This window comes from Protopterus annectens, chromosome 2.part1 (genome assembly GCF_019279795.1).
Source record: "Protopterus annectens isolate FY-2018-M chromosome 2.part1, PAN1.0, whole genome shotgun sequence".
NCBI lineage: Eukaryota > Metazoa > Chordata > Ceratodontiformes > Protopteridae > Protopterus > Protopterus annectens.
This window is the reverse complement of record NC_056729.1, coordinates 1,863,494,535-1,863,566,623: the sequence shown is the minus strand read 5'-3', so window position 1 is coordinate 1,863,566,623 and position 72,089 is coordinate 1,863,494,535. Positions and strand designations below refer to the sequence as shown.

Genomic DNA, 72,089 nt, shown 5'->3' with positions numbered 1-72,089 from the left:
ATACAGTATTTAAATTGATTTAAACTGTGTATGAAGGAGTGTTGAAGGAATTTTTAACTGAAGTTATTCTGCTCTTCAGTAACTTGAACTGAAGCTAGTGTTGGCTGAATTTTGTTTTTGCTAGTAATTACAGGTGTGGGGGTAGCCACATTCTTTGATTTCCTGTCCTTGCATATTTAAACTGGTGCATGTGAAATAATTCCTGCTTTAAAACTTCAGCTTGGCCAGCTAAGAACTTGGTTATATTCAACTGGACGTATAAGAGAATTTAAGTACCTTTATCTGCACTTTTTTTAAAAAATACAGTATTTAAATTGATTTAAACTGTGTATGAAGGAGTGTTGAAGGAATTTTTAACTGAAGTTATTCTGCTCTTCAGTAACTTGAACTGAAGCTAGTGTTGGCTGAATTTTGTTATTTGCTAGTAATTACAGGTGTGGGGGTAGCCACATTCTTTGATTTCCTGTCCTTGCATATTTAAACTGGTGCATGTGAAATAATTCCTGCTTTAAAACTTCAGCTTGGCCAGCTAAGAACTTGGTTATATTCAACTGGACGTATAAGAGAATTTAAGTACCTTTATCTGCACTTTTTTAAAAAAATACAGTATTTAAATTGATTTAAACTGTGTATGAAGGAGTGTTGAAGGAATTTTTAACTGAAGTTATTCTGCTCTTCAGTAACTTGAACTGAAGCTAGTGTTGGCTGAATTTTGTTATTTGCTAGTAATTACAGGTGTGGGGGTAGCCACATTCTTTGATTTCCTGTCCTTGCATATTTAAACTGGTGCATGTGAAATAATTCCTGCTTTAAAACTTCAGCTTGGCCAGCTAAGAACTTGGTTATATTCAACTGGACGTATAAGAGAATTTAAGTACCTTTATCTGCACTTTTTTTAAAAATACAGTATTTAAATTGATTTAAACTGTGTATGAAGGAGTGTTGAAGGAATTTTTAACTGAAGTTATTCTGCTCTTCAGTAACTTGAACTGAAGCTAGTGTTGGCTGAATTTTGTTGTTTGCTAGTAATTACAGGTGTGGGGGTAGCCACATTCTTTGATTTCCTGTCCTTGCATATTTAAACTGGTGCATGTGAAATAATTCCTGCTTTAAAACTTCAGCTTGGCCAGCTAAGAACTTGGTTATATTCAACTGGACGTATAAGAGAATTTAAGTACCTTTATCTGCACTTTTTGAAAAAATACAGTATTTAAATTGATTTAAACTGTGTATGAAGGAGTGTTGAAGGAATTTTTAACTGAAGTTATTCTGCTCTTCAGTAACTTGAACTGAAGCTAGTGTTGGCTGAATTTTGTTGTTGCTAGTAATTACAGGTGTGGGGGTAGCCACATTCTTTGATTTCCTGTCCTTGCATATTTAAACTGGTGCATGTGAAATAATTCCTGCTTTAAAACTTCAGCTTGGCCAGCTAAGAACTTGGTTATATTCAACTGGACGTATAAGAGAATTTAAGTACCTTTATCTGCACTTTTTTTAAAAATACAGTATTTAAATTGATTTAAACTGTGTATGAAGGAGTGTTGAAGGAATTTTTAACTGAAGTTATTCTGCTCTTCAGTAACTTGAACTGAAGCTAGTGTTGGCTGAATTTTGTTAGTTGCTAGTAATTACAGGTGTGGGGGTAGCCACATTCTTTGATTTCCTGTCCTTGCATATTTAAACTGGTGCATGTGAAATAATTCCTGCTTTAAAACTTCAGCTTGGCCAGCTAAGAACTTGGTTATATTCAACTGGACGTATAAGAGAATTTAAGTACCTTTATCTGCACTTTTTTAAAAAATACAGTATTTAAATTGATTTAAACTGTGTATGAAGGAGTGTTGAAGGAATTTTTAACTGAAGTTATTCTGCTCTTCAGTAACTTGAACTGAAGCTAGTGTTGGCTGAATTTTGTTGTTGGCTAGTAATTACAGGTGTGGGGGTAGCCACATTCTTTGATTTCCTGTCCTTGCATATTTAAACTGGTGCATGTGAAATAATTCCTGCTTTAAAACTTCAGCTTGGCCAGCTAAGAACTTGGTTATATTCAACTGGACGTATAAGAGAATTTAAGTACCTTTATCTGCACTTTTTTTTAAAAAATACAGTATTTAAATTGATTTAAACTGTGTATGAAGGAGTGTTGAAGGAATTTTTAACTGAAGTTATTCTGCTCTTCAGTAACTTGAACTGAAGCTAGTGTTGGCTGAATTTTGTTGGTTGCTAGTAATTACAGGTGTGGGGGTAGCCACATTCTTTGATTTCCTGTCCTTGCATATTTAAACTGGTGCATGTGAAATAATTCCTGCTTTAAAACTTCAGCTTGGCCAGCTAAGAACTTGGTTATATTCAACTGGACGTATAAGAGAATTTAAGTACCTTTATCTGCACTTTTTTTTAAAAAATACAGTATTTAAATTGATTTAAACTGTGTATGAAGGAGTGTTGAAGGAATTTTTAACTGAAGTTATTCTGCTCTTCAGTAACTTGAACTGAAGCTAGTGTTGGCTGAATTTTGTTATTTGCTAGTAATTACAGGTGTGGGGGTAGCCACATTCTTTGATTTCCTGTCCTTGCATATTTAAACTGGTGCATGTGAAATAATTCCTGCTTTAAAACTTCAGCTTGGCCAGCTAAGAACTTGGTTATATTCAACTGGACGTATAAGAGAATTTAAGTACCTTTATCTGCACTTTTTTTTAAAAAATACAGTATTTAAATTGATTTAAACTGTGTATGAAGGAGTGTTGAAGGAATTTTTAACTGAAGTTATTCTGCTCTTCAGTAACTTGAACTGAAGCTAGTGTTGGCTGAATTTTGTTATTTGCTAGTAATTACAGGTGTAGGGGTAGCCACATTCTTTGATTTCCTGTCCTTGCATATTTAAACTGGTGCATGTGAAATAATTCCTGCTTTAAAACTTCAGCTTGGCCAGCTAAGAACTTGGTTATATTCAACTGGACGTATAAGAGAATTTAAGTACCTTTATCTGCACTTTTTTTTAAAAAAAAATACAGTATTTAAATTGATTTAAACTGTGTATGAAGGAGTGTTGAAGGAATTTTTAACTGAAGTTATTCTGCTCTTCAGTAACTTGAACTGAAGCTAGTGTTGGCTGAATTTTGTTATTGCTAGTAATTACAGGTGTGGGGGTAGCCACATTCTTTGATTTCCTGTCCTTGCATATTTAAACTGGTGCATGTGAAATAATTCCTGCTTTAAAACTTCAGCTTGGCCAGCTAAGAACTTGGTTATATTCAACTGGACGTATAAGAGAATTTAAGTACCTTTATCTGCACTTTTTTTTTTAAAAAATACAGTATTTAAATTGATTTAAACTGTGTATGAAGGAGTGTTGAAGGAATTTTTAACTGAAGTTATTCTGCTCTTCAGTAACTTGAACTGAAGCTAGTGTTGGCTGAATTTTGTTATTTGCTAGTAATTACAGGTGTGGGGGTAGCCACATTCTTTGATTTCCTGTCCTTGCATATTTAAACTGGTGCATGTGAAATAATTCCTGCTTTAAAACTTCAGCTTGGCCAGCTAAGAACTTGGTTATATTCAACTGGACGTATAAGAGAATTTAAGTACCTTTATCTGCACTTTTTTTTAAAAATACAGTATTTAAATTGATTTAAACTGTGTATGAAGGAGTGTTGAAGGAATTTTTAACTGAAGTTATTCTGCTCTTCAGTAACTTGAACTGAAGCTAGTGTTGGCTGAATTTTGTTATTTGCTAGTAATTACAGGTGTGGGGGTAGCCACATTCTTTGATTTCCTGTCCTTGCATATTTAAACTGGTGCATGTGAAATAATTCCTGCTTTAAAACTTCAGCTTGGCCAGCTAAGAACTTGGTTATATTCAACTGGACGTATAAGAGAATTTAAGTACCTTTATCTGCACTTTTTTAAAAAAATACAGTATTTAAATTGATTTAAACTGTGTATGAAGGAGTGTTGAAGGAATTTTTAACTGAAGTTATTCTGCTCTTCAGTAACTTGAACTGAAGCTAGTGTTGGCTGAATTTTGTTATTTGCTAGTAATTACAGGTGTGGGGGTAGCCACATTCTTTGATTTCCTGTCCTTGCATATTTAAACTGGTGCATGTGAAATAATTCCTGCTTTAAAACTTCAGCTTGGCCAGCTAAGAACTTGGTTATATTCAACTGGACGTATAAGAGAATTTAAGTACCTTTATCTGCACTTTTTTTAAAAAAATACAGTATTTAAATTGATTTAAACTGTGTATGAAGGAGTGTTGAAGGAATTTTTAACTGAAGTTATTCTGCTCTTCAGTAACTTGAACTGAAGCTAGTGTTGGCTGAATTTTGTTGTTGCTAGTAATTACAGGTGTGGGGGTAGCCACATTCTTTGATTTCCTGTCCTTGCATATTTAAACTGGTGCATGTGAAATAATTCCTGCTTTAAAACTTCAGCTTGGCCAGCTAAGAACTTGGTTATATTCAACTGGACGTATAAGAGAATTTAAGTACCTTTATCTGCACTTTTTTTTAAAATACAGTATTTAAATTGATTTAAACTGTGTATGAAGGAGTGTTGAAGGAATTTTTAACTGAAGTTATTCTGCTCTTCAGTAACTTGAACTGAAGCTAGTGTTGGCTGAATTTTGTTATTTGCTAGTAATTACAGGTGTGGGGGTAGCCACATTCTTTGATTTCCTGTCCTTGCATATTTAAACTGGTGCATGTGAAATAATTCCTGCTTTAAAACTTCAGCTTGGCCAGCTAAGAACTTGGTTATATTCAACTGGACGTATAAGAGAATTTAAGTACCTTTATCTGCACTTTTTTTTTAAAAAATACAGTATTTAAATTGATTTAAACTGTGTATGAAGGAGTGTTGAAGGAATTTTTAACTGAAGTTATTCTGCTCTTCAGTAACTTGAACTGAAGCTAGTGTTGGCTGAATTTTGTTATTTGCTAGTAATTACAGGTGTGGGGGTAGCCACATTCTTTGATTTCCTGTCCTTGCATATTTAAACTGGTGCATGTGAAATAATTCCTGCTTTAAAACTTCAGCTTGGCCAGCTAAGAACTTGGTTATATTCAACTGGACGTATAAGAGAATTTAAGTACCTTTATCTGCACTTTTTTTTAAAAAATACAGTATTTAAATTGATTTAAACTGTGTATGAAGGAGTGTTGAAGGAATTTTTAACTGAAGTTATTCTGCTCTTCAGTAACTTGAACTGAAGCTAGTGTTGGCTGAATTTTGTTTTTGCTAGTAATTACAGGTGTGGGGGTAGCCACATTCTTTGATTTCCTGTCCTTGCATATTTAAACTGGTGCATGTGAAATAATTCCTGCTTTAAAACTTCAGCTTGGCCAGCTAAGAACTTGGTTATATTCAACTGGACGTATAAGAGAATTTAAGTACCTTTATCTGCACTTTTTTAAAAATACAGTATTTAAATTGATTTAAACTGTGTATGAAGGAGTGTTGAAGGAATTTTTAACTGAAGTTATTCTGCTCTTCAGTAACTTGAACTGAAGCTAGTGTTGGCTGAATTTTGTTATTTGCTAGTAATTACAGGTGTGGGGGTAGCCACATTCTTTGATTTCCTGTCCTTGCATATTTAAACTGGTGCATGTGAAATAATTCCTGCTTTAAAACTTCAGCTTGGCCAGCTAAGAACTTGGTTATATTCAACTGGACGTATAAGAGAATTTAAGTACCTTTATCTGCACTTTTTTTTAAAAAAATACAGTATTTAAATTGATTTAAACTGTGTATGAAGGAGTGTTGAAGGAATTTTTAACTGAAGTTATTCTGCTCTTCAGTAACTTGAACTGAAGCTAGTGTTGGCTGAATTTTGTTATTTGCTAGTAATTACAGGTGTGGGGGTAGCCACATTCTTTGATTTCCTGTCCTTGCATATTTAAACTGGTGCATGTGAAATAATTCCTGCTTTAAAACTTCAGCTTGGCCAGCTAAGAACTTGGTTATATTCAACTGGACGTATAAGAGAATTTAAGTACCTTTATCTGCACTTTTTTTAAAAAATACAGTATTTAAATTGATTTAAACTGTGTATGAAGGAGTGTTGAAGGAATTTTTAACTGAAGTTATTCTGCTCTTCAGTAACTTGAACTGAAGCTAGTGTTGGCTGAATTTTGTTGTTTTCTAGTAATTACAGGTGTGGGGTAGCCACATTCTTTGATTTCCTGTCCTTGCATATTTAAACTGGTGCATGTGAAATAATTCCTGCTTTAAAACTTCAGCTTGGCCAGCTAAGAACTTGGTTATATTCAACTGGACGTATAAGAGAATTTAAGTACCTTTATCTGCACTTTTTTTTAAAATACAGTATTTAAATTGATTTAAACTGTGTATGAAGGAGTGTTGAAGGAATTTTTAACTGAAGTTATTCTGCTCTTCAGTAACTTGAACTGAAGCTAGTGTTGGCTGAATTTTGTTATTTGCTAGTAATTACAGGTGTGGGGGTAGCCACATTCTTTGATTTCCTGTCCTTGCATATTTAAACTGGTGCATGTGAAATAATTCCTGCTTTAAAACTTCAGCTTGGCCAGCTAAGAACTTGGTTATATTCAACTGGACGTATAAGAGAATTTAAGTACCTTTATCTGCACTTTTTTTTAAAAAATACAGTATTTAAATTGATTTAAACTGTGTATGAAGGAGTGTTGAAGGAATTTTTAACTGAAGTTATTCTGCTCTTCAGTAACTTGAACTGAAGCTAGTGTTGGCTGAATTTTGTTATTTGCTAGTAATTACAGGTGTGGGGGTAGCCACATTCTTTGATTTCCTGTCCTTGCATATTTAAACTGGTGCATGTGAAATAATTCCTGCTTTAAAACTTCAGCTTGGCCAGCTAAGAACTTGGTTATATTCAACTGGACGTATAAGAGAATTTAAGTACCTTTATCTGCACTTTTTTTAAAAAAATACAGTATTTAAATTGATTTAAACTGTGTATGAAGGAGTGTTGAAGGAATTTTTAACTGAAGTTATTCTGCTCTTCAGTAACTTGAACTGAAGCTAGTGTTGGCTGAATTTTGTTATTTGCTAGTAATTACAGGTGTGGGGGTAGCCACATTCTTTGATTTCCTGTCCTTGCATATTTAAACTGGTGCATGTGAAATAATTCCTGCTTTAAAACTTCAGCTTGGCCAGCTAAGAACTTGGTTATATTCAACTGGACGTATAAGAGAATTTAAGTACCTTTATCTGCACTTTTTTTTTTAAAAATACAGTATTTAAATTGATTTAAACTGTGTATGAAGGAGTGTTGAAGGAATTTTTAACTGAAGTTATTCTGCTCTTCAGTAACTTGAACTGAAGCTAGTGTTGGCTGAATTTTGTTATTTGCTAGTAATTACAGGTGTGGGGGTAGCCACATTCTTTGATTTCCTGTCCTTGCATATTTAAACTGGTGCATGTGAAATAATTCCTGCTTTAAAACTTCAGCTTGGCCAGCTAAGAACTTGGTTATATTCAACTGGACGTATAAGAGAATTTAAGTACCTTTTTCTGCACTTTTTTTTTTAAAAAAATACAGTATTTAAATTGATTTAAACTGTGTATGAAGGAGTGTTGAAGGAATTTTTAACTGAAGTTATTCTGCTCTTCAGTAACTTGAACTGAAGCTAGTGTTGGCTGAATTTTGTTATTTGCTAGTAATTACAGGTGTGGGGGTAGCCACATTCTTTGATTTCCTGTCCTTGCATATTTAAACTGGTGCATGTGAAATAATTCCTGCTTTAAAACTTCAGCTTGGCCAGCTAAGAACTTGGTTATATTCAACTGGACGTATAAGAGAATTTAAGTACCTTTATCTGCACTTTTTTTAAAAATACAGTATTTAAATTGATTTAAACTGTGTATGAAGGAGTGTTGAAGGAATTTTTAACTGAAGTTATTCTGCTCTTCAGTAACTTGAACTGAAGCTAGTGTTGGCTGAATTTTGTTATTTGCTAGTAATTACAGGTGTGGGGGTAGCCACATTCTTTGATTTCCTGTCCTTGCATATTTAAACTGGTGCATGTGAAATAATTCCTGCTTTAAAACTTCAGCTTGGCCAGCTAAGAACTTGGTTATATTCAACTGGACGTATAAGAGAATTTAAGTACCTTTATCTGCACTTTTTTTTAAAAAATACAGTATTTAAATTGATTTAAACTGTGTATGAAGGAGTGTTGAAGGAATTTTTAACTGAAGTTATTCTGCTCTTCAGTAACTTGAACTGAAGCTAGTGTTGGCTGAATTTTGTTATTTGCTAGTAATTACAGGTGTGGGGTAGCCACATTCTTTGATTTCCTGTCCTTGCATATTTAAACTGGTGCATGTGAAATAATTCCTGCTTTAAAACTTCAGCTTGGCCAGCTAAGAACTTGGTTATATTCAACTGGACGTATAAGAGAATTTAAGTACCTTTATCTGCACTTTTTTTAAAAAATACAGTATTTAAATTGATTTAAACTGTGTATGAAGGAGTGTTGAAGGAATTTTTAACTGAAGTTATTCTGCTCTTCAGTAACTTGAACTGAAGCTAGTGTTGGCTGAATTTTGTTGTTTGCTAGTAATTACAGGTGTGGGGGTAGCCACATTCTTTGATTTCCTGTCCTTGCATATTTAAACTGGTGCATGTGAAATAATTCCTGCTTTAAAACTTCAGCTTGGCCAGCTAAGAACTTGGTTATATTCAACTGGACGTATAAGAGAATTTAAGTACCTTTTTCTGCACTTTTTTTTTAAAAAAATACAGTATTTAAATTGATTTAAACTGTGTATGAAGGAGTGTTGAAGGAATTTTTAACTGAAGTTATTCTGCTCTTCAGTAACTTGAACTGAAGCTAGTGTTGGCTGAATTTTGTTATTTGCTAGTAATTACAGGTGTGGGGGTAGCCACATTCTTTGATTTCCTGTCCTTGCATATTTAAACTGGTGCATGTGAAATAATTCCTGCTTTAAAACTTCAGCTTGGCCAGCTAAGAACTTGGTTATATTCAACTGGACGTATAAGAGAATTTAAGTACCTTTTTCTGCACTTTTTTTTGTAAAAATACAGTATTTAATTTGATTTAAACTGTGTATGAAGGAGTGTTGAAGGAATTTTTAACTGAATTTATTCTGCTCTTCAGTAACTTGAACTGAAGCTAGTGTTGGCTGAATTTTGTTATTTGCTAGTAATTACAGGTGTGGGGGTAGCCACATTCTTTGATTTCCTGTCCTTGCATATTTAAACTGGTGCATGTGAAATAATTCCTGCTTTAAAACTTCAGCTTGGCCAGCTAAGAACTTGGTTATATTCAACTGGACGTATAAGAGAATTTAAGTACCTTTTTCTGCACTTTTTTTTTTAAAAATACAGTATTTAAATTGATTTAAACTGTGTATGAAGGAGTGTTGAAGGAATTTTTAACTGAAGTTATTCTGCTCTTCAGTTATTCCCACCCACCCTGTTTTTGTTTTGGTGTTAATCTTAGTGGCATTGAAACTGCCTCAGCCTGCCTCTGGGCCCATCTCATTTGCTCACTCAACTGAGTGCAGTGAGATCATATTCTGATTTCAGGCACTCCTACTGTGTACAAAGAGAGCATCTGGGAAATAGAAAAAAAAAAAAAATTAAGCTTATTTCCTGCCTTTCTTGTTAAGTGGTACAGACTATTTGTAGGCTTCTGAGCCCCAAGCCCTTCTGTGTTTGAGGAAGCCTTCTAGCTTGTTTATTTCTTATAACTAGCCATTTTTCTAGTTTCAGCACTCAAATCTGTTTCTTTGATCTCAGCACTTGTTCAGAAAAAAAAAAAAAAAAAATTTCATCTGCTTTTACTGTACTTGTGTTTTACCTACTTCTTTTTTACTTTTGCATCATCTTAAAATACTCAATTGTATTTATTACTGCTTGTGTAACTCATTCTAAGCCTTTTGGTTTAAACACTTGGGCTTCGGACCAGTTAGTTGTTTTGCACTGAGAGGGTTTGTGGTCTGCACTGTTGTGGCAGAACAGGTAGCTTACATCCTTCTAGGTTGAGAACTGCTGATTGAGGGCTCAGTGTCTGTTATTCTAAAAGTGTATTAATTTGGTTTAAGCACTAGGGCTTTCAAGCCAGTTATTTTACATTAAGAGGGTTCGTGGTCTGCACTCTTGTGGGAGGAGAGGCTGGACTCTGCCCTTCTGAGCTGGGAATTTCTGGTTAAAGGCTTATAGTGCATGCATATCTGAACTGTTCCTTACTGAAGTTGGTGCGCCTTGTTTGCTGTGGCATAGACTGGATTCGGGCCTGCTGGATCTAGCTTTGTTTGTGTAACTTGAGCACTAATCCAGACATTCTCTAAAGTATTCAATGGTATTTATTACTGCTTGGTTGTAACTTGATTAAAGTGTAGCTATCATTCAAGTCTTTTGGATTAAGCACTTGGGCTTCAGAACAGTTGTTTTACATTAGAAGGTTTGTGGCAAGCACTGTGGTGGCAGGACAGGTAGCATTTTTGACAGTTTGCCAGTAGTTTATTTTGGAGAAGGTGGTGTAGAAGTTGCTTCTGTATACATTTTTCCATAATTTTTGCCAGAGGTGTAAGTAAGGCTATAGGACGAAAGTTGGAGTATTCACTAGAGTTCCCACCTTTGTGTAGAGGAATAATGTAAGAAATTTTCCAGATGGATGGGATATATCCTTCACTGATAGGTCTATTAATAAGAATGGATATGGGGTAGGCAATGGGTCTGGCAGCAATTTGAAGGTATTCTGCTGGGAGTTGGTCAGCAGAAGGGGCGGAAGGTTTCAGTTTTAGTAGAAGAGAGCTTATAGTAGAAGTAGGGACTGGTTGAAATTGAAAGGATGGAGGAGGATTTAAAGGTGCGTTAGGCAGATTTGATGTGTCTGGTGAAAGATGGCTAGCAAGAGATTGGATGGTGTTGGTAAAGAATGAATTAAAGGAGTTAGCAGTTTGAATGGGATTGTCTGGGTTAGAGCCTAGAGGGTTAGGGGTGGCAGACTGACCTGGGTGCAGAAGTTTGTTAATGCTGTTCCAAAACATTTGAGGCTTATTAAGATGGGTTTGTGGTATTTGAAGGTAGTAGTTCTTTTTATCTAGCACTATGGCTATTTTAGTATTGTTTCTTAGTTGTTTAAAATTTAAGTGATCTAGTGGGTTTTTAGTAGCACGCCATTTAGCCCAGGCTTTGTTTCTCAGATGGATTTTATGCCTAGTAGTATTTGAGAGCCAGGGTGCTGGTTTAGATTTGCATCTAATAGAGCATAATGGGGCATGGTGGTTCAGGATAGATAAGAATGTGGTATTAAAATAGGCTACTGCTTCATCAAGTGGAAGATATTTTAGCGGAGACCAATTACATTGTTTAAGTTCTGACAGGAATAGATCAGGTTTAAATTGTTTTTTGCAGCGAACAGTCCTGGCAATGTTGGAATGAGTGAGGTTGGTTTTAGATCTGATAAAGTAGGTTAGGGAGTGGTCACTTAGATCATCAGGGAGGATCCCTACATTGTAGGTTTGAAGAGGGTTACTAGTAAGTATCCAGTCCAAGGAAAAAGCCAAAACGTAGATCACCACGATGTAGTAAAGTATAAAAGTCTTTATTAAACACAACACAAGCGCTTTCGCATACTCCTGTATGCTTCTTCAGGTTATAATTCATTACAGAAAAATCACAGGTATATATAGCAGGATTAATTAGTTAATTTCCCACTCTTTTCCTAATTAATTCCTCATTATTGAATCAATCTTACTTTCTTTATTCTACATTCCCTTAAAGGGCAAGTAAAACTATTTGGCTCTTTGTTATATAGGCAAATCTTCATTATAACAGTGTAGTCTATATTCTATATGTAGAATTCCAAAAACTCATCCTAGCTGATATGTACATTGCTATTGATAATACTAGGTCATTATGGATACACATTAACATAAAAACAAAGAATATGTAAATATGTAAAATATGTAAAATTTATATAACAGTAAAAGATGATAGTAGTAATATATCATTCAACCTATATTGTTCAATTAGACATGAAAGCACATGTAATTTATAGAAAGTGGTTATATAAATCTCTCAAAGTGTATATTTATAACACATTTTTCCTATTCTTATTTGTCTCTGCATCTTATAATTAAATATCTATATATGCAAACATATTATTCAACTTCATATATAAAACACTATGCATAGTAAAAAAAATCTTTAAAAAACTCTTTAAAAACTTTTATGAAAGTTCTTTTAGAAATATATATATATGTAATATATAATTATGTCCATCAAGACAAGCAAATCAATAGACATAAAGATAATAATAATAAATAGGGTATTATTAATAAATATTGTGTAAAAAAATCAATGAAAAACATTTATATAATATAAATAAGTATGTGTAATAAATTACAATAATCTAATATTTTACAATTGATGACCTTACCACTATCAAAGACAATATCAATTTGTAGTGCCTAAAATATAAAACATGAATACATAACATCATATATATGTTTTTATCTCATGGCTAAAACAGGTTTCAAGCTAATCATGCTATTTAATCCTGGGGGTATATGTGCTTTAAGCTTCAACATCCATTCAAGTTCAACATTTTCAATATATGTCATGTTATCTCCTCCCCTTTTTGCTCTTCTAACCACATCTATAACACGAAAATAGAAACCATGATTATGGTATTCATTAACGTGTTTGGCTAGTGCATTAGTTAACACTTGTTTCCTCATTTCATATATATGGTTGTAGATGCGATTTTTTAATTTTCTTGTAGTTAGGCCTACATAGTATGCCTGACAGTCCTTGCATGTTGCCAGGTAAATAACATTTGTAGTCTCACAGGTTGCTTGTATATTAAAATAATAGTGTTGATCAAGATCTGGTATATAAAAGTGATTATCTGTTAAAATATGTTTGCACATATTACATTTATGACAGGGTATGGTCCCTATTGATTTTTCTTTATCAATTTCATTCCCTTTGTGTAATTTATCATTGCAGAGTAATCTCTAAGTTCTTGCTATTCTTATAGCAAAAACTAGGTTTATTTCCCACTACTTTCTTAACATCTTGGTTCACTATTAAAATATTCCAGTTTCTTTTAATAATATCTGTGACATAATAGTTGTCACTAGTATACCTGGTTACAAACGGGACATGAGATACAAAATCCTGATGGCTAGAAGTTGCTGGTGCTAATTCAAATTGATATTTAGCCCCTGTCCTTTTTGGACCCATTTCATACCCAGAATAATGAACTGTATATTTATGTACTTCATTAGTTGTTAATAAAATGTTATTACTAATCTCTTCTATTAGATTTACAGGGTATCCTCTCATAATAAATAGATTCCTCATATTTAATAGTTCCTGGTTTCTTTCAAGTATATTACTGCAAAGTCTATTTATTCTCATGAATTGGTTTTTAACTATATTTACAAAAACATGTCTTGGGTGCATGCTGCTGTATTGTAGAATAGCGTTCTTCCAGCATTTCTTTCTATATATCCTGGTTTCAAGTTTAAACTCTAAATTTATTGAGATGGTAATATCCAAATAATTAACTTTTGCTGGAATATTCCATTGTAAATCTTAGGAATTCAGTAGTTGTTTCCAGATATTCACAAAATTTTAACAGTAAGTTAGTATCTCCTCTCCATAGAATCAGAATATCATCTATGAATTGTCTATAAAATATAATATTCTGTTTGTATATACTATTGAAGACATAGTGATATTCCCAATTGTACATAACAAGATTTGCATATGAATTGGCACAGGGGGTGCCCATTGCATCCCCCCATACCTGTTTATAAAGCTTGTAATTGAAAGAAAAGACATTATTGCTAAGTACCAGATCTAACAAGGTACCTATAAGTAATTGTGTATCCTTGTCTATACTGGTTTCTCTACACATTACTTCCCTTATCGCCTCTACTCCATATTCATTTGGTATTACTGTAAAAAGGTTGTTAACATCCATAGTAACTAGTAATAGGGATGGTATTGTAGCTATGTCATGTTCCAATGAAGTTAGATCTTTCAGTAACTGCTGAGTATCTCTTAATATGGTCGGTACATTCTTTACTAAAACTCCCAGTTTAGACTCCAAGTATATGGATATATTTTCTGTCAACCATTTACTCCCTGCTACTATTGGTCGCATAGGTGGTGGAAATAGTTGCTTGTGTATTTTTGGAAGTCCCTTTATCATTGGAATTAATGGGCATTCTGTGAGGCAGTAATCATAGAATTCTTTATTTAACTGCCTACGCATTACCATGTCGTATAAAGTATCATGTACCTGGAAAATCAATCTATCAAGCTCAGTGTCACTTATAGCTATATATTTGTCTGTATCAGACAGCATTGCTATCATTAATTCATTAGAAAAGGTGGTGTCCATCAAGACAAGTCCTCCACCTTTGTCAGCTGGTTTACAAGTAATACTTTTATCTTTCGATAGATTCTTAAGTGCCATCTTTTCATTATAGCTGACATTATAATAAATACGATATTTCTTATCAACATCTGGAGAATGTGAAAAATAGTGATAAAATTCACTTTCACAGACTTGCAAAAAAACAATTAACAACATTAGGCATATCAGGCATAAATATACTGGGTTTTTTAAAATGATTTCTATTGTCCATGTTACAGTTGTTATTGTCTTTAAAGAGTATTCTTAGAGAAACGTTCCTACAAAACATGCGTAGATCAACCAGCAGCTCCGATATGCTACTCTGCTGTGACGGAACAAACGAGAGGCCTTTATTTAAAAGGCAGGTTTCAAACTCATTCAACGAACGACTAGATAAGTTAAATGTTAGATCAGTCAATTCCTTTGCTTTCTCCTTACCTCCATGTTTTCTTCTGAGTACTTTCTTTTTCGTCTCCCTCGACTGCTTGATCTGTTTCGATTCAACGCCCAAAACTTTACTGGAAAAGGTAAAAAAACATTCTGCATAGCTGTGGAGCCTTCCTTGGGTCTCGCACCTTTTTGTAGAACATTATGTTTTAGTCCTTATTGATTTGGTGGCGGTGTGTCTACCATCAATGTTACTTCGCCTGCATCTTGGCGCTCTACTTGCGTTATCTCAGTCGATGGAATGACGTTGGTAAGATGTACAGAGTTAGTGGAGTTAGGAGAGGAGTTGCCATTCAAACTAGTGGCAGCTTGTGAATTTTTAGTTTGAAATGGTTGCGATACGTTGTACAGAGCTTGATTATTAGAATTACTCTGAGCAGCATTATATCTCAGCCAGATAAAAATCTGGCATGTTTGAAAGTCATTATAATCTCCAAGTAATTTCTTCTGTTTCGTTTGTTGGAGCCTGTCGCTAAATGTCATGACTTGTGTGTACATAGCATCAACCTTTCTGGTGAATAATTCTCCTTTAAAGTTGTCATTCAAGTATTTATGTTGTTCTTTCACTCTATCAGCAAGTTCTTGCTCTATAGGAGTAAAATAGTCTATAAGGAGCTTGATGTATTGTTTGTTAAAGCCAACATTAAGTTCCTGCCATTGCTTTAATAGCAGAGGGTGCGTATCTCCATAGGTTGGCATACACAGAATACGCATCCCTCTGGGAATCACACCGAAGTGAAGGCAAGCCTCCAGATGTCGTCTTTGCCATACCAGTTTGTGTAACTTATACATGTTATTTTCCAAGTCTCTAAGATTAACGATAAATTATTTATGGTCAATGACAGTACCTGTATAAGTATCCGTTGGTAGGGATCTATCCAGATCCAAGTTCAATAGAGGATTTATCTGTTGGTTCATGATATCCTTCCATTTATTCACATTTTCTTTAGGCATAGGATTGTAGTCCAGTTCTATAGGAGTATCTTCCATCGTGTGACAGTAATGCTGACCCAATAAAAATAGAAATAGCAGCAAAATAAAGGTGATTACCATCCAAGGATCTCAGTTTGAAAAGCCAATAAAGTCCCAGGAAAAAGCCAAAACGTAGATCACCACGATGTAGTAAAGTATAAAAGTCTTTATTAAACACAACACAAGCGCTTTCGCATACTCCTGTATGCTTCTTCAGGTTATAATTCATTACAGAAAAATCACAGGTATATATAGCAGGATTAATTAGTTAATTTCCCGCTCTTTTCCTAATTAATTCCTCATTATTGAATCTTACTTACTTTCTTTATTCTACATTCCCTTAAAGGGCAAGTAAAACTATTTGGCTCTTTGTTACATAGGCAAATCTTCATTATAACAGTGTAGTCTATATTCTACATGTAGAATTCCAAAAACTCATCCTAGCTAATAATAGATATGTACATTGCTATTGATAATACTAGAGAAGCCGAAGAAGTAACAAAAACCACTGAACAGTAAAGCGAAGCGGATCCAAGAGCACTCAGGAGCCAAAATAAATAATATTAACGTATTTTATTAAGAACGTTTTCGCTTCTGTGCAACAGAAGCTTCTTCAGACAAATAAAAGAAGCGCCAAGAGCACTTTTTGAATGCAATAAATTTTGCAGACATGATGTCATTTCCTTGGCAACCAAAATGGTAACCAATACAACCATTTAAAAAAATGGAGTATAACAGTCAGTATAAAAACACATTTCAACTCAACGGAGAAATTTATCATACAAGTCATTTTTTAAAAGTTTTAACCTAACAGGTTTAGGTTCTAAAGTAGCTTTTGTAGCTTTAAAAGCTAGCCTTTATACAATACGTATTCTCCTTAGACAGGATTACTTACAGTATGCACCCTTTAATATGATTTAAAAGGTGGTTATTTTTTTAAAATGATTTTTTTCTAATGAGATTTGTTTCTAATAAGATTGCCTTGGGTCAAATGAAACTGTAAACTTTTTGGTTACCTTAAGGTACAAAAGCTACTTTAGAACCTAAACCTGCATTCTATTTTGTCAATATTTGGTTTCCTTTTTTTGGATTACACTCGTTGAGATTAGTTTTTAAATGGTTGTATGAATAATTTGCCTTAAATGGCGCTTTTATTGCTAGTAAAATTTTTATTAGGTTAAAACTTTTAAAAAATGACTTGTATGATAAATTTCTCCATTGAGTTGAAATGTGTTTTTATACTGACTGTTATACTCCATTTTGTTAAATGGTTGTATTGGTTACCATTTTGGTTGCCAAGGAAATGACATCATGTCTGCAAAATTTATTGCATTGATAATACTAGGTCATTATGGATACACATTAACATAAAAACATAAAGAATATGTAAAATATGTAAAATTTATAGTTTGACAGGAATAGATCAGGTTTAAATTGTTTTTTGCAGCGAACAATCCTGGCAAAGTTGGAATGAGTAAGGTTGGTTTTAGATCTGATAAAGTAGGTTAGGGAGTGGTCACTTAGATCATCAGGGAGGATCCCTACATTGTAGGTTTGAAGAGGGTTATTAGTAAGCATCCAGTCCAAGGTAGGAAGAGTTAAAGAATCAGGATTAATTGCTCTGTGGAATGTATTACCACTGCAAGCATTTACTATATATTACAATTATATTAATGTCACATACCTCTCAATTGTACAGATTTTCGCAGCATGTTCAGATTTTTGCCTCATATTTCTGGTCCATTTTTCATAAAATTGTGATTTTTTTGGCAAATTAGTGTCAAATCATTAAACAGTTAAGTTAGAAAATAATGACATTTGAGTTTCAGACTTCATACCCTTCGGAAAATGGATGCTATTGCAAAACTTGTTATTCTATCAACGTTCTAGGTTTGTAAGAGCAATTTTTAAAAATTGTCCCTATTTTTGGGACTTGTCACCCTTTTCCTTACGGCTTTTTACAGATTTCGTGCTCTAAGAGGTTGAGAGGTGTGATTAGTGTACATAGCCTAGTAACTACCTAGGAACAGCTACATTAAAATTTCTTACAATATGTAAGAAAATAAATGTTGTACCAATGCACTAGTACAGCCTTAGAACAACTAAGTAACAAGGTAAGGGGAGATGCACACTTGACTGTTATGACATTTCCTGGTTTCTGCATATTGACACTCTGACTATGCTCGCCTGAATATACCACAGCTGCTCACATCGGCAGATATTCACCCATTACTGGCTGTGGAATGAATGAAATAAAACCAGTTACTTGTAAGAGTTTAAATATACTCCTGTGCAGTGTGACGTTCTCTCTCGTGTAACTGTTTTCGATTTTAAAACTTCCCAAATGACTCTCCAGTATAACATACATGCACATAATGATAAATAATTCATAGTGTCCTAGCAGTGGTACTGTAAACGGAAGAAAAACAAAGGCACTTACTCTAGCTTCTGTAACTTATTGTTTGGACTATTTAGGGCATCGGACAGGTGTTTTGCCCCTTCACTTCCAATTTCATTCGATGACAGCCTGTGCAGAAATACAAAAAGACAGAGTTATTCCCAGCATTGTGAACATCATATCAGTCATTTGTTAAGTACACATGGTGTTTCAGATTTATAGCATTGCTGCTGAAGTAAAGATAAACGCTGGCATCTTTTGTTTTACAAAAAACAGCTGCCATCCTGACTACCAGTTTCTGGTTATTGTGCCTTGTGGTACAGACAGTGACAAGGAACTGCTTAAACCTTAACACAGCACAGCCTGTTACCATGAAAACAATGTTCTAATATGACAGTGAGCGTACTCTACAGTGTTCATCTTGCTTTACAAAAGTAAAAGTTATGTACTCACCATAACTATTCATCTGTGTTGTCCATTTTCATTCCTCCTCAACTGATGGGTCCAGGATCCAGCTCAGCCGCATTCACTTAGACTTTCACAACAAACTCTCAAGGTCCCTCCTCTACCCATAATTCACTCCTCCCTTTACCTATAACTCCTCAGAACCTTGTAGTACCTCAGATCAAGTTTGCTGCCCCAAATGTAGAAAGACTAACCACAGCCAATAGGGAATGAAAGTCAATAGGACAGATAGGGGCTCAAACATGGAATGGTGGTTCTTTATTCACTAAAGTCAATAGGACAGACAGGGCCTCAAACATGGAATGGTGGTTCTTTATTCACTAAAGTCAATAGGACAGACAGGGGCTCAAACATGGAATGGTGGTTCTTTATTCACTAAAGTCAATAGGACAGACAGGGGCTCACACATGGAATGGTGGTTCTTTATTCACTAAAGTCAATAGGACAGATAGGGGCTCAAACATGGAATGGTGGTTCTTTATTCACTAAAATCAATAGGACAGATAGGGGCTCAAACATGGAATGGTGGTTCTTTACTCACCATCAGGTCACTCCCAGAGGTAAAGGGAAGGGGAAGGAGAACAGGAAGTTGAGGAAGAATGAAAATAGGCAACACAGACGCATAGTTATGGTGAGCACATAACTTTTACATCTGATGGTGTCAGTTTTCATTTATTCCTCAACTGATGGGACAGAGTCCCCAGCTACGTTAACCTTGGGCAGCCCTCATGGAAGGAGATTTGGAGTATCGCAGAACCAAAGGCAAGCAGCCTTATATTTGGAGATCAAATCCAATTTGTAATGAGCAATAAAGGTATCAGCAGTGGACCAAGTGGCTGCAGCACAAATGTCATCAATAGAAGTTATCGGCCATAAAGCAAAAGTAGCCATGGATTTAGTGGAGTGAGCTTTAGGATGTCTGGGCAAAGAAAGGCCTTACTGACTTTAAACAAATGAAGTGAAATGCAATGTTACCCACTTTGCTACAGTAACTTTGGAAACTGTTTTTCTCAACCTGCTGGAGGCAAAGGAGACGAACAACTGATCTGTTTTTCTGAAGTATTTTGTTCTATGGAGATAAAAACAAAGCTATGTACAATCTCAGAGATGAAGCATGTATTCACATTTGTTAGAGAAGTTAGGGGTGAAAACAGGTAAATTGATGACAAGACTGATGTTGATCTCAGAGGTTACTTAGGGCAGAAAAAGTAATTAGTTCTTATCTTTATGGAAAACCAAATATGTGAATTGAAGTGTGTGCTCGGAGTTTAGACACACATTTTGCTGAGGTACTTACCACTAAAAAGAACATTTTTCAAGAAAGAAACTTGAGATCAAACTTAGCCAATGGCTCAAAAGGGGCCTAAGTTAAACCCTACAGTAACGGTGTTTGACTCCTATGTGGAGTGGGGTCTTTAACTAGAGGTCTAAGGATAAAAGTGCCCTTAAGGAAAGCTTTGCATACTTTGGATGAAACTAGAGAAGAAGCATTGTTTCCAGTATGATAATTCAAGATGGCTGCTAACTGAACTTTGACGGTGGAAATACTAGCTCTTTCTGAAAAATTAGAGCTAGGAAATCCAGGACAGCAGGAATAGGTACAGTAAAAATATCCAGTTCTCTTTGATGGTCCCAACATGAAAATCTTTTCCATTCATTCTTGTATAAAATTGTGGTGGCTTTCTGGGATAATAGCAAAATCTGGTGGACCAGGAAGGAAAGCCTGGGCTGTCTAACCACTAGTGAAATTGTAGAAACTATGTGGTTAGTTTGAAGAGTGCAATGTCTAGGTGTGCCATTGCTAAGGGATAAGAGATTAGATCTGGACTAGGGTCCAGTACCCAAAGTGGACACAGCCGATGAGAACAAAGAAAGGGAAACCACACCTGACAAGGCTGAAAGGGGATAGTGAGGATAACTTTGCACTTCAACTGAAGTGTTTTCTGTAGAAATCAGGGGATTAGAGGAATGGGAAATAGGTTTAAAGGAGACCAGAGGGTCAAACATGGACTAGAGCATCCATTGGTGACTCCCCAGAGGGTGCTCAGGGCAAAGAACCTGCTGCATTTATTGTTGTCAGGAGAGGCAAACAGAATGCAGCAAGGTTGATCTCATCAATGGAAAATCCTCTCCACCACTAACTGATTGAGAGACCACTCATGAGGCATCAAAATGGGCCTGCTGAGATTGTCTACAAGCACACTGGACTTCCCCAGAATGTGCATTGCCAAAAGAAAGCAGACAGAAGAGATCATCCAATGCCACACTCTCACTGCTTCTCAACAAAGGGGAAAGGATTGGGTTTGCTGATGTACCAAACCACAGACATGTCTGTTTGGATCACAATCATCCCAGGAGGAAGGGGAATCCTGAAAGGCCAACAGTGCTAGGAGGACAGGCCACATCTCCAGAACATTAATATGCAAACTGATCTCTTCTGGAGACCACATGCCTTGGACTGTCTGTCCCAACAAAACCCCATCCCACCCCAAACTGGGAGGCATCCATGTTCACTGTGGCCACCAGGGTGGAAATATAAAGGGGTATCCCTAACAAACTTCACTGGACTGTACCCACCAAAACAGGTAACTTCTGAAAACCTGAGTGAGTTTTTCTGGTGGGGAAAGAGGATGTTGAAGAATCTACCACTGAAAAGCTAGATTCCACTGAAGAACACGCATCTAGAACTGAGCCATCAGAACCAAAAGTTATAGCACCTGTCACTGACCCCAAAGCCTGGAGGATCAGTTTACTGTGGAACAGGGATGTGAAAAAAATCTGTCTCACTTGCAGTCTTATAGACTGTACTCTGCTTGACCGAAAACAAGTTAGATGCCTGGTGGTATCCAGGTCAGCACTTATAAATTCCAAGACTTGGACTGGTTGTAGAGAAGATTTGGGATAACTGATTGTGATGCCTAAAGACTGACATAGTTTGTGCAAGTAGTTCCTGACTTTTTCAAGGAGATGCCTGGTTGGTGAGACAAGAGGACAGCGATCTGAATGAGTAATGACTGGCTCCAATTGTCCCTTCATAGAAATGGTAGAATGGACTGAACCATGACCACCCAGAACTTGGAGTTTTTACAAACTGAGATTTGTGAGGCCTAGAATGGGTCACAGGTTCCCTGTCTCCTCTGGCACTAAAAAGAACCTCAAGTAAGTTTTGAATCCTCTCTGGTCTGGTGGAACCACTTGGATGACTCTCGTCTAGCAGCTTTTGAATTTCTAAGACTGCTAACTCCAACTGACTGGGTGGAACGTTGGGAAGCCTTTTTTGTTTGGTTGGTGAGATTTGCAAAACAACAAACAAAATGAATAAAATAGCCTCTAGATATAATTTCTTGTACCTAAGTGCCTTTTATGATTGATGCCCAGGTTTCCTGGTGCAAAGACAAGTGCCCCCGACTGCCTCCAGAGAAGAGGAGTCAGAAACCCTTCAGCAGCATTGGAAAGGTTTATCTGAGAAGGTATCTCAAAACTCTTGATTATGCGGGCCTCCTCTGCTGCAAGGGTGGTATCATCCACCCTGTCTTTGGGAGAAGTTTTTGGAACCACATCTTTTTACCTCCAAGCTGATTCCTGGAAAAGGGCCTCTGTGGGGCAGAAAAACATACTCCCACAGTCTTCCCATCTTGATCACTGTTGGAGAGCATTTCTTTCACTGATGAGCCAAACAAAGAAGACTCAACAAAGGAAGCACTGATAAAGGAGGACTTGAAGGGCTCCACAAAATCATATAAGTGCATCCAGGCATATCTCCTTATGGTTATGCCTGAACCCACCACCCATGAGGTACCTTTGGCTGTGTGAGAGCTTAACCTCCTGGAAGCATTAGAGATAGACTGAAGGGTGACCAGTTGTGAAAAATAACTCCTTGTGCTCCTCCACAGACATGGACCCTGGATGAGATTTGCATATTTCTTTAATCAAATCTCTCTGCAATGTAGTGAAGCATGCCAAATAATTCAGTGACTGATGACCATAATTTGCTGAGGAGTAAACACACTTTCTAAATCTGTCTAATACCCTGGACTACCTGTTAGCTGGAATGGACAGAAGAGCTCTGTTCTGCCAGCTCTGTTTTAGTGGCCATCACCACAACCATGGCATCAACAAAAACTCCCTTACTCCAGTGAGGCTCATCCTTAGGAGGGGCAAATAATTTGTTGGGGTGACAAGGAATGGGCTCTACAGTATCTGGTTCCAGTGAGATGCCAGATCTATAAGGTTATCAGCTGGTGGGGTAACCCAAGACATAGATGGGCTGGACCTGAAAGTTTCTAGGAACACTGACGACTGCTGGGAAGGGGATCGGAAGACCATCCACCTTTCTGAATAAAGGATGTCTAGAATGTCTCCAAAGAAGATGTCTTCTGCTGGAGACCTTTGGGACCCCTCACCTTTATCAAAGTCAGTGTCTTTGGTTAAATATTCCTTAAGAGAATCTATGTGCCTCCTTTTGCACGACCTCTTCTGGGTGACCTTGACAGTAGAATGATCTGGAGAGGTATCGGAAGATAGGGGAAGTTCCTGCAAAGGAACTGCATGGAAGCTAAAACAGGCTGGTTGTCCATGTGGGATAGGCTGATGAGGCTCAGAACTAAGAACCGATGGAGGTTGAGGAGTTAATCTGAAGAAATAAGACTACACTGTATTCTTGGAAGACAGAAAGCCCTCTTTACACCTCAATGGCAGAAGGACTGGGAGAAGCCATAGCTGGCTGCACTGGAGACAAAGTTCCAGGAGCTGCCGAGCCTCAACTCTGCCTGGGCTCATGCTGCAAGGGAGGAGTTGGACCCAAACTGTCCAGCACCGAAGCACTGAGGGGAAGCGATGGTTCCAAAAAACCTCAGAGGTGAACCAATCCTCCTGGATCTGGAGCCAAAGTTTCAACTCTGAGATTCGTTCTGCTCAAGGAGATCAGGGCTAAATGAGTCAGGTACACGGTTGGAGTTGAAGACCCAGCTGTCTTCAGATCTGGCGCTTCGTCTCTCAGGATTCATGGATATGAGGGCTCTGAAATGGTCAGATGGATCACAGAAGGAGAAATAAGAAGGTAGAATGCAGGTTGAAGGCTCATGGATCCAATGGGAGACAGATCTGATAACAACCCCATCGGAATCTGAGCCTGAGAAGCTTCCTCATCATTCTATACAAATCTGCTTAGGAGAGGCTCCGGGTGGACTTTTACAGAGGACGATGTGGAAGGGGGATGCAACATGCTTTCTGGCATCTCCTGTAAAAAAGGTGCTCGAAGCCATGGGGAAATGACCTCCATAGAGAAACAAGGACTCTGGATTTTGGGGGATTAAAGCATCCCCACAGTAGGATCTGAAGGAGTCAGATCTGATCTTTTTACAACAAAAGCAGGTTTTGGAGAATGAGTAGGAGACTGTTTTCTCTGCTCCCTGGGCTCCGATGAAGATTTTTGTTTCTTGCTGAGGGTTTGAGCCCATGAAACAGATGCAGCAGAAGGTGGAAACAACTTTTAAGACCAGCTTATTGCAATGCTCACTCAAGGCCACAGAGTTAAACCCAGCACAAATGGAGCATGGAGTTTCAAGGCGGGCCACTCCCTAGCAGTACACACGCTCCCTGTGAGTATAATTGGGTATCTTATGCCCACAAAACAGGAAGACAAAAAAAGAATTTTTTTTAGAGAAAATTACAGAGTGTAAAAACACCAGCAATGGTAGAACTTCTTCTAAAACTTGAAGTTTCAAAACTTCAAAAGGCAGAGACCAGAAGATCGAAGTTCTGAAACTTTGAAAACTAAATAAAAAAAAGAAATAAATATATTTTTTTGCACCTGCTAAATAAATATACCAACTCTACAATCGCACTACAGTGAGGAAAATGGTAAATATACCATTCCACTCTGTACAGCGATCACCATTCATAACGTTTGAAGTTTCAAAGCTTCAGTCTTCTGGTCTCGGCCTTTTGAAGTTAGACGTTTTGAAACTTCGAGCTTCTGAAGGGAATCTACAGTGGTATGTCAGAAATACCCTAAGAGCAGGTAGGAAAAAGGGTGAAAGAAAGTAGTACCAACAATGGTAACCATAAATACCCTAAAATAATGGGTAAGAAGGAGAAACAGAGAGCAACTAACACTAGAAACATGAAAATGTACAAAAGGAAGAAGGGTGAGAGAAAACTGTGATAGTGAAGACAAAAGGTAATAAAAATAGTGAATTTCACTCATAAAAACTCTACAGAAACACAGTATAAAGCTTTAAGGGGCATGATCCACATCTGAAGCAAAGCAGCAATAAAAGAGATCTGAGGTGGTACAGGGTTCTGAGGCATTATGGGTTGAGGGAGGAGCTTGAGAGTTGGATCCAAAAGTCTAACTGAATGCAGCCGAGCTGGATCCAAGAACCCATCAGTTGAGGAATGAATAAAAATGACAACATCAGATTGTCTTTTGTGTACCACTTGGTTTGTTTACTATACTGCATTCTTTGGTTATGCAGGTGAACTCACTATGCACAAACGTCCTTTCTGAGGTGAAGATAAAGTTAGTGCAGTAAATAATGTACAGAGACAACTATGCATAAAGATGTTGAAGGAATTAAATGTTTATGGCTTCTCTCATTATATTACTGCTGAGAAATCCTTACTTTACATCGCCATTTTAGTGACTGCAACCTTCAGCCCCACTAAACGTGACTGGCCAGGTTAAAGAGTCTGTCACATTTACAACAGATTTCCAAGTAGGATATAATTATGGAAACTTGGGCATCAGGAGCAATGACAACACAGGGTTAACTTTTATAGACTTCATAGTAGTTGCTCAAAAAGATAGTAATGTCAACTGTTTTGCATAAGGAGGAATGCAAGCTGCAATTTTCATGTTTATTCAAAAACAGCAAAAATCAGTTCAGTTTTTGCAATACAGAAAAAAACAATGACTAAAACTTACAGAAATTCTAGGAAAGTAAAGCAGAGAATTATAAAGACAACAGAACCGAAGTTGACTAAAGCCTGAAGAGAGAGGTACCAAGACAGAATGTTGTCATAAAATATAAAAGTTCACAATTATAGAAAGGATAAGACAGAATGACTACTGCAATGTTGCCTCTTACAGCACCATTCACTGATGGAATTGGCCACATTCAATGCCAACACTAAACCTCTCAAATGTATCATCATATTTCCTAGAACATTCTTTATTTTGAGACAAAAATAACATAACATCATGAAATCCTGACTGGCCCCTTTAAATGACGATTGACTTTTTACTTTAATTTAGACTTGCTGTCATATTAGCAGACATCATCATACATGAGCATACCCAGTGGTGTCATCTAATTGACTGACTGTGAAGTCTACGTACACAGCTAGTGAGATGACACACAGCAATGTGCATGCACGTTTACAGCCATATGTGCAAGGCAGGAATACAAGGAAAGTAGTACAAGTAAGGAACATGATAAAACAATGAGCCACAAAACAATGAATATGCACATTTACAGCCATATGTGCAAAACAGGATGTGACGCCCATGCATTGGCCCACTAATCAAGGAGCCTCAATCCTAACCACTAACACCAGTAAGGGATGTGCACATTGGGAGGATAACAAGTACACACACAGTAAAGTACAATTTCCCTTAAGAGCATACAGAGACCAGTCAGTCTGGGGCTGGTTTCCCCCTCTCTCTCCAGATCCCCAATAAGACTCCCACTGGCACAGCTATAGGGTTAAGATCTCAGCTGAGTGGTCAAGCCAAAACCACCAGCACCCTCTCTGTCTAGCTAGTGCTTCGTGTCCCTGCCCAAGTAGCTGACACACACACTTTGAGATTTGATTTATATACAAACACACAGACACTCCTGGGGATGTCTGGCACAGGTTCACTAGCTATGTCCCCTTCTGCCCAGACTATAAGGTAGTGCCGACAGACAACAACCACTACTATCAGCTATTACAAAGACACTTACTAAAGGCTGTCCAATTCTACTGTGCAATGTTATTATTATCCAATTGGTAAGTGTGACTGAGACTTGAAAGCTATTAAGGAGTGGCTTGTACAGTATCACCAAATACATGTTAGTACCCTAAGAGCTTACATTATCTCTACACAAAACAGCCACACTAAAAAGGTTTAAATATACTTAATAGATAATAAAAACTTAAGACAATACTCATTAATTCAACACAGAGACAGGAGAGAGTTCAGAAATCGAAGGAAATACTTTAAAACAACATTGTAGGACAGTCTCACATGAACATAGAAAACATCTACAGTAAGCTGGCTGTATTCGTATCTATCTCTAAGAGAAATACTAAGATCCATGTCTTACTTACAGAGCAAAGCAATTGCTGGTGAGTTGTCAGATTCAGAACAAAATACAAAATGCACTCTCTTTCTCTCTGAAATAGTTCTTAAAATGATAATATATATTACTGCTGAATCATTTCAGATTATATGATTCTTCATAGGTTCATAGGTTCATACTAGGCTATCTGCCCTAGGGCATTTATAAGCCTAGCCAGAGTATGTTTGGCTTTCGCCACCCATTTTAAAAATAATTTTGCTATGCCCTTTATCGAGGTTAGTATACTGTGCCTCTGTCTAACAGTGACACAGAAGTGATACCCGGGGTTAACCTATGATCTCCCATCCACTCATCAAGATTCCTCTTGAAGAGAGTCAATGAGGGACTCTGCCTAACCTGGACTGGGATTTTATTCCAGAGTGAAAGGAGCCTCTGGGTTATGAATCTGTCCCTCCAGCATGTCCTATTTATTTCAGTGCTGAGGTTCAAGTCTCTTGAGCGTGTAGCTCAATGGGATTTGGATTTTTTGAGGTGCAGCATGTCCCTTAATTCCAGGTTGGACATGGCTTTATACGTCAGGCACAGGTCGCCTCTGAGCAGGCGGTATGCCACTGAGTACAGCTGGAGTTTCTTTAACCGGGCAGCATATGGCATCTGTTTGAGCCCTTTGATCCTCTTGGTGAGATACTTTTGGGGTCTTTCCAGTTGCTGCAGGTGTTTGGTAAGGTACATCCCAAAAGGGCATTGTACTCGATTATGGGCCTGATGAGGGATGAGTAAAGAGGCATGATGACCTCCCCTAATCTAGATGTGAATCCCTTCATGATTAGGTGGGCTATATAAAATGTTTTTCTAACCACTTTGGCCACGTGGTTGTCAAATGAGAGATTGCTATCAACTTGGGTCCCCAGGTCCCTAATTACTTCTTCTGTACTTAATGGATTACCACCTATGTGGTAATTTGTGGGCACTTTGTTTTTGCCAAAGGGGATGACTATACACTTTTTGGCGTTTAGCTTGAGGCCATGGCTCTGGCACCAGTTGTCTGTTTCTATGAGGCCCTTTTGGAGGATGCTTGTGTCAGCTGGAGAGTCGATTATGCTGCCCAGTTTGCAGTCATCTGCGAACTTGGTCAGCCACAGTCCTTCCATGTTGGCCTGTACCTCCGAGAAATATATACCGAACAAGAGAGGTCCCAGGACTGAGCCTTGTGGGATGCCACTTGTAACTGGTTTGGAGTCTGACATGGCTCCAGCAATTCTAACCATGCGGGTTCTGTCCTTGAGCCAGTTTGCAACCCATCTAGTGACATAGGGGTTTATATTTAAGCTGGTGAGCTTATCTATAATGCCCGCATGGGGTATTGTATTGAAGGCTTTTGCGAGGTCCAGGTAGGCTGTGTGGACCACCTTCCCTTCGACAATGGCCTTGGTGACTGTTTCAAAGAAGTCGACCAGGTTTAAGAGGCAGGATCTGCCCTTAACAAAGCCGAATTGGGTAGGATCCAGTGTCTGTAGGTCCCCAATATCTTTATTTATGAGGTCCATGATGATCCTTTCCATAGCTTTGCAGACCAAGCTAGTCAGGCTTATGGGGCGATAGTTTCCAGGGTCCGTTGAGGCACCACCTTTGTGGAGAGGGACCACTGTTGCTGTACGCCACTCTTTGGGTACATATCCTGTAGTAAGGCTGAGATTGAACAGTAGTTTTATGTTTGGGTTTAGCTCTTCTTGGAGTTCATGTAGGACGCAGCCTGGGACACCGTCTGGTCCCATTGATGCTGTGTTTTTTGCTTTGGAGAGGGCGGCTCTTACCTGAGCATCTGAGATGTCAGGAGGGCAGCACTCTGCTGGGATAGATAGTTGCCCTTTTGGTGGGGAGGGGGGGAGAAGTTTGCGCTGAACCTGTCAGCTAGGATGTTGGCAATGTCTGTGGTTTTGGTGTATTTTTTGTCATTTTGGACTAATTCTGAGCATATCTGGGAATTCCCACCCAGGTTCCTAACATAACTAAAGAAAGCCTTGTGATTATCCTTAGTGTCCTGTGCAATTTTTCTCTCGAAGCTGGCCTTAGACGATTTTATGAGTGCCCTTAGTTTTTTGCTATTACTGATCAGAGATGCCTTCCCTTTTTGGGATTTTGCTCTATCATGTAGTAGCTTCCTCCTTCTATTGCATAGTTTGTTTATGGTTCGGGTCCACCAGACAGGACGTCTGCCTTTGGAGAATTGGGTCTTGGTTTTATTTGGGATTGCATGATCCATACATTCCTGAAGGTGTTCATAGAATGCATTTATAAAGGTTCTGCGGTCTGGGCCGTATTTTCCACAGGCCCGGGGGCTTTGAAGGATTCCACCTCTGCCTTCCCTTTTTGGGATTTTGCTCTATCATGTAGTAGCTTCCTCCTTCTATTGTATAGTTTGTTTATGGCTGGGGTCCACCAGACAGGACGTCTGCCTTTGGAGGATTGGGTCTTGGTTTTATTTGGGATTGCATGATCCATGCATTCCTGAAGGTGTTCATAGAATGCATTTATAAAGGATTCAGTGGTCTGGGCCGTATTTTCCACAGGCCCGGGGGCTTTGAAGGATTCCACCTCTGCCTTCCCTTTTTGGGATTTTGCTCTATCATGTAGTAGCTTCCTCCTTCTATTGTATAGTTTGTTTATGGCTGGGGTCCACCAGACAGGACGTCTGCCTTTGGAGGATTGGGTCTTGGTTTTATTTGGGATTGCATGATCCATGCATTCCTGAAGGTGTTCATAGAATGCATTTATAAAGGATTCTGCGGTCTGGGCCATATTTTCCACAGGCCCAGGAGCTTTGAAGGATTCCACCTCGGTTTTGAGGAGTGTGAAATTTGCTTTAGAGAAGTTTTTCACTGTGGTTTTCTGGGCAGGGGGTGGGGTCGGGATGTGAATATCCAGTAAGATCAGTTTATGGTCTGATCTTACCAGTGAGGGATACACTTCTGGTCTGGAGCATAGAGTCCCCATGTTGGTGATGATCAGGTCCAGTATGTTTTCCCCTCTTGTGGGAGTGGTAACAAGTTGTTCCATAGCATTTGAGTTTATGAATTCTAGGAACCTTTGGGCTAGGGTGTTGGAGCTAGAGTAATGCCCCCAGTCTATGTTTGGGTAGTTGAAGTCGCCCAATATAATGGTGTTTGCAGAGACCTTCATATTTTCCAGTGTTCTCAGGAAGGCCGAGTGGGGTTCCTGGGTTTGGGAGGGTGGTCTGTAGCAGGCTATAAACTGGAAGGCAGTTTTACCCACTGTTAGTTGCACATGGATAGTCTCTGATGCTTCGTGCTTTGCCACCAACCTGGAGGTGTGGGTATCTTTGATGAATATCGATACTCCACCTCCTCCTTTTGTGGCTCGGTCCAAGTTTTGGGGCCGAAAAGCATGGTATGAGGTATAACCTGGTAGTGCTGGGGTGCTCTCGGGAGCCCTGAACCAGGTTTCTGTTACTGCACAGATATCGATGTTCTCCATGCTAAGGAGAGTTTCGAGTGCATGCATCTTGAGGTTCAGACTTCTGGCGCTGAGTAGCATTACTCTTAGTTTCTTATCCCTTGTGATACCTATGGAGGTGGGTTTGTCTTTTGAGCCTTGCCTAAAAAGGCACTATGGGTAGCAAGAGCCTTTGCCAATATCCGAAAGCCCAGGGGTGACAGGTGCAAGCCGTCCCTAGCGAAGCATCTTGGCTTGTCGAGCATATCATCCCAGGCTGACAGGCATTGGATCCCCTTTGAATGACACCAATACTTAAGCCAATTGTTGAAATTGATCATCTTGTCTTCATATTGTGGCATCATTCTTGGTGAGGGTAAGATGCTACTCAAGGTCAGGGTCATACCGGCCTGGGCTACATGCTCAGAGAGCTCCTCTATGTCTCTTTTCATGTAGTCCAGGGAGGTACGTCTCAGATCATTCACACCAGCATGGACAATGACTGAATCATATTTGTACTTGCCTTGGAGTGACCTGAGTGCTTGTGTTATGTGGCGGATCCTAGCGCCCGACAGGCTGCTCACCATGACCTTCTCCTTGTTCAGCCTGGTGAGCGGGACATCAGTGTGCCTGACGATAGAGTCACCTATTACACGTGTATCAGGTGTGTTGTTTAGCCTTAAGGGCTGTGACTGTTCGGCACACTGGCTTTGTGAGATATGTGTTGTACATGTTTTGTTTTGGGGTAGCGGTTGCTTGGGTGTCTGCTTTGGAGGTCTCTGCTGCTTAGGCAGATCTTTATTTAAAGCCTCCGAGTATGTTTTTGTGTGATTATGTGTTTGGTTTGCTGTTGTGGTAGGTCTATGTGAGACTGGAATTGTAGTGAGTGTGGTTTCCTTCTCCTCCTGACTGGTTATGCCAGTACTGAGGTGAGAGCTTAGCCTCCAGTTTGGCTATATGGTTGCATCTCTCACATGTGTTGGAATTTGTTGGGAAGAGGAGAGGGTTGTCTGTGTACATGAGGCAGTTGTAACATTGCCTCAAGATTCCCAGATTCACCAGCTGGACCAGAGAGGAGATTGACAACTGACCTTTGGACATGCTAGAATAATATTGGGAATTCCTTTATAATTGAAAACAAGGGCCAATGGGGAGTGAGGGTGTAGTGCTTTTAATTTGTAGTGCTGACTTATATAATTGCTTTAGTGAGCAAGTGCCAGGTAACTTAAGTGCAATGTGTTACAGGTAACTTAAATGCAAAAACGACAAACAGTAACTTTCTTTCAAGTGAAACAAGGAAATAAGTACAGTAAGCAATGCAGATATCACTAGGGATCCACAGAAGCGCTGAGAAGCCGCGTTTTAGGTGGAATTAGCATTCCAGGGAAATAACAAGCAAACAAACAACAAGCATACAAACAAAGCTAGATTCAGCAGGCCTGGATCTAGTTTATGCTACAGCAAACAAGGTGTACCAATTTCAGTAAGAAACAGTTCAAATATGCAGGCACTATAAACCTTTAGCCAGAAATTCCCAGCTCAGAAGGGCAGAGTCCAGCCTCTCCTCCCACAAGAGTGCTGTCCACGAACCTTCTTAATGTAAAATAACTGGCCTGAAGCCCAAGTGCTTAAACCAGAACTAATACACTAAGAATAGCAGACACTGAGCTCTCAAGTCAGCAGTTCCCAACTTAGAAGGATGAAAGCTACCTGTCCTGCCACCACAGTGCATGCCACAAACCTTCCTAATGTAAAACAACTGGTCTGAAGCCCAAGTGCTTAATCCAAAAGACTTAGAATGATAGCTACACTTTAATCAAGTTACTACCAAGCAGTAATAAATACAATTGAATACTTTAAAGAATGCCTGGATTAGTGCTCAAGTTATACAAACAAAGCTAGATTCAGCAGGCCTGGATCTAGTCTATGCTACAGCAAACAAGGTGTACTAATTTCAGTAAGAAGCAGTTCAGATATGCATGCACTATAAGCCTTTAACCAGAAATTCCCAGCTCAGAAGGGCAGAGTCCAGCCTCTCCTCCCACAAGAGTGCAGACCACAAACCCTCTTAATGTAAAATAACTGGCCTGAAGCCCAAGTGCTTAAACCAGAACTAATACACTTTTAGAATAACAGACACTGAGCCCTCAATCAGCAGTTCCCAACTTAGAAGGATGTAAGCTACCTGTCCTGCCACCACAGTGCAGGCCACAAACCTTCCTAATGTAAAACAACTGGTCTGAAGCCCAAGTGCTTAATCCAAAAGACTTAGAATGATAGCTACACTTTATTCAAGTTACTACCAAGCAGTAATAAATACAATTGAATACTTTAAAGAATGCCTGGATTAGTGCTCAAGTTATACAAACAAAGCTAGATTCAGCAGGCCTGGATCTAGTCTATGCTACAGCAAACAAGGTGTACCAATTTCAGTAAGAAGCAGTTCAAATATGCAGGCACTATAAGCCTTTAACCAGAAATTCCCAGCTCAGAAGGGCAGAGTCCAGCCTCTCCTCCCACAAGAGTGCAGACCACAAACCCTCTTAATGTAAAATAACAGGCCTGAAAGCCCAAGTGCTTAAACCAGAATTAATACACTTTTAGAATAACAGACACTGAGCCCTCAATCAGCAGTTCCCAACTTAGAAGGATGTAAGCTACCTGTTCTGCCACTACAGTGCAGACCACAAACCCTCTTAATGTAAAACAACTGGTCTGAAGCCCAAGTGTTTAAACTAAAAGGCTTAGAATGAGTTACACCAAGCAGTAATAAATACAATTGAGTACTTTTAAGATGACGCAAAAGCAAAATAAAGTAGGAAGAAACACAAGTACAGTAAAAGCAGATGAATTTTTTTTCAGAAAAGTAGCAAAAGCAGTAGTAAATACAATTCTCATGCAGTGCAAGCTGGCACACTTGAATATGTAGCAATATTAGTCCACACACAGTTTGAAAAAATGTAATTAAATTAAAAAGGACTAAAAGCAAGTGCAGAAAGGGTTTATTAGGTAGAATGCGGTAAAGAGATGGGCCTGGGGGAGTGTCTTAGATCAAATCTACAGTGGGGCGGGCACTGCAAAAGCCACCAAATTTAAACTACAACAAAGAACAGGGAGGGGGGATGGGGAAAACCAGTTTCAACACAGATGTGAGGAATGTGCAAATTATAAAGCCAAAAAATATATACTGTTCTCTATATATTTGCAGAGCAGTAAGACAACAGATATCTAAGCAAACAATTTAGCTGTATAATACAGAATAATACAGAAAAATATACTCAGCTCGATATATTTGCAGATAGTTCTGTAAGGCTGTCTCTCAAACTAAGGTTCCAGTTTGAATGCCTTGTCACATGTGATTACGCTCCCTGGCTAACAGAACTTAAAATTTAACATTTCATTGTGATTTGCAGCTGACAGGAAGTCACAGAGCAATAAAAGACACTTTACACGTGAAACCTAGTAATTCTCTGTCTTAAGAAAATAGAAAGAAACACGTAGACTAGACATCCTGTCTCTTAGCTTGAGATAAGTAAAGAATTTTATGACTGTGTGTTATCAGTTTATTTTCTTAGAGTTTGCAAGTTAACTCTATGTCCCAATTTCTACCATGAAAACATGCATTACACAGGCATAGAGTTTATACATATTTCTGCTTTCTTCCAACAGGGTGCACTGTGGTTACAATCTTGAATCTCAGCACAGAACACAGTTTTCTTACATTTGTAAAACCAGCCTGTGGATCATATTAATATTTACAATGACATAGAATTATTTACAAAATTTTATCTAGCTGGGCTGGCAGCCTCTCAGTCTATCACGCAGGATTCCGAGGAAAGTAGTACAAGTAAGGAAGGTAATAAAATATGAGCCACAGCACTGAATGTGCACGATTATAGCCACATGTGCAAGGCAGGATTCTGAGGAAAGTAGTACAAGTAAGGAAAGTAATAAAATATGAGCCACATAACACTGAATGTGCACGATTATAGCCACATGTGCAAGGCAGGATTCTGAGGAAAGTAGTACAAGTAAGGAAAGTAATAAAATATGAGCCACACAACACTGAATGTGCACGATTATAGCCACATGTGCAAGGCAAGATTCTGAGGAAAGTAGTACGAGTAAGGAACATAATACAACAATGACCACAAAACAATGAATGTGCATGTTTACAGCCATATGTGCAAGGCAGGAATACAAGGAAAGTAGTACAAGTAAGGAACATAATAAAACAATGAGCCACAAAACAATGAATGTGCACGTTTACAGCCATATGTGCAAGGCAGGAATACAAGGAAAGTAGTACAAGTAAGGAACATAATAAAATAATGAAACATACAACACTGAATGTGCACGTCTACAAACGTGTGCAAGGCAGGAATACAAGGAAAGTAGTACAAGTAAGGAACATAATAAAATAATGAAACACACAACAATGAATGTGCACATCTACAAACATGTGTGCAAGCAGGATAACAAGGGAAGCAGTATAAGTAAGGAAAGTAATAAAATAATGAACCACACAACAATGAATGTGCATTTATACAACATGTGCAAGGCAGGATAACAAGGGAAGCAGTATAAGTAAGGAAAGTAATAAAATAATGAACCACACAACACTGAATGTGCACGTCTACAAACGTGTGCAAGGCAGGATAACAAGGGAAGCAGTATAAGTAAGGAAAGTAATAAAATAATGAACCACACAACACTGAATGTGCACGTCTACAAACATGTGCAAGGCAGGATAACAAGGAAAGCAGTATAAGTAAGGAAAGTAATAAAATAATGAACCACACAACACTGAATGTGCACGTCTACAAATGTGTGCAAGGCAGGATAACAAGGAAAGCAGTATAAGTAAGGAAAGTAATAAAATAATGAACCACACAACACTGAATGTGCACGTCTACAAACGTGTGCAAGGCAGGATAACAAGGGAAGCAGTATAAGTAAGGAAAGTAATAAAATAATGAACCACACAACACTGAATGTGCACGTCTACAAACGTGTGCAAGGCAGGATAACAAGGAAAGCAGTATAAGTAAGGAAAGTAATAAAATAATGAACCACACAACACTGAATGTGCACGTCTACAAACGTGTGCAAGGCAGGATAACAAGGAAGCAGTATAAGTAAGGAAAGTAATAAAATAATGAACCACACAACACTGAATGTGCACGTCTACAAACGTGTGCAAGGCAGGATAACAAGGGAAGCAGTATAAGTAAGGAAAGTAATAAAATAATGAACCACACAACAATGAATGTGCACGTCTACAAACATGTGTGCAAGCAGGATAACAAGGGAAGCAGTATAAGTAAGGAAAGTAATAAAATAATGAACCACACAACACTGAATGTGCACATCTACAAACGTGTGTGCAAGGCAGGATAACAAGGGAAGCAGTATAAGTAAGGAAAGTAATAAAATAATGAACCACACAACACTGAATGTGCACATCTACAAACATGTGCAAGGCAGGATAACAAGGGAAGCAGTATAAGTAAGGAAAGTAATAAAATAATGAACCACACAACACTGAATGTGCATGTCTACAAACGTGTGCAAGGCAGGATAACAAGGAAAGCAGTATAAGTAAGGAAAGTAATAAAATAATGAACCACACAACACTGAATGTGCACGTCTACAAACATGTGTGCAAGCAGGATAACAAGGGAAGCAGTATAAGTAAGGAAAGTAATAAAATAATGAACCACACAACACTGAATGTGCACGTCTACAAACGTGTGCAAGGCAGGATAACAAGGGAAGCAGTATAAGTAAGGAAAGTAATAAAATAATGAACCACACAACACTGAATGTGCACGTCTACAAACGTGTGTGCAAGGCAGGATAACAAGGGAAGCAGTATAAGTAAGGAAAGTAATAAAATAATGAACCACACAACACTGAATGTGCACGTCTACAAACGTGTGCAAGCAGGATAACAAGGGAAGCAGTATAAGTAAGGAAAGTAATAAAATAATGAACCACACAACACTGAATGTGCACATCTACAAACGTGTGCAAGCAGGATAACAAGGGAAGCAGTATAAGTAAGGAAAGTAATAAAATAATGAACCACACAACAATGAATGTGCACGTCTACAAACGTGTGTGCAAGCAGGATAACAAGGGAAGCAGTATAAGTAAGGAAAGTAATAAAATAATGAACCACACAACACTGAATGTGCACGTCTACAAACGTGTGCAAGGCAGGATAACAAGGGAAGCAGTATAAGTAAGGAAAGTAATAAAATAATGAACCACACAACACTGAATGTGCACGTCTACAAACGTGTGTGCAAGCAGGATAACAAGGGAAGCAGTATAAGTAAGGAAAGTAATAAAATAATGAACCACACAACAATGAATGTGCACATCTACAAATGTGTGCAAGCAGGATAACAAGGGAAGCAGTATAAGTAAGGAAAGTAATAAAATAATGAACCACACAACACTGAATGTGCACGTCTACAAATGTGTGCAAGGCAGGATAACAAGGGAAGCAGTATAAGTAAGGAAAGTAATAAAATAATGAACCACACAACACTGAATGTGCACATGTACAAACGTGTGCAAGGCAGGATAACAAGGGAAGCAGTATAAGTAAGGAAAGTAATAAAATAATGAACCACACAACACTGAATGTGCACGTGTACAAACGTGTGCAAGGCAGGATAACAAGGAAAGCAGTATAAGTAAGGAAAGTAATAAAATAATGAACCACACAACAATGAATGTGCACGTCTACAAACGTGTGCAAGGCAGGATAACAAGGAAAGCAGGATAAGCAGTATAAGTAAGGAAAGTAATAAAATAATGAACCACACAACAATGAATGTGCACGTCTACAAACGTGTGCAAGGCAGGATAACAAGGGAAGCAGTATAAGTAAGGAAAGTAATAAAATAATGAACCACACAACACTGAATGTGCACGTGTACAAATGTGTGCAAGACAGGATAACAAGGAAAGCAGTATAAGTAAGGAAAGTAATAAAATAATGAACCACACAACACTGAATGTGCACGTCTACAAACATGTGTGCAAGTCAGGATAACAAGGGAAGCAGTAGAAGTAAGGAAAGTAATAAATTAAGGAGCTTTACAACATCAAATATGCATATTTATAGCCATATGTGCAAGGCAAGATTCTGAGGGGAAGTTGTACAATTAAGATAATTAATAAAATAATGAGTCACAAAACACTGAAAGTGCAAGTTTCAAAATCCCAAAAATATTGGTAGAATTAGTGCAGGCTATGTACAAGAACCCAATGACTCAAGTACAAACAGTGTTTGGCCTCACACAGGGGTTCCCAGTGGGAGTGGGTGTACACCAGGGTTCAGCTCTGAGCTGCAGAATGGACTACTTAACAGGTTGGAGGGGACAGATCAAAGGGTAATGGGGGATAAGCATACAGTAGCCCGGAAGGCCAAGTATGGACTAGAGTGCCCCTGGGGACATCCCCCGGAGGGGGAATCAGAGTGAAGACGTTGCTGCACTTCGCGTTGGAAGGAGATGCGAAGAGATTGCAGCAAGGTTGATACCACACATGGAATATTTTCTTCGCCACTGATTGTTTCAGAGACCACTCGTAAGGCAGAAGGATTGCCCTGCTGAGACTGCCTGCTAGAATGTTGGAGCATCCCGGGATATGTGTTGCTATCAGGAACCGGCTGGTGGAAATGGCCCACTCCCAAACCCTCATGGCCTCACGACAAAGGGGGTAGGATCGGGTCCCTCCCTCTTTGTTTATATACCAGACCACCGACATGTTGTCTGATTGAATGGCTACCATCCCCGGAGGTAGGACAGGGTGGAAGGCTCTCAACGCTAAAAGCACTGTCTTCATCTCCAGGACACTGATGTGTAGCTTGGTCTCCGGTAGGGACCATGTGCCTTGGACCATTCTTCCCAAGAAGTGGCCCCCCCACCCGAGCTGGGAAGCATCTGTGGTCACCATGGCTTGGGCCGGAGGGGCTAGAAAGCTGCGTCCTGGAAAAATGTCCGCTGATTGAAGCCACCACAGGAGTGATGTTCTGCATCTCTGGTTGATTTGGATGTGGAAACTCATTGATGAGAGATCTAACCAGGACCATTGAACTGCTAGATTCCACTGAAGGACCCTCATGTTAAGATGTGCAAGAGGGAGGATAGAGATTGAGGCTGCCATCGAGCCCAGGGCCCTGAGAACATCGCCTTCTGTGAATACAGAGTGGTCCAGGATCACTGATACATGGAGTCTGAGATTTTCTATCCTTTCCGGGGTGAGAAAAATCTTTGACTGAGTCGTATCCAACCGTGCCCCAATGAAGTCTATGAGCTGAACTGGAGTCAGGTAGGACTTGTTGAGGTTGATCGTGATGCCTAACTTGTGAGCTAGACTGACGAAGTAGTGTAGGGCCTGACATAAGAGACATTTGGTGGGTGCAGCGAAGAGCCAGTCGTCTAGGTAGGGGAATACCTGAACACCCTGGGGGCTATGGTGAGACCGAAGGGTAGGGCTCTGAACTGAAAGTGACTGGCCCCTAGCCGGAAGTGCAGAAACCTCCTGGAGCTCCTGAGGACTTTGATGTGTTAGTAAGCATCCTGGAGGTCTAACGAGCACATCCAGTCGCATTCCCTCAAAATTGGTAGAATGGATTGTAGAGTGACCATCTGGAATTTTTGTTTCTCTACCGACAGGTTGAGGATAGACAGGTCCAGAATGGGTCTGAGGTCCCCCGTCTTCTTTGGCACAAAAAAGAACCTGAAGTAGATGCCTGATCCGGACTGATCTGGGGGGACCGGTTCGATGGCTCATTTTTGCAGCAGCTTCGAAACCTCTAATACTGCAGCCTTCCTGCGAGCGGGTGGAACATCTGGAAGGCGTGCTGGAGTTATGGGATATGAAATGAAGGGGATAGAATATCCTCTGGATATGATGTTTAACACCCAGCAGTCTGCAGTAATGGACTCCCATGCCAGTGGATGTAAGGGAAATCTTCCCCCAACTGCCTCCAGAGTAGAGCAGCCAGGCAACCCCTCAGGGTTGCTAAGCAGGTCTGTCGGAAAAAGGTTCCCTAGACCCGAAGTTTCTGGGACCCCCTCTGCCTCTGGGACAGCGTCGGTCTTGTCCCCCTCTGCCATCCAAAAACCTTACCACCTTGCTTAGAGCTCAGAGACCACGATGCTGACACTTAGAGTGGCAAACGACATCTGGGTTAGGTTGGAGGAAGTGAGGTAATATAGGTAGGGGAAGAGCTTGGAGCTGATGCTTGGAAAAAGTTTTGCCGGTTCGGATCCAAATTGAATCCAAATACCCATAGGTGCAGACAGAATGAAGTCAAGTACTTCAGATCAATTTGTTTCCATAGCTCTAAGTATGTGAGCAAGGTGTCATAGCATTTGACTACAGGCCATAATTAAACTTTACGCAACCCTGGCCAGATACATTTTCTTCGAATGCAACCTTCAATGCTTTTTCAATGAATGTGAGTTTCAAGGGCATAGAAGTTTTAATGCCAAGTCTGCCTTCAGTGGGCAACTACAGTGGCTTCTTTAGAAGATGTCTATCAGCATTTGTGATATAAAATCAAAAGTAAGTTGTAAATGAAATGCAAACCAACGGTGTATAAGTAAAGCATGAATGAGTGTGCACTCTAGCATTTCTGGTGAATGCAGTGAAATAGGCAAGTAATGTGACACTTGAATTGCTGCAGGGCTAAGGGCTGCGGTGCGGGGGGGGGGGGCATTTTAACATGAATATGTGGCATGATGGCCATGAAATTCTGACATTCCCATTCAGCTCAAACTCCTGCTACACCAGCAAGGTGTGTGTGTGTGTGTGTGTGTGTGTGTGGGAATGGAAGCAAAGAGGCTGTGTGTGTGTGTGTGTGTGTGTTTGTGTGGCAATGGAAGCAAGGGCACTGTGTGTGTGGGAATGGAAGCAAGGGTGGGGTGTGTGGGAATGGATGCAAGGGCGGGGTGTGGGAATGGAAGCAATGGGGGTTTGTGAGAATGGAAGCAATGAGGGGGCTATGTGTGTGTGGGAATGGAAGCAAGGGCACTGTGTGTGTGTGTGTGTGTGTGTGTGTGTGTGTGTGTGTGTGTGTGGAAGCAAGGGTGCTGTGTGTGGGGAATTCAAGCAAAGTGAGGCTTTGCATGTGTGGGAATGCAAGCAAGGGAGGCTGTGTAATGGCAATGCAGGCAAGGTAGGTGGTTTTGGAATGCAAGTAGGGGATGTGTTTGTGTGTGTGGTAATTCAAGCAAGGGGGTGTGGGAAAGCAAGCCGGAGTGTACAGTTTTGGAAGGCAAGCGGAGTGTGTGTGTGTGTGTGTGTGTGTGTGTGTGTGTGTGTGTGTGTGTGTGTGTGTGTGTGTGTGTGTGTGTGTGTAAGAAGCTTGTGTGTGGAGGATGCGAGCAAGAAGCATGTGTGCGGAGGATGCGAGCAAGGAGCTTGTGTGCGGAGCATGCAAGCAAGAAGCATGTGTGCGGAGCATGTGAGCAAGGAGCATGTGTGCGGAGGATGTAAGCAAGGAGCGAGTGTGTGGGGGGGTGGATGCAAGCCAGGAATGAGTGTGTGTGCAGGGGTGAGTGCAAGCAAGGAGCGAGTGTGTGTGCATGTATATCTGCAGTGGTGGATGCAAGCAAGGAGAGAGAGAGAGTACTTGTGTGTGTGTGTGTGTGTGAGGGGGGGGTGGATGCAACCAAGGAGCGAGTGTGTGTGTGTGTCTGTGTGTGTGGGGTGGATGGATGCAAGCAAGGAGTGTGTGTGTTTGTGTGTGTGGGGGGATGCAAGCTAGGGGAGAGTGTGTGTGTGTGTGTGTGTGTGTGTGTGTGTGAGAGAGTGAATGCAAGCAAGGGGCAAGTGTGTGTGTGTGTGTGTGTGTGTGTGTGTGTGTGTGTGTGTGTGTGTGTGTGTGTGTGTGTGTGTGTGTGTGTGTGTGTGTGTGTGTGAATGCAAGCAAGGTGTGTGTGTGTGTGTGTGTTTATGTGTGTGCGTGTGTGTGTGTGAGTGACTGCAAGCAAGGGGGACGCGAGTGCGGATCATACCTCTTGACTGGACAGATTTTCGCCATTTTTGGTGCTTGTGTATACATGGACAAAGCTGACTCAAGGGATCTATTAGAGAAAATGTGTCTCTTTGTTGCTTGTGCAGATATGGCCAAAGTACCTAATAGCTCCTTGGGGCAAATCATAAATATTGATGTACTTCTGTGCTTACTATGCATACAAGCAAACTACTGACGAAGTCACTGGCGAAGATGCTTTATTTGTGTGCTTGTACATACATGTAAAAGTAATTAATGGGAACCATGGGGGAAATGATGGACTTGGACATCAGTTGGTAGTGCGTGTGCATGCATGGACAGACTACTCTGAGGGTTATTAGGGGGAAAAGTTTCATTTTTGGGCCTTGTCCATACATGGACAATCCTGACTGAAGGGATCATTGGAGAACATTTTTCATTTTTAGTTGTTCTTCCTTAGGCAAAGTAATGAAGGGGTCAGTGGGGAAAAATGTTTCATTATTGCGCTTGTGCACACATGGAAATAGTATACGAGGGATTCTTGGAGGAAGTGATTTGTTTTGATGTAACTTTGTGCTTACTATGCATACAGACTACTGAAGACTTTATTGAAGAAAATGTTATTTTTGTGCTTCTGCATACATGGACCAAGGTAATTATAATTATGGGAACCTTGGGGAAATGATTCATTCTAATGTCATTCCGTGGCACCTGTGCATACATGGACAGAGCATTAAGAGGGTTCTTAGGGGAAATCCTGCATTTTGGTGCTTGTGCATACATGGACAAACCTGACTCAAGGGGGTCATTGGAGAAAATGTGCCTTTTTGTTGCTTGTGCTTACATAGTTAAAGTAAGGAAGTGGTCATTGGAAAAAATGTTTAATTTTTGTGCTTGTCTGTGTGTCTGTGTGGATGTGGGTCTGTGTGGATAGGGGTATCTGAAAATGCAAGCAAGGGGGATACGTGTCTGTGCGTCTGTGAAAATGCTGTGTATCTGTGTGTCTGTGAAAATGCAAGCAGAAGGATGCGTGTCTGTGAAAATGCAAGCATGGGGCATGCGTGTCTGTGAAAATAGTATTATAAAGAATTGTGACAGGACACTGCTATACTCCAAAGTTGTTTAATAAAACGCAGCAAATAAAGTTCCACAATGTCAAAGGTAAAATAATCCAGAATGAGCGCTTTCGGGTATAACCCTTCATCAGATAACATACCATCTACATTACACTGATTTTAAATATAATGTTAACCAATGAGCTTTCAGTAAATTACCCGCCTATTTTTCAAAATAGGCTTCATGGGGATGACATCATTTAGACCAGGTTGTCTGTGTGCCATTAACTCTATGATCCATTTGCTCTCCACCAGCTCTGTTATTTGTTTAATATCACCCCCCCCCTACTGCCCAAGGTAATATTAGCTATAGCCCTAAATTTAAAAGTATGTGTTTCATGTTGCTCAATGTGTCTACATAAGGCATTATGTGGGTCATTCGTCCTAATAGCAGACATATGCTGTAAAATCCTAACCTTAAACATATTGTTGGTCTTCTCTATGTTAAAACAGGTACATTGTTTACATTCAGCTATGTACACTATATTAGACGTCCTGCAGGTGGCTCTCGCTGTAAATTCAAAATCTTTTCCTGTCAAAGGATGTTTAAATGCTATGACCCTATTAATATATGTGCATGCCTTGCATGCCCCACAAGGTACACTCCCTGGCTTAACTTTAAAATCTGATTTTTTAATAGCTTTCTCTTTGCCTAAAATATCTTTAAGATTCCTATCTCTCTTAAACCCAAAACTGGGATGGTCACCTACCACAGATCTAACCTTATCATCAGTGACCAAAATATTCCAATTATTCCTTACTATATCACATATCCCTTTAACATTGCTACTGTATTTAAACATTAATTTCGGTTTCTGTATATGATTTGATCTCGTGTCCAGTTCACGTCTACCTTTATTTATCAGCCATGATTTATATTTACTGTGTCTAAGACCTATGTTCTTATCAATCACCTGTTCTACCAAATTGGTTTTATAGCCTCTTCTCTGAAAATTTATCTTCAGTTGTTCTATCTCAGACCCAAATTGAGTATCCTCTGTGCAAATCCTAGAAACCCTAGCTACTTGTCCCTGTATAATATCGGAAAACGTAAATCTAAGGTGCATGCTATCATAGCTCAACAAACTATTTTTCAACACTCTTTCCGATACAGGCTACTAGAAAAGCTTTTCGTATTTTTGTTCAATTCCAGCCGATCATCTAAGAAGTCAATGGACGTAGCTGAAGTCACTACTGTAAACCTTAAAAAGGATGTGGTGGATTCTATATAGGTTACAAACTCTTTTAATCTCTCTTCACTACCATTCCACAACATGAAAACATCATCTACAAAGCGCTTATACAGCGCTATGTGATGTTGCCAGTCCTTATTCCGTAAAAACGTCTTTCTCTCCCAATATGAGAGTACCAAATTGGCATAAGTATTGGCACAAGGGGTACCCATGGCTACCCCCTGTGCCTGTCTATAAGTTTGATGTAAGCCTATAAACACGTTGTTCTCCAGGACTAAACCAAGCATGTCCTTCAACAATTCCAACTTTGAGGTCTCAACCCCTAAATCTTTCAACAAATATCCTATAGCCTCAATCCCATACTCATTGCTTATAACAGTGAACAGATTTTGTACATCCATGGTGACCAATAAGACATTATCAATCTCTCCATTCAGTTGTATCTCACTGATAGCTCCTAAAAAATCACCTGTATCACTAAGGATCTCTGTTATATTTTCTGCATATGGTCTTAAATTATGCTCTAACCAAATAGATATATGTTCAGTGACCCACCCTCTCCCTGACACTATAGGTCGGAGAGGTGGGTCATATAATGATTTGTGTATCTTCGGTAGAGCTTTAAAGATGGGTATAGTAACCTCATTTTTATACAGAAATTGAAACAGCTCTTCATTAAGCCTCATTTCATTCAATAATCTCTCTAAGCTATGATGTACACTATCCACAATTTGTTTGACTTTCAGGGGATGTATAGGGATATAAGTATCTGAATCAGACAATAAAGTTTTAACTTTTGCATAATAAAAAGTGGTATCTAAAACCACTACTGCTCCCCCCTTATCAGCTTGCTTAATAGTTAAATTATCGTTCTGACTCAATTCATATAACGCTGTACGTTGCTTTGTTGTGAGGTTATAATATCTATTAGTATGATCAGTAGATAGATATTCCAATATATCTTTTTCACAACTTTTGATAAATAACTGCATGGAAGCATTAAACGGGGGTACAAAGCTACTTGGTTGTCTCAATCCAGTGCTAGAGGGTGGATTAGCACCAAATAACAATTTTAACGCAATATTCCGACAAAACATCATCAAATCTATAATCACATCATTAAATACACTTCCATTGCTGGGAATAAAGGTAAAGCCCTTTTTTAAAACAAACATTTCATCTTCAGTGAGTTTGTGAGAAGATAAATTAAAAACAACATCATGAATGGTATTACCAGTCACTCTACAATCCTCTGTTTCTTGGTGCCCCTGCCTTTGCTGAGAGACCTCTTCCAGTCCCCTTTTTTCTTTTTCATGGGCGCTGGTAGTTGTGCCAAAAAACGTTATTGCCCTTGTATCTCTTTACGTCTCGCTCCCAATCGATCGGTATCAGATGCAAAATGTTCTTTATTGATGGAACTACTACTCTGTGCTCCATCCTCAGCATTTACTGCTGCACCATGCTCACATGCCGTGACCAAACACTCTACAGGCCTGCAAGTGGAAGTTTCTTCCACTACAACTTCTCGAATCTCTCCCTCAACGTTGTCGCCTCCATCAACAACTGGTTCCACTTCCGTCTGATGTTGAGCACGTCCTCGTTCGAATACCGGATGTCCTCTATGTTGCACCGTCTCCTGTGGCTGTTGGGAGTTGACGGTCGTGGCAGAGGGTTGCCGATGCGGGATTTGAAACATGAGTATCATTATCTCTATTTCTCTCCTTCGGCCATACAAAAATGTTACCCCTGGTAAAATCCACATGATCTCTCTGCAGTTTATTAGATTTCTGTATTTTTAACTTCTCATCATTCTCAGACAGAGTAGCATACAAATGTTCCAACTTGTTAGTATAGTTCTCACCTTCAAAATCAGTCTCCAGTTTATGTTGCAGTAAAGGTATATCTTTCTTTAAGCCTTCCATTTGCGGCTCAAAGAAGTCTATCAACAACTCCATATATTTGAAGCTAGTCTCTATATTGATTAGTTGCCATTTAGCCAGGAGCTCAGGGTACCGATCTCCCTGTGTTGGCATGCACAGTACCCTCATGCCCCTGGGAACAATACCAAATTTTAGACAGGCTTCAAAATGGTGTTTTTGCCACTGCAAACGTTGGAGCCTGCCTACTTTATAGTTCAAATCTCTCATCATTTCACCGAAGTTCTTGTCCACATTAACAGGAACAGAATCCCTTAGATCACTATTAGTTAGAATCAAAAAATCCATATTCAACAGTGGATTCTCCTTAAGGAGAAAGGGGACTGGAAGAGGTCTCTCAGCGAAGGCAGGGGCACCAAGAAACGGAGGATTGTAGAGTGACTGGTAATACCATTCATGATGTTGATTTTAATTTATCTTCTCATGAACTCATTGAAGATGAAATGTTTGTTTTAAAAAAGGGCTTTACCTTTATTCCCAGCAATGGAAGTGTATTTAATGATGTGATTATAAATTTGATGATGTTTTGTCGGAATATTGCGTTAAAATTGTTATTTGGTGCTAATCCACCCTCTAGCACTGGATTGAGACAACCAAGTAGCTTTGTACCCCAGTTTAATGCTTCCATGCAGTTATTTATCAAAAGTTGTGAAAAAGATATATTGGAATATCTATCTACTGATCATACTAATAGATATTATAACCTCACAACAAAGCAACGTACAGCGTTATATGAATTGAGTCAGAACAATAATTTAACTATTAAGCAAGCTGATAAGGGGGGAGCAGTAGTGGTTTTAGATACCACTTTTTATTATGCAAAAGTTAAAACTTTATTGTCTGATTCAGATACTTATATCCCCTATACATCCCCTGAAAGTCAAACAAATTGTGGATAGTGTACATCATAGCTTAGAGAGATTATTGAATGAAATGAGGCTTAATGAAGAGCTGTTTCAATTTCTGTATAAAAATGAGGTTACTATACCCATCTTTAAAGCTCTACCGAAGATACACAAATCATTATATGACCCACCTCTCCGACCTATAGTGTCAGGGAGAGGGTGGGTCACTGAACATATATCTATTTGGTTAGAGCATAATTTAAGACCATATGCAGAAAATATAACAGAGATCCTTAGTGATACAGGTGATTTTTTAGGAGCTATCAGTGAGATACAACTGAATGGAGAGATTGATAATGTCTTATTGGTCACCATGGATGTACAAAATCTGTTCACTGTTATAAGCAATGAGTATGGGATTGAGGCTATAGGATATTTGTTGAAAGATTTAGGGGTTGAGACATCAAAATTGGAATTGTTGAAGGACATGCTTGGTTTAGTCCTGGAGAACAACGTGTTTATAGGCTTACATCAAACTTATAGACAGGCACAGGGGGTAGCCATGGGTACCCCTTGTGCCAATACTTATGCCAATTTGGTACTCTCATATTGGGAGAGAAAGACGTTTTTACGGAATAAGGACTGGCAACATAACATAGCGCTGTATAAGCGCTTTGTAGATGATGTTTTCATGTTGTGGAATGGTAGTGAAGAGAGATTAAAAGAGTTTGTAACCTATATAGAATCTACCACATCCTTTTTAAGGTTTACAGTAGTGACTTCAGCTACGTCCATTGACTTCTTAGATGTTCGGTTGGAATTGAACAAAAATACGAAAAGCTTTTCTAGTAGCCTGTATCGGAAAGAGTGTTGGAAAAATAGTTTGTTGAGCTATGATAGCATGCACCCTAGATTTACGTTTTCCAATATTATACAGGGACAAGTAGCTAGGGTTTCTAGGATTTGCACAGAGGATACTCAATTTGGGTCTGAGATAGAACAACTGAAGATAAATTTTCAGAGAAGAGGCTATAAAACCAATTTGGTAGAACAGGTGATTGATAAGAACATAGGTCTTAGACACAGTAAATATAAACCATGGCTGATAAATAAAGGTAGACGTGAATTGGACACAAGATCAAATCATATACAGAAACCGAAATTAATGTTTAAATACAGTAGCAATGTTAAAGGGATGTGTGATATAGTAAGGAATAATTGGAATATTTTGGTCACTGATGATAAGGTTAGATCTGTGGTAGGTGACCATCCCAGTTTTGGGTTTAAGAGAGATAGGAATCTTAAAGATATTTTAGGCAAAGAGAAAACTATTAAAAAATCAGATTTTAAAGTTAAGCCAGGGAGTGTACCTTGTGGGGCCTGCAAGGCATGCACATATATTAATAGGGACATAGCATTTAAACATCCTTTGACAGGAAAAGATTTTGAATTTACAGCGAGAGCCACCTGCAGGACGTCTAATATAGTGTACATAGCTGAATGTAAACAATGTACCTGTTTTTACATAGGGAAGACCAACAATATGTTTAAGGTTAGGATTTTACAGCATATGTCTGCTATTAGGACGAATGACCCACATAATGCCTTATATAGACACATTGAGCAACATGAAACACATACTTTTAAATTTAGGGCTATAGCTAATATTACCTTGGGCAGTGGGGGGGGGGCGATATTAAACAAATAACAGAGCTGGTGGAGAGCAAATGGATCATAGAGTTAATGGCACACAGACAACCTGGTCTAAATGATGTCATCCCCATGAAGCCTATTTTGAAAAATAGGCGGGTAATTTACTGAAAGCTCATTGGTTAACATTATATTTAAAATCAGTGTAATGTAGATGGTATGTTATCTGATGAAGGGTTATACCCGAAAGCGCTCATTCTGGATTATTTTACCTTTGACATTGTGGAACTTTATTTGCTGCGTTTTATTAAACAACTTTGGAGTATAGCAGTGTCCTGTCACGATTCTTTCTGATACTATTTTGTTTTATCGTATTGGCGGGACTTTGGTGAGGTACCAGACTTTTATTGTTGCTTGTGTATGTGAAAATGCTAGCAAGGGGCATGCGTGTCTGTGAAAATGCAAGCAAGGGGCATGCGTGTCTGTGAAAATGCAAGCAAGGGGCATGCGTGTCTGTGAAAATGCAAGCAAGGGGGATGTGTGTCTGAAAAAGCAAGCAAGGGGGATGCGTCTCTGTGAAAAAGCAAGCAAGGGGGATGTGTGTCTGTGAAAATGCAAGCAAGGGGGATGCACGTCTGTGCATGTGAAAATGCAAGCAAGGGGGATGCATGTCTGTGAAAATGCAAGCAAGGGGGATGCATATCTGTGAAAATGCAAGCAAGGGGGATGCGTGTCTGTGAAAATGCAAGCAATGGGGATGTGTGTCTGAAAATGCAAGCTAGGGTGATGCGTGTCTGTGAAAATGCAAGCAAGGGGGATGCGTATCTGTGAAAATGCAAGCAAGGGGATGCATGTCTGTGAAAATGCAAGCAAGAGGGATGCGTGTCTGTGAAAATGCAACAAGGGGGCTGCGTGTCTGCATGTCTGTGAAAATGCATGCAAAGGGGATGCATGTCTGCGTGAAAATGCAAGCAAGGGGATGCATGTTTTCATGTCTGTAAAAATGCAAGCAGGGGGGAGGCATGTCTGTGAAAATGCAAGCAAGGGAGATGTGTGTCTGTGAAAATGCAAGCTAGGGAGATGCGTGTCTGTGAAAATGCAAGCAAGGGGGATGCGTGTCTGTGAAAATGCAAGCTAGGGGGATGCGTGTCTGTGAAAATGCAAGCAAGGGGGATATGTCTGCTGGTCTGTGAAAAGGCAAGCAAGGGGGATGCGTGTCTGTGAAAATGCAAGCAAGGGGGGTGCATGTCTGTGAAAATCCAAACAAGGGGGATACATATCTGTGAAAATGCAAGCAACAGGGATGCGTGTCTGTGAAAATGCAAGCAAGGGGGATGTGTATGTGTGTGTCTGTGAAAATGCAAGCAAGGGGGATGCGTGTCTGTGAAAATGCAAGTAAGGGGGATGCGTGCCTGTGAAAATACAAGCCAGGGGTATGTGTGTCCATGAAAATGCAAGTTAGAGTGATGACTGTCTGTGTGTCTGAAAATGGAAGCAAGGGGATGCGTGTCAGTGTGTCTGTGAAACTGCAAGTTAGGGTGATGCAAGTCTGTGAGTCTGTGAAAATGCAAGCTAGAGGGATGTATGTCTGTGTGTCTGTGAAAATGCAAGCTAGGGGATGGGTGTCTGTGAAAATGCAAGCTAGGGGGATGTGCGTCTTTGTGTCTGTGAAAACGCAAGCAAGGGGAACATGACTGGATCATACCTCTCAACTGGACAGATTTTCAACATTGCTGGTGCTTGTGCATACATAGAAACACTTGACTGAAGGAGTCATGGCAGAAAATGTTGCAATTTGTATATTGTGCATACACAGACACAGTGATAAAAGGGTTGTTGTGCAAAATGTATTAATTTTGTGCTTGTGTAGACATGGCAAAAGTACACAATGTCTCCTTGGGGCAAATCATTATTTTTGTTGTAATGTTGTGCTTACTATGCATACAAGCTGTGCACTGAATAAGTCATTGGCGAAAGTGCTTGTGCATACATGTCACACTAATTAAGGGAACCTTGGTGGTACGCCAGTTGGCTGCAGCCCATCCGATTCTAGCTTTGATCTCTTGATACAAACGACCCTTTCTCTGAACGCAATACTAGCAAGATGTGCTTTCTTGCGACCTTGTCATAAGCATTTCTCTAAGTTGAGGAATGCCCATTTGGACTCTGTCCTACTCTCCAGCTTCATCTCAAGTATCCATCTCACCGCAAACATAGTGCTAATACTAGTAACAGACAACAAAATAAACTATACTCTGCGGGGTAAATTGCTCGTTGATAAAATTCAGCAAGAAAATCAAAACAGAACTCAGGATTACAATGAGGCAACTAGGCCTTTGAAGAATATATACTGTTTGATTTAGACAAACAGAAGGATTTATAGTATATAAGGAAAGAAAAGGTGTGTTTGTTCTTGAAGGTCTGAAGAAGCTATCTAGCGAAAGCGCTTACCGTTTTTATGTTACTCAAATAAATGAACTGTGAGTTGTGAATTTTACACAGACTGGACTTGTTATTTGGATAAATCCTTCTGTTTGAAGAATATATACTGTTTGATTCAAATAAAGGCCTGGTTGCCTTGTTCTGTTTTGATTTTCATAGTGTTAATAGTGCTTCATCCTTATCTGAATAAGAATTGTTAATCTCCCATCTTACATAGTTTGCAGATGCGCTTATCAATCACACTCTCCTGAACTGGCATGCAATGTGGTAGGAGTTTGATGTCTCTGTAATGCCCACAGTTGGGGGCGCCACCTTTGCTCTTGTACACTGACAAGAGTACGTTTATCTCTCTCTTTGCCTTGCAACCCGGTATAAGTTCATTGGGACCCTTACGGAAATACTTCGGTGACGGTAGTGGCTCTGATGACCTATTCTTTACTATTGCTACATCTTTCTTAGCTTCTTTGTTAGACAAACAGTAGCCCTTCCTAGCCTGGTCAGTGTCTTGTATCTCCCACTTGTTCCTGCATTGCTTTGTTATGATTTTTTGTTGTTGTGCATTCCAACACCAGCTTTCATAATGTACCTTAAGATTCCACCCTTGGCAACATATCCTTTCTGTAGTCCTAACACATGCTGTTTTTAGACATTGCCATTGTCCCAGTCACCTAATTCCACCTCTTCTTGGGATGCTATATCCCTGAGTAATTGTTTGAAATGATGTAATTTCTCTCCATCAACTTCAGGTCTTCAACCTTGTCTCTGATCACTGCTTGCAGCTGATGGTGGCAAGTTATGGGTTACACTGTGGGCCTACTGTTTCACTTGGGGATGACTTCGCAATCATGGATTCTACCTTAGTGCCTTCACCTTACTAGGAGGAAGTCTAGCTGAGTTTCTAAACCATGGACTGGCTACTATCAAAGCATTTGCCAGACTGAAGAATAGAATGGCTTTGCCTTCCTGTTGCCCCACCCATGTGTACCCAGGTAGTGGTCAAATCCTGTTCTGTGTGTCCCGATATTGGCATTCAAGTCACCCAGTATCATACACCAAGTCATGTTCTGCTGCTTTCTCCAGTAGGTCCTGGAGCTACTGTCTGAATCCACTGTTTTCCTCACTATCACAACCCAGATGTTGGGCATAGGCTGACATTATGAATACTGCAATATTATTACACTGCAGTCTGATTGCCATGAGTCAGTCACAAATTGTGATATCCTTCACTGCCTTCTGAAGACCCTCGCTCACCACAATTCCTACATTTTCAGCCTGTTCACCACCAGAGTAGTAGAGTCTGGACCCCAAACCAGTTGGAGCAGGAATATATAATGTAATGCAATCAGGAAGGTATTTGAAGGAATACATGTATGGATGAACCAAACAAGGTGTGATAGGAGCACATGTTTAGTGAACAGCCCACATGTAAACAAAATCTGCCACTGTCAGATGCATGTTCTATGACTGGTTTGTAGGCCGTTTCAAATAATGATTTTGCGCACATAAATGTAATGCACATGCAGAGTCTGTGTCATGTGCGAGACTGTACTTGTTTAGAAATTTTATTTCAATTATCCACACAGGCCTTTTAGTTTATCGCCGTGATGTAAGCCGTTAGATGGATACATACAATAAGTAGCAAATGTGCTAACAACTGTAAGCAATTGAGAGCGGATTTCCTACGAATGATTTGTTACGATTGTGTGGATGACAAATAGCTCTACATGTTTGTGTAGTTACAACTGAATATGTCCTATATGGAATTATGGTGGGATGTTCAGTTGGAGGTACAACTGACTGCGAAGGACCTTGTGAAGTCACTTGGTTAATATGCAGCCCAGTGACACCAACAAGTTTAACAGAGCTGGACAGTGATATCATTTGCCATAAAAGTAATGGTGTTTATCCTTGCAAAGTAATACTTTGTATTTTGAAGACTGAACAGTGGTTGTAGTTGCAGGTTTGGGACAAAACGGAATTATTCAAAATGTTAGTCAAGGTTTGTGGTACAGTCTGGAAGTGTTTGTCTTGGTGATGAAATGTAAGCAGGACCATTGTAAAGCCAGTGGTTGTTGGTGCATTATACTAGTTACAAGATGTGAGGATTGGCAAACAATCCAATAAGTAGGTTGATTTTTGTAGCGGACAGTATGTAAAAACATTTTTGGTGTAAAGAGAACTCAGACACTGCAGTCGTAATTGTCTGCAGCAACAACTAAAAAAAAAAAAAAAAGTTAAACTAAAGTGCGCTACAGTATTATATAGGTATTTGTTGGCTGGGTGAAGGGTCACTACGGGCTGCAAGTACATAGTCCCATGCTTTGTTGGAGCATGTTATGGTTGCTAAAAAATGAATGGACATAACTGGGCTGGTATTTGTGAAGAGGCCTGTGACACTAGAGTTGCGTAAATTAACTGTTCTTGAAAGGGTTGTAGTGATAGAAATATCACAGGATTAGAAGAAATACAGGTTTATGAAACAGGACGAAGGACGAATTGTGAACGGAAGTACTACATCTCTGTGGATAATGTCTTTCCATGTCAGGACTTTGGTATTACAGTGGACGACAACTTTTTTAGAGTAAAAATTGACTGCTGCATGTAATGTTGTATTGAGAGAAAGTGAATAAGAATTGCATTTTGTCTGCGCAACACTGTCTGGACGAAGTCAGTCCATGCAGTGGCCTCTGAATGATAGATATTTATCTTGATGGCCTTTCACTAAGCATTCTTGATAAAAACTGACCTGGAAGCATCAAACAGCACCCACGGTGGTGAATGGAATTTTAAAAAGGAAAGGGTAGAGGTACAACTGTATTTGACACTCACTCAGCAGATGTGCTGGGTATATTTATAAGGAGAAATGTACATAGCAGGCATAGCTAATTTGCTCAAATGAATGGGAGGAAACAAATGTGTAGTGACACACTGAATCCTCACTGGGGAAAACTGCAGTGTAACAGTGCTGAGAAAAGTGGGTCTAGTTTATGATTGGGATTGTGGAGCTTTTACACACTCGTCTTCACAGGAAATGTGCTTTCTATGCACATGCAGGGCTTTACATAGAAGAAATTGCTAAGAGAATTATAGTACAGCAAAAATGAGACAAGACACCACATCTCTGTTATACGTTGCAGGTAATCACTGGCGACCGTACTGTATTTGGTAAATTAACACAGAATATGCATGTCCAATGTCCTGAGTTTACTGTAATGCACTGTTTGGTAATCCTGCTGTGGACAATTTAACTTAAATTAAAATGGGGTACAGCACTGAGCATTTTAGAAATCCTGAAACTAGCATGCATTTTAAGGGTCTATATTAAAATTACAGAACCTCACTTACGTGAATACGGAAACGTCGACACATATATAGCGAACCGCGAAAACACTGAACATCCTGAAGCGTGAAATTCAAAATGTCGAATCGTCATAGTTGGCCAACCCCAACGCCCACTACATACTACCTACCCAAATAAAATAATCCACACTTCCCCATATCTACACTTCACCCATATATCCCATACCCTAATCAAACAATCACTACACACAAATATATCTAACTATAAACAAACAATACCCAACTACAGAAAAAGTATAAATTAAGTATACATTCAGCTACACAACTACATTACTATACATACACTTAACATAACCCTACTTCTAACCCTAAAGTAAAAGTTGCATGTATTACTATGTATGCACTTACCTTAACCCGCACCCTAACCCTAAGGTCCGTAACTATTGCACACTTACGTTAGGGAGCTAAGGGCCAACAATGACGATTCGACATTTCAAATTTTGCAATTCAGGACGTTCAGTATTTTTGCGGTTCGCTATATATGTGTCGACGTTTCCGTATTCACGTAAATGAGGTTTCACAATTTTAATATAGACCCGCATTTTAATACAGCTTAATGTAAGATTGTAATGTCCTAGAACTGTCCTGTTTTTTTTTTTTTTTTTTTACACCATAGCAGTCAAAAATTTTTGGTACCTTCAGTCAACGGGAAGGCCTGAGAATGGGAGATCAAAAGGCTTGCAAAACAGTGCCTCCTGAAGTGCTATTGAGCATGGATGGCAATTTTATGACAGGCTGTGGTGCAGCTAAAAAATGTCCCACTGTCAGAGTAAGACTGGAAGAGGTAAGCAGCCCATTACTCAAGACTCCTGCTGGGAAATGTCAATCACAGCAGTAAGCAGCTCAAATTAACTACAGCTCTCTGACATCTGGGGAGGTGGGGTGAAGGGGGAGGGGAGATGAATAGAAAAACTACAAGTCAAGGATAGCAAAAGACTTAAAATTAGCAAGTCTAAAAAGAAGCTGAAGTAAAAACAAATGTTGAAAGTCTGTTATTTGGCATTTCAGGTAATTGTGGTATAATTAGCCACTGAAAAGCAACAATTGTTTTGTTAAAAGTTTGTGATTGAAGCAAAAGAGTGGATACATGCTAAGTGAATACTGTGACAGCAACTGGGGAACAGGGACGCTTGCGTGATGTCATGGTTTTGAGACAAACACTGCATTGTGGGATAGCAGGAGGCTTAGAAACCACTTCAAGATGCCAGACCCAATGTGGTAAGAGTATACAATTACGTATAAAAATTGTAAAAAAAAAACTGTAAATGGTCCCAAAGTGCTGTTAAAATATAGGAAATATCAAAACTTGATGAAATACACATTTTTTCAGTCTGTGGGTGTGGTTCTCCTTTAAGAACAATTCAAAGTCAGTGGAAACAGGCGACTGGCATATTAAAGTAGTAATAGTATATGAGCATGCAGTACAGACAAAAGTATCTGAACGTTATACAAAGATGTAATAAAAAAATGCAGTAACATACATACAATAAGAAAAATATTCAAACATTATTTACAAACTGGTGTAATATAACCATCTTTAAAACAGTAGGAATTATTTATTTATTTTATTTTATTTTACATTTGTTGACCGGGCTAGTCTAGCTGGATGCATGTCCATTTTCAGTAGAGGCCCGGGGAGAAAAGCTCCATGTTGAGTAGAACAAGCCATTAACAAATGATATACAAACTAACATTATAGAATAAAAAACGCCAAAATTAAGTACAATCATGAAAAAGTATACAGAAGAATAAAGCAAAATAGAAGGAAGTAACAATTAGTTGTATACAAAATCAGAGCATAAAAAAAAATATTTTTTTTTTGTATAAGGCATGGCCAGAGTAATAAACCTAGATGAAATATTGATATCTAAATGGAGACTTCAGTAAAAAGTTATATCCTGAGCAGAGTTAGAAGAGAAGGCTATTTAAACCAGGAGGTTGTAGGTGGGAGGAAGCAGCAGTTAGTCAGGGATAGAACAGGAGCATAACCAGTGAGTCATGAGATGAAGCTTAAGCTTCTTTTTGAAATGAGTATGAGAGCAGAGAGTTGTAGGTTCAGAGGGAAGAGCATTCCAAAGTCTACCAATGGAATTGCAGCAGAGGGAGTCTCCTGCCAAATTGTTGGATCTGCAGGTGTTAATCAGAAATTTTTTGGAAGAGCGAAGGTTTTTTGGATTTTGGTAGAGGGTAAGGAGGCTTGCAAGAATAGGAGTATTGGAGGATTGGTGTAGAGTTTTGTGGGCAATAGTAAGCTGAGAAAAATGGAGATGGTGTAGAAACTCTAACCAGTCAAGTTGTTTAAGATTTAGACAGTGATGAGTTCGATAAGGAGAGGCAGCAGCAAATCTAGCAATATTATTATAGGATACAGTCAGCTTGTTAATGTTGGCTTTAGAAAGGTTTGTATAAATGGGTGAGGCATAGAGTAATGTAGAGATTAGATGTGTTCTGGCTATAGCAGTCCTGGCTGTTGGAGTAAGAAAGGGTTTGATTCTATAGAGGGATCCAAGTTTCTTGTCGATTGTTTTTATTGTACTGTTAATATGTGTTGAGGTTGTTGTCTATAGTTATTCCTAGGAGTCTGGTTGTGAGGTCTGGAGAGATAACAGTACCATCTTTAGATGCAAGTGTAAAATGGATGGGGGTGGACTTACGGGTTGGGGAGAAGAGTAGAAGTTTAGTTTTCTTTGGATTTAGAAGGAGGCAACGTTTTGTAAACCATTGTTCAACAGTATTAAATGCATTCTGGGTAATGTTCTGCAGGTCGATTTGAGAAGTAGCTGAGCAGATAATAATGGAGTCATCTGCATACTGAATGCAGGCAGTATGTGGAATTGCTGACTGAAGATCATTAATAAAGATAGAAAATAGGAGAGGGCCTAATATGGAGCCCTGAGGTACACCCACGGAGATAGGTAAGAGATTAGAGAGATTATTGTTCCAAAGTACTGCTTAATTTCTGTGATCGAGGTAAGATTTGAACCAGTTAATGGCTAATGGATCTAGCGAAAGTGATTTCATAATATGCAAGAGCAGATGATGATGAACCATGTCAAAGGCTTTGGATAAATCAACGAAAATTGCAGAGGAAAGAAGACCATTGTTACGTTTGTTGTTAATAGAATCTGTAAATGATAGCAGGGCAGTGGTGGTACTGTGGTAGGGTCTAAAACCGTGTTGACAGTTTGCCAGTAGTTTATTTTGGAGAAGGTGGTGTAGAAGTTGCTTCTGTATACATTTTTCCATAATTTTTGCCAGAGGTGAAAGTAAGGCTATAGGACGAAAGTTGGAGTATTCACTAGAGTTCCCACCTTTGTGTAGAGGAATAATGTAAGAAATTTTCCAGATGGATGGGATATATCCTTCACTGATAGTTCTATTAATAAGAATGGATATGGGGTAGGCAATGGGTCTGGCAGCAATTTGAAGGTATTCTGCTGGGAGTTGGTCAGCAGAAGGGGTGGAAGGTTTCAGTTTTAGTAGAAGAGAGATTATAGTAGAAATAGGGACTGGTTGAAATTGAAAGGATGGAGGAGGATTTAAAGGTGCATTAGGCAGATTTGATGTGTCTGGTGAAAGATGGCTAGCAAGAGATTGGATGGTGTTGGTAAAGAATGAATTAAAGGAGTTAGCAGTTTGAATGGGATTGTCTGGGTTAGAGCCTAGAGGGTTAGGGGTGGTAGACTGACCTGGGTGCAGAAGTTTGTTAATGCTGTTCCAAAACATTTGAGGCTTATTAAGATGGGTTTGCGGTATATTTGAAGGTAGTAGTTCTTTTTATCTAGCACTATGGCTATTTTAGCATTGTTTCTTAGTTGTTTACAATTTAAGTGATCTAGTGGGTTTTTAGTAGCACGCCATTTAGCCCAGGCTTTGTTTCTCAGATGGATTTTATGCCTAGTAGTATTTGAGAGCCAGGGTGCTGGTTTAGATTTGCATCTGCTAGAGCGTAATGGGGCATGGTGGTTCAGGATAGATAAGAATGTGGTATTAAAATAGGCTACTGCTTCATCAAGTGGAAGATATTTTAGTGGAGACCAATTACATTGTTTAAGTTCTGACAGGAACAGATCAGGTTTAAATTGTTTTTTTGCAGCAAACAGTCCTGGCAATGCTGGAATGAGTGAGGTTGGTTTTAGATCTGATAAAGTAGGTTAGGGAGTGGTCACTTAGATCATCAGGGAGGATCCCTACATTGTAGGTTAGTAAGTATCCAGTCCAAGGTAGGAAGAGTTAAAGAATCAGGATTAATTGCTCTGTGGAATGTATTACCACTGCAAGCATTTAATATATATTACAATTATATTAATGTCACATACCTCTCAATTGTACAGATTTTCGCAGCATGTTCAGATTTTTGCCTCATATTTCTGGTCCATTTTTCATAAAATTGTGATTTTTTTGGCAAATTAGTGTCAAATCATTAAACAGTTAAGTTAGAAAATAATGACATTTGAGTTTCAGACTTCATACCCTTTGGAAAATGGATGCTATTGCAAAACTTGTTATTCTATCAACGTTCTAAGTTTGTAAGAGCAATTTTTAAAAATTGTCCCTATTTTTGGGACTTGTCACCCTTTTCCTTACGGCTTTTTACAGATTTCTTGCTCTAAGAGGTTGAGAGGTGTGATTAGTGTACGTAGCCTAGTAACTACCTAGGAACAGCTACATTCAAATTTCTTACAATATGTAAGAAAATAAATGTTGTACCAATGCACTAGTACAGCCTTAGAACAACTAAGTAACAAGGTAAGGGGAGATGCACACTTGACTGTTATGACATTTCCTGGTTTCTGCATATTGACACTCTGACTATGCTCGCCTGAATATACCACAGCTGCTCACATCTGCAGATATTCACCCATTACTGGCTGTGGAATGAATGAAATAAAACCAGTTACTTGTAAGAGTTTAAATATACTCCTGTGCAGTGTGACGTTCTCTCTCGTGTAACTGTTTTCAATTTTAAAACTTCCCAAATGACTCTCCAGTATAACATACATGCACATAATGATAAATAATTCATAGTGTCCTAGCAGTGGTACTGTAAACGGAAGAAAAACAAAGGCACATACTTTAGCGTCTGTAACTTATTGTTTGGACTATTTAGGGCATCGGACAGATGTTTTGCCCCTTCACTTCCAATTTTATTCAATGTCAGCCTGTGCAGAAATACAAAAAGACAGAGTTATTCCCAGCATTGTGAACATCATATCAGTCATTTGTTAAGTACACATGGTGTTTCAGATTTATAGCATTGCTGCTGAAGTAAAGATAAATGCTGGCATCTTTTGTTTTACAAAAATCAGCTGCCATCCTGACTACCAGTTTCTGGTTATTGTGCCTTGTGGTACAGACAGTGACAAGGAACTGCTTAAACCTTAACACAGCACAGCCTGTTACCATGAAAACAATGTTCTAATATGACAGTGAACGTACTCTACAGTGTTCATCTTGCTTTACAAAAGTAAAAGTTATGTACTCACCATAACTATTCATCTGTGTTGTCCATTTTCATTCCTCCTCAACTGATGGGTCCAGGATCTAGCTCAGCCGCATTCACTTAGACTTTCACAACAAACTCTCAAGGTCCTTCCTCTACCCATAATTCACTCCTCCCTTTACCCATAACTCCTCAGAACCTTGTAGTACCTCAGATCAAGTTTGCTGCCCCAAATGTAGAAAGACTAACCACAGCAAATAGGGAATGAAAATCAATAAGACAGATAGGGGCTCAAACATGGAATGGTGGTTCTTTATTCACTAAAATCAATAGGACAGATAGGGGCTCAAACATGGAATGGTGGTTCTTTACTCACCATCAGGTCACTCCCAGAGGTAAAGGGAAGGGGAAGGAGAACAGGAAGTTGAGGAAGAATGAAAATAGGCAACACAGACGCATAGTTATGGTGAGCACATAACTTTTATATCTGATGGTGTCGGTTTTCATTTATTCCTCAACTGATGGGACAGAGTCCCCAGCTACGTTAACCTTGGAACCTCATGGAAGGAGATTTGAAGTATCGCAGAACCAAAGGCAAGCAGCCTTATATTTGGAGATCAAATCCAATTTGTAATGAGCAATAAAGGTATGAGCAGTGGACCAAGTGACTGCAGCACAAATGTCATCAATAGAAGTTATCGACCATAAAGCAAAAGTAGCCATGGATTTAGTGGAGTGAGCTTTAGGATGTCTGGGCAAAGAAAGGCCTTATTGACTTTAAACAAATGAAGTGAAATGCAATGTTACCCACTTTGCTACAGTAACTTTGGAAACTGTTTTTCTCAACCTGCTGGAGGCAAAGGAGATGAACAGCTGATCTGTTTTTCTGAAGTATTTTGTTCTATGGAGATAAAAACAAAGCTATGTACAATCTCAGAGATGAAGCATGTATTCACATTTGTTAGAGAAGTTAGGGGAAAAAACAGGTAAACCAATGACATGACTGACGTTGATCTCAGAGGTTACTTAGGGCAGAAAAAGTAATTAGTTCTTATCTTTATGGAAAACCAAATATGTGAATTGAAGTGTGTGCTCGGAGTTTAGACACACATTTTGCTGAGGTACTTACCACTAAAAAGAACATTTTTCAAGAAATAAACTTGAGATCAAACTTAGCCAATGGCTCAAAAGGGGCCTAAGTTAAACCCTACAGTAACAGTGTTTGACTCCTATGTAGAGTGGGGTCTTTAACTAGAGGTCTAAGGATAAAAGTGCCCTTAAGGAAAGCTTTGCATACTTTGGATGAAACTAGAGAAGAAGCATTGTTTCCAGTATGATAATTCAAGATGGCTGCTAACTGAACTTTGACGGTGGAAATACTAGCTCCTTCTGAAAAAGTAGAGCTAGGAAATCCAGGACAGCAGGAATAGGTACAGGAAAAATATCCCCAACATGAAAATCTTTTCCATTCTTACAGTGCCTGTATAAGGCATTCCTATCATTCCCTCTCCGTATCTCAGATTTATGCTCAATGATACGGTCCTTTAGTCTTCTTGTAGTCTTACCTACATAGAAACAATGGCAAGACATGCATGTAGCCAAATATATCACATTAGTTGAAGTGCATGTTGCCATAAGATTAGACTTATATATGATCCCACTTACCGGATGCTTAAAGTCTAAGCTATTTTCTTTATCTGTTATATCAGGGCAACAACTACAATTTAGACATTTTAAAGTTCCATATATATTAGTATTATTCAGTTCAATTAGATTTTTAAAATCCTTATACCCAAGTTTACATTTTAAATTTGCCATGTTTTTATAAGAAAAAAGTGGTCTATCACCAATGATGGATTTCATTTCACTGGATGCCAATAAAACAACACAATTTTTCTTTATAATATTTTTTACCAACCTAGTCATACAACTAAAAGTTGTAACATATCTAAGGCCATCACCATTTCCATGTGCCACAACATTTTCATTCTGGTGTTCATCCATAAGAAATAAAGGTTTTAAACCTGAATGTCTATTATTTATAGTATCCATTTTAGCTATTTCTAATACGCTGTCTGGATAACCACTATTTCTGAACTCATTAATGGTTTCATCCAGCTGCAACATGAAGAGACTATCATTCGTGTTAAGTCTACAAATTCTATTGAGTTGTGATTTAAGTATACCATTGAATACATGTGATGCATGCATACTGGTATAGTAAACATACCTGCATGCATTTACCACTTTTTTATGTACTGTAGTATACATTACATTGTCCTGTATCCCTATTTTAAGATCTAAAAAATTAATAAACACATCAGAAAATTCAATTTTAAACTTTAAAAAAGTAGTAGATTCATTCAAAAGGTGTACAAACTGTAACAAATCATCCACATCACCTTTCCATATGTGTTGAGGTTGTTGTCTATAGTTATTCCTAGGAGGTTGGTTGTGAGGTCTGGAGTGATAACAGTACCATCTTTATATGGAAATGTAAAATGGATGGGGGTGGACTTACGGGTTGGGGAGAAGAGTAGAAGTTTAGTTTTCTTTGGATTTAGAAGGAGGCAACGTTTTGTAAACCATTGTTCAACAGTATTAAATGCATTCTGGGTAATGTTCTGCAGGTCGATTTGAGAAGTAGCTGAGCAGATAATAATGGAGTCATCTGCATACTGAATGCAGGCAGTATGTGGAATTGCTGACTGAAGATCATTAATAAAGATAGAAAATAGGAGAGGGTCTAATATGGAGCCCTGAGGTACACCCACGGAGATAGGTAAGAGATTAGAGAGATTATTGTGCCAAAGTACTGCTTATTTTCTGTGATCGAGGTAAGATTTGAACCAGTTAATGGCTAATGGATCTAGTCATGATTTCATAATATGCAAGAACAGATGATGAAGAACCATGTCAAAGGCTTTGGATAAATCAACGAAAATTGTAGAGGAAAGAAGGCCATTGTTACGTTTGCTGTTAATAGAATCTGTAAATGATAGCAGGGCAGTGGTGGTACTGTGGTAGGGTCTAAAACCGTGTTGACAGTTTGCCAGTAGTTTATTTTGGAGAAGGTGGTGTAGAAGATGCTTCTGTATACATTTTTCCATAATTTTTGCCAGAGGTGAAAGTAAGGCTATAGGACGAAAGTTGGAGTATTCACTAGAGTTCCCACCTTTGTGTAGAGGAATAATGTAAGAAATTTTCCAGATGGATGGGATATATCCTTCACTGATAGTTCTATTAATAAGAATGGATATGGGGTAGGCAATGGGTCTGGCAGCAATTTGAAGGTATTCTGCTGGGAGTTGGTCAGCAGAAGGGTGGGAAGGTTTCAGTTTTAGTAGAAGAGCTTATAGTAGAAATAGGGACTGGTTGAAATTGAAAGGATGGAGGAGGATTTAAAGGTGCGTTAGGCAGATTTGATGTGTCTGGTAAAAGATGGCTAGCAAGAGATTGGATGGTGTTGGTAAAGAATGAATTAAAGGAGTTAGCAGTTTGAATGGGATTGTCTGGGTTAGAGCCTAGAGGGTTAGGGGTGGCAGACTGACCTGGGTGCAGAAGTTTGTTAATGCTGTTCCAAAACATTTGAGGCTTATTAAGATGGGTTTGCGGTATTTGAAGGTAGTAGTTCTTTTTATCTAGCACTATGGCTATTTTAGTATTGTTTCTTAGTTGTTTACAATTTAAGTGATCTAGTGGGTTTTTAGTAGCACGCCATTTAGCCCAGGCTTTGTTTCCCAGATGGATTTTATGCCTAGTAGTATTTGAGAGCCAGGGTGCTGGTTTAGATTTGCATCTAATAGAGCGTAATGGGGCATGGTGGTTCAGGATAGATAAGAATGTGGTATTAAAATAGGCTACTGCTTCATCAAGTGGAAGATATTTTAGTGGAGACCAATTACATTGTTTAAGTTCTGACAGGAATAGATCAGGTTTAAATTGTTTTTTTGCAGCGAACAGTCCTGGCAATGCTGGAATGAGTGAGGTTGGTTTTAGATCTGATAAAGTAGGTTAGGGAGTGGTCACTTAGATCATCAGGGAGGATCCCTACATTGTAGGTTTGAAGAGGGTTATTAGTAAGTATCCAGTGTCCAAGGTAGGAAGAGTTAAAGAATCAGGATTAATTGCTCTGTGGAATGTATTACCACTGCAAGCATTTAATATATATTACAATTATATTAATGTCACATACCTCTCAATTGTACAGATTTTCGCAGCATGTTCAGATTTTTGCCTCATATTTCTGGTCCATTTTTCATAAAATTGTGATTTTTTTGGCAAATTAGTGTCAAATCATTAAACAGTTAAGTTAGAAAATAATGACATTTGAGTTTCAGACTTCATACCCTTTGGAAAATGGATGCTATTGCAAAACTTGTTATTCTATCAACGTTCTAAGTTTGTAAGAGCAATTTTAAAAAATTGTCCCTATTTTTGGGACTTGTCACCCTTTTCCTTACGGCTTTTAACAGATTTCTTGCTCTAAGAGGTTGAGAGGTGTGATTAGTGTACGTAGCCTAGTAACTACCTAGGAACAGCTACATTCAAATTTCTTACAATATGTAAGAAAATAAATGTTGTACCAATGCACTAGTACAGCCTTAGAACAACTAAGTAACAAGGTAAGGGGAGATGCACACTTGACTGTTATGACATTTCCTGGTTTCTGCATATTGACACTCTGACTATGCTCGCCTGAATATACCACAGCTGCTCACATCTGCAGATATCCACCCATTACTGGCTGTGGAATGAATGAAATAAAACCAGTTACTTGTAAGAGTTTAAATATACTCCTGTGCAGTGTGACGTTCTCTCTCATGTAACTGTTTTCAATTTCAAAACTTCCCAAATGACTCTCCAGTATAACATACATGCACATAATGATAAATAATTCATAGTGTCCTAGCAGTGGTACTGTAAACAGAAGAAAAACAAAGGCACTTACTCTAGCGTCTGTAACTTATTGTTTGGACTATTTAGGGCATCGGACAGATGTTTTGCCCCTTCACTTCCAATTTTATTCAATGTCAGCCTGTGCAGAAATACAAAAAGACAGAGTTATTCCCAGCATTGTGAACATCATATCAGTCATTTGTTAAGTACACATGGTGTTTCAGATTTATAGCATTGCTGCTGAAGTAAAGATAAATGCTGGCATCTTTTGTTTTACAAAAAACAGCTGCCATCCTGACTACCAGTTTCCGGTTATTGTGCCTTGTGGTACAGACAGTGACAAGGAACTGCTTAAACCTTAACACAGCACAGCCTGTTACCATGAAAACAATGTTCTAATATGACAGTGAACGTACTCTACAGTGTTCATCTTGCTTTACAAAAGTAAAAGTTATGCACTCACCATAACTATTCATCTGTGTTGTCCATTTTCATTCCTCCTCAACTGATGGGTCCAGGATCCAGCTCAGCCGCATTCACTTAGACTTTCACAACAAACTCTCAAGGTCCTTCCTCTACCCATAATTCACTCCTCCCTTTACCCATAACTCCTCAGAACCTTGTAGTACCTCAGATCAAGTTTGCTGCCCCAAATGTAGAAAGACTAACCACAGCCAATAGGGAATGAAAGTCAATAGGACAGATAGGGGCTCAAACATGGAATGGTGGTTCTTTATTCACTAAAATCAATAGGACAGATAGGGGCTCAAACATGGAATGGTGGTTCTTTACTCACCATCAGGTCACTCCCAGAGGTAAAGGGAAGGGGAAGGAGAACAGGAAGTTGAGGAAGAATGAAAATAGGCAACACAGACGCATAGTTATGGTGAGCACATAACTTTTATATCTGATGGTGTCGGTTTTCATTTATTCCTCAACTGATGGGACAGAGTCCCCAGCTCCGTTAACCTTGGAACCTCATGGAAGGAGATTTGGAGTATCGCAGAACCAAAGGCAAGCAGCCTTATATTTGGAGATCAAATCCAATTTGTAATGAGCAATAAAGGTATGAGCAGTGGACCAAGTGGCTGCAGCACAAATGTCATCAATGGAAGTTATCGACCATAAAGCAAAAGTAGCCATGGATTTAGTGGAGTGAGCTTTAGGATGTCTGGGCAAAGAAAGGCCTTACTGACTTTAAACAAATGAAGTGAAATGCAATGTTACCCACTTTGCTACAGTAACTTTGGAAACTGTTTTTCTCAACCTGCTGGAGGCAAAGGAGATGAACAGCTGATCTGTTTTTCTGAAGTATTTTGTTCTATGGAGATAAAAACAAAGCTATGTACAATCTCAGAGATGAAGCATGTATTCACATTTGTTAGAGAAGTTAGGGGTGAAAACAGGTAAACTGATGACAAGACTGAGGTTGATCTCAGAGGTTACTTAGGGCAGAAAAAGTAATTAGTTCTTATCTTTATGGAAAACCAAATATGTGAATTGAAGTGTGTGCTCTGAGTTTAGACACACATTTTGCTGAGGTACTTACCACTAAAAAGAACATTTTTCAAGAAAGAAACTTGAGATCAAACTTAGCCAATGGCTCAAAAGGGGCCTAAGTTAAACCCTACAGTAACAGTGTTTGACTCCTATGTGGAGTGGGGTCTTTAACTAGAGGTCTAAGGATAAAAGTGCCCTTAAGGAAAGCTTTGCATACTTTGGATGAAACTAGAGAAGAAGCATTGTTTCCAGTATGATAATTCAAGATGGCTGCTAACTGAACTTTGACGGTAGAAATACTAGCTCCTTCTGAAAAAGTAGAGCTAGGAAATCCAGGACAGCAGGAATAGGTACAGGAAAAATATCCCCAACATGAAAATCTTTTCCATTCATTCTTGTATAAAATTGTGGTGGCTTTCTGGAATAATAGCAAAATCTGGTGGACCAGGAAGGAAATATACAAACACTAAAATATGCTGAAACACACCCGTATAATAGGAAAGCTTTCAGGTACAAACCCTTTATCAATACTCATACAGGTTACAAATAAAATCAAACATTTAAATAGAAGCCATCAGAGCACATGACCAGCAGCCAAAGAACATGTGATGAAAAATTTGTTTTAAAAAAATATATACATAAGCTTTAAAATACAATTATTTCAGTATTGTATGTTGTAATTTCACTAATACAGGCTTTAATGTAACAGCAACATTCAAACCAGGCATCTTATCAGCAGAGAGTCTTAAAATCCATTCAAACTCTTTTAGATCTAATAAGTTATTAAGGTCACCCCCCCTCATGGATACACACACTCTATCAATAACACGAAATCTAAACTTGTGTTGATTACCACATAAGGATATGTGCCTGTATAAGGCATTCCTATCATTCCCTCTCCGTATCTCAGATTTATGCTCAATGATACGGTCCTTTAGTCTTCTTGTAGTCTTACCTACATAGAAACAATGGCAAGACATGCATGTAGCCAAATATATCACATTAGTTGAAGTGCATGTTGCCATAAGATTAAACTTATATATGATCCCACTTACCGGATGCTTAAAGTCTAAGCTATTTTCTTTATCTGTTATATCAGGGCAACAACTACAATTTAGACATTTTAAAGTTCCATATATATTAGTATTATTCAGTTCAATTAGATTTTTAAAATCCTTATACCCAAGTTTACATTTTAAATTTGCCATGTTTTTATAAGAAAAAAGTGGTCTATCACCAATGATGGATTTCATTTCACTGGATGCCAATAAAACAACCCAATTTTTCTTTATAATATTTTTTACCAACCTAGTCATACAACTAAAAGTTGTAACATATCTAAGGCCATCACCATTTCCATGTGCCACAACATTTTCATTCTGGTGTTCATCCATAAGAAATAAAGGTTTTAAACCTGAATGTCTATTATTTATAGTATCCATTTTAGCTATTTCTAATACGCTGTCTGGATAACCACTATTTCTGAACTCATTAATGGTTTCATCCAGCTGCAACATGAAGAGACTATCATTCGTGTTAACTCTACATATTCTATTGAGTTGTGATTTAAGTATACCATTGAATACATGTGATGCATGCATACTGGTATAGTGAACATACCTGCATGCATTTACCACTTTTTTATGTACTGTAGTATACATTACGCTGTCCTGTATCCCTATTTTAAGATCTACAAAATTAATAAACACATCAGAAAATTCAATTTTAAACTTTAAAAAAGTAGTAGATTCATTCAAAAGGTGTACAAACTGTAACAAATCATCCACATCACCTTTCCATATGAGAAAACAATCGTCCACAAAATGCTGATAAAATAATATATTATTAACATATGGACTTGTGTCATTTATGACAAACTTCTTTTCCCATGTAAAAAGTACCAAGTTTGCATACGTATTTGCTATGGGCGTACCCATAGCAACACCAGTATTTTGCATATAAAATTGATTATCAAATAAAAAGATATTATTGTTCAAAACCAGGCTTAATAGTAAACATAATGTTTCAATATCCCTTGTTACAAACGTAGAAGAATTATTTAAAAACTCACAAATTGATTCTATCCCAAACTCATTAGGTATAACCGTAAACAAGGGCGTTATATCTAAAGTTACCAATAATATCCTGTTGTTCTGTATTACATCCTTGCCCATATTATTATACCATACTCTTAATTTTCTAATGAAATCTGGGGTATCTTTCAGGATGGTATCACATCTCTCTAATAAAGGCTGCAACCTTCTATCCAGGTATACCGAAATGGGTTCAGTCAACCACCCCTTCCCAGAAACAATGGGTCTCATCGGTGGTTGAGATAGTGACTTGTGGATCTTAGGTAAACCATACAGTTGTGGGACAACTGGGCATGAAACAGTAAAAAAATGGAAAAAGTCTAGTGTTATATCATTAGAAAGTTGTAAGTCATAAATTCCCATATTAACTATACTTAAACATTTTTTCACATCAGCGTGCATAATAGTCTTAAAAGCATCAGCATCACCTAATAATTTCAAAACTGCATTCTGATAATCTTCCCTGTTCATAATTACGATAGCCCCTCCCTTGTCTGCTTGTTTAATCACAATATCATTATTACTTTGTAGGTTCATAAGGGCTATGTACTCCTCATAACTTAAGTTATAAGTTTTACTAACAGCATTATTTTTATTTTCATACAAGATCCATAAGTCCCTCTCACACAAATCATGAAAAGCAATTACTACTGGGGGATTCACAGGTACAAAAGTACTATGTCTTTTGCAGATATCAACATCATAGAAATCGTTATTAAACATTAGTTTTAAGCTTAAGTTCCTTACAAACTGTTTCAGCTCAATCAAAGCTCCCACAATGTTATCCTTTGAAGAAGGGATAAAGCTGAACCCTTTTTGTAACAGGGAATAATGCGCTTTGTCCAAACACAGGTCAGTTAAATTTAAAGTACCTTGTATAATTTCCGGTTGTTTCACAGTACAATTTTTGTCCAACAAGCTTGAAACACACGTCAACTTTGCCTCATTACTTGTGAAATGCAGCACATATGCTTTATTAACACAATCCAAACAGTTAAATAAAGAAAAAACATGAGCATCAGTATGCTCTACTTGCGTGACATTTTCGCTTGTTTCTGTGGTGATGGCTGCTAACTGAACTTTGACGGTGGAAATACTAGCTCTTTCTGAAAAATGAAAGCTAAGAAATCCGGGAAAGCAGGAATGGGTGCAGTAAAAGGATCCAGTTCTCTTTGATGGTCCCAACATGAAAATATTTTCCACTCATTCTTGTATAAAATTGTGGTGGCTTTCTGTGATAATAGCAAAATCAGGTGGACCAGGAAGGAAAGCCTGGGCTGTCTAACCACTAGTGAAAGAAAACTTTTGGGAGGAAGATGCAAGCAGGTTGATTCTAAGGGGTGAAAATCTCACCATACCCAAAAGGAACCCATGAGCAAAGGGGAAAAACCCCCACAAGGGGAAAGGGGGTTAAAATCTTTTCACCCAAAGAAGGTTTTCTGAAAATCAGGGGGGAAAAGGGAAAAGGGTTTGGGGACCAACAAACATGGCTGGATCCATTTTTCCCAGAGGGGACAAAGCCCTGCTTTTTTGGGGAAAACAGAATAGCAATTTATCTCTCTGGAAAAACTTCCCCCAAATCTGGAAAACCCTCAACCAAAATGGGCCTCTGGAATTTTTCCAACAATGGATTAAAGGATTCCAAAAAAAGAGACAAAAACAAATCCAACCTATGTTTCCGGGGAAAAGGGTTTTTGAGACCAAAACCCCGAAGCTGTTTATAAACATCCCCAAGGGAAGGGGGCCTAAACCAACAGTTAAGGACGGCCCCTCCCAAACTTTAAAAAAACGTTCTTTGGGAAACAGTTGGATTTTGTCCCAAAAAAACCCCCCCCCCACCCCAAACTGGGGGGACCCCGTTACTGTGGACCAGGGGGGAAATATAAATTCCCAAAAACTTACTGGTGTAAAAAAAGGTAATTTAAAACCTTTTTTTTGGGGGGGGGTTTAAGAATTCCCTGGTAGACCCCGAAAAACAGCATCTGAATGAGATCGCCAAATTTCCCTTTAAAAAAATGGAGGACAGACGGGGAAAAGGGGTTAAAAAATTGTTCCCTTGAGTTTTTTTGCTTCTCTTGCCAAAAAATTTGAGTTGGATCCTCGCCCTTTAAACCAAAATTGGATGGTTGTAAAAAGTTTGGGGGCTGATTTTATCAAAGACTGTGTTTTTGGAAGGTTTTGTTTTTGGAGATGCCAAAAGAAAGCTCTAATATAATCTGGTCCAATTTTCCCTTATGAAATGGGAAAAAACTGCCAGACCACCCGAAATTGGGTTTTTTTAAAGAGATTTGGACCTAGAATGGGGAAGGTTTTCTTTGGACTAAAAAAACCTAATAAGGTCCTCTCTGGGGTGGAACCACTGCTTGAGAGTTTTGAACAAACTTAAATCCAACTGATTGGAAGGGGGCCTTTTTTTTTGGGGGGGAATTTCAAAAAAACCAAAAAAAAATAAAAAAAATTGAAAATTTCTTTACCAAGGCCAGAGATCCCCCGGCCTGGTAAAGACAAGGCCCCACCCTTCCCAAAAGGGATCAGAAAACCCCTTAGAGCTTGGGAAAACAGAAAGGGACTCCCCTTTTTTAGGGCCCTCCTCCTGAAAATGGAATACCCCGGGGAAAGTTTTGGGAAAATCTTTTTCCTCCCTGCCTGGAAAAGGGGTTTTTAAAAAACTCTCCCAAGTCTTCCCCCTTTTTCATGTTGGGGACATTTTTTCCCGAGAGAAACAAAAACTAACAAAAAAAGTAAAGGAGGACGAAGGGCTCCCAAAAAAAATTAAATGCATCCCCAACCCATGGTTACCAACCCACCCATGAGGTACCTTTGGGGGAATTTAATTGGGCAAGAATGCTAAGGGGGACCGTTGTGAAAAAAATCCCTTTGGTTCCCCGGGACCCAGAATTTTTAACTTTAATAAATTTTTGAAATGAAAATGCCAAAAAGGACGAGACCATAATTTCTGAATAAAAATTTCTAAATTTCAAATGTTGCTGGAAAAGGGGGGCTCTTTTCCATCTGTTTTGTATCCCCAAAGATCAAAAACCCCCCTTCTCCTGGGTACCTTGGGGGGGAAATAAATTTTTTGGGGGGGACGGAATGGGTTCGAGGCCATGGAGCCAACAAAGGTTTCCTGGGGGGGTAAAACCCCCCGAGGCTGGGCCCAAAGTTTTAGGGAAAAAATCTGGGGAAGGGGGGGGAAGACCTCCCCCTTTCTGAAAAAGGAGCTAAAACTCCCAAAAAAAAAGCCCGGGAGACCTTTTTGGCCCCCACCCACAAAGTCAGGCTTTGGTTAAATTTCCTTGGTCATGTGCCCCGATGACCCCTGGGGACCACATGAAGAGGGAGGTTCAAAAAGGGAATTTCCCCGGAACTGAAAGTAAAAAACCCGGTTGTCCTGTGGGATAGGCTATGAGGTCAGTAAAAGTGGAGGGTTTAAGAAACTGGTAAAATCCCGTTTTTTGGGGAAGAAAACCCCCTTTTTAATCAATGGCAGAAAGGGAGAAGCCTGGGCTCATGGAACAAATTGGAGCGCCGACCCCAAACCCCTGGGATCTGGGGAGGAGTTCCCAAAAATTTAACCAAACCTAGGGAAGCGTGGTTCCCAAAAAATGAGGGAACCAATCCTCCCGGATCTGGGAAAGTTTTAACCTTTGGGGCTCCAAGGAAAAACAAAGATCGGAATGGGGATTAAGACCCACGTTTCGAGGGCCCCCTAATTCAAAGAGGGTTGAAATGGTAGATGGTCCGGGGAAAAAAGAATGTCGGTTTAAAGGTTGGGCCAAAGGGGGAAAAGATTTTAAAAAAAATGGAACACCCAAAACCCCACTTTTCAAATTTCTTAAAGGCCGGGTAACAAGGACGATTAAGGGGACAACAGTTTTTTCCCTCCCTGTAAAAATTAAATGGGGAAATGCCCCAAGAGAAAAAGGATTGGATTTTGGGGGTTAAAACCCCCATGGTTGAAATCAACTGATTTTTTTAAAAAAAAGCAGGGGAGAAGATAGGGCTGCTTGCCCCCCCCATAAATTTTTTTCTTTCTATTTACCCATAAACAATGAGAAATGGAAAAACTTTTCCACTTTTCAAGTCACCAACCCCAAAGGGTTAAACCCAGCACAAATGGAGCATGGAGTTTCAAGGCCACCCCCTAGCAGTACACAGCC

General features: G+C 39.0%; 1 long non-coding RNA gene across 1 annotated transcript; it reads right to left on the bottom strand.

Moving 5' to 3' along the window:
- Positions 1–18,271: 18,271 nt before the first annotated feature.
- LOC122794804 lies at positions 18,272–64,469 on the bottom strand. Its single transcript, XR_006363705.1, has 3 exons — positions 64,389–64,469; positions 59,070–59,156; positions 18,272–18,352 (listed from the first exon to the last, which is right to left on the bottom strand). It is a non-coding gene; the product is annotated as an uncharacterized LOC122794804 (long non-coding RNA).
- Positions 64,470–72,089: the final 7,620 nt, after the last annotated feature.